The 72,089-nt window shown below is 43.6% G+C and overlaps 1 protein-coding gene and 11 non-coding genes across 12 annotated transcripts; 5 read left to right on the plus strand and 7 right to left on the minus strand.

Moving 5' to 3' along the window:
- Positions 1 to 796: 796 nt before the first annotated feature.
- Positions 797 to 868, plus strand: TRNAD-GUC. The gene has a single exon. It is a non-coding gene; the product is annotated as a tRNA-Asp (tRNA).
- A 678-nt stretch (positions 869 to 1,546) lies between these two features.
- TRNAY-GUA lies at positions 1,547 to 1,635 on the plus strand. Its single transcript is given in 2 exon segments — positions 1,547 to 1,583; positions 1,600 to 1,635. It is a non-coding gene; the product is annotated as a tRNA-Tyr (tRNA).
- Positions 1,636 to 3,649: 2,014 nt separating this feature from the next.
- On the plus strand, positions 3,650 to 3,721 carry TRNAG-UCC. The gene has a single exon. It is a non-coding gene; the product is annotated as a tRNA-Gly (tRNA).
- Positions 3,722 to 7,795: 4,074 nt separating this feature from the next.
- Positions 7,796 to 14,080, minus strand: LOC120936126 (protein ALP1-like). The gene is made up of 2 exons (XM_040348253.1): positions 13,541 to 14,080; positions 7,796 to 9,383 (listed from the first exon to the last, which is right to left on the minus strand). Exons 1-2 carry the CDS (start codon positions 13,985 to 13,987, stop codon positions 8,544 to 8,546), a joined length of 1,287 nt encoding a protein of 428 aa, XP_040204187.1. The 5' UTR covers positions 13,988 to 14,080; the 3' UTR covers positions 7,796 to 8,543.
- A 7,672-nt stretch (positions 14,081 to 21,752) lies between these two features.
- TRNAE-UUC lies at positions 21,753 to 21,824 on the minus strand. Its single transcript has one exon. It is a non-coding gene; the product is annotated as a tRNA-Glu (tRNA).
- A 381-nt stretch (positions 21,825 to 22,205) lies between these two features.
- Positions 22,206 to 22,291, minus strand: TRNAY-GUA. The gene is given in 2 exon segments: positions 22,206 to 22,241; positions 22,255 to 22,291. It is a non-coding gene; the product is annotated as a tRNA-Tyr (tRNA).
- A 9,189-nt stretch (positions 22,292 to 31,480) lies between these two features.
- On the minus strand, positions 31,481 to 31,552 carry TRNAE-UUC. The gene has a single exon. It is a non-coding gene; the product is annotated as a tRNA-Glu (tRNA).
- Positions 31,553 to 31,811: 259 nt separating this feature from the next.
- On the minus strand, positions 31,812 to 31,902 carry TRNAY-GUA. The gene is given in 2 exon segments: positions 31,812 to 31,847; positions 31,866 to 31,902. It is a non-coding gene; the product is annotated as a tRNA-Tyr (tRNA).
- A 2,648-nt stretch (positions 31,903 to 34,550) lies between these two features.
- TRNAE-UUC lies at positions 34,551 to 34,622 on the minus strand. Its single transcript has one exon. It is a non-coding gene; the product is annotated as a tRNA-Glu (tRNA).
- A 4,714-nt stretch (positions 34,623 to 39,336) lies between these two features.
- TRNAS-AGA lies at positions 39,337 to 39,418 on the plus strand. Its single transcript has one exon. It is a non-coding gene; the product is annotated as a tRNA-Ser (tRNA).
- A 16,613-nt stretch (positions 39,419 to 56,031) lies between these two features.
- On the plus strand, positions 56,032 to 56,113 carry TRNAS-AGA. Its single transcript has one exon. It is a non-coding gene; the product is annotated as a tRNA-Ser (tRNA).
- Positions 56,114 to 67,026: 10,913 nt separating this feature from the next.
- On the minus strand, positions 67,027 to 67,108 carry TRNAS-AGA. Its single transcript has one exon. It is a non-coding gene; the product is annotated as a tRNA-Ser (tRNA).
- Positions 67,109 to 72,089: the final 4,981 nt, after the last annotated feature.

Consider the following 72,089-nt stretch of genomic DNA (forward strand, 5'->3'; position numbering starts at 1 on the left):
TCATAAAGGATGCCACGGGGGTAAGAGTATGCTCCTCCCCCAGTCCAGAAAAGAGCCACGCTACAGGCCGGGACCCTCTTTTCCCACACAAAAGCGGTATTTTCGTCTGTCAGGTCCCACAGGCATCCTCAGACCGACAAAGGGCCTGCTGGGGGACAAAAACGTCCCTGGGTTCGCAAGCCAAACAAGCCTGCGAACAAATCTGTGACAGCATGAAGGTTTGCCCCGCCCAACTCTCAGGTGGGGGGACGTCTGCATGAGTTTGCGGCTCGGTGGACCTCCCTGATTTCTGACCAGTGGGTCTGCAAAATGGTTTAATCAGGGTACAAGACAGTTTATTTCTCGTCCACCAAACAGATCCTTTCCCTCAAACCTTCCAGCTCGCCGGGATGCCCTATTTGGGGGCAGTGGGTGGGGGTGGGTCTGAGCCTATACCCAGCTGTGCTGACATGGAGCCGTCAGGAAAGTAAACTTCCACCTTAAAATTTTTACTTATAGGTAATAAAATATGGCTTACCTATTGGTAGTGTAAATATCTCCTAAATTACAAAAAAATGGTGTAATATATTGTTGGTATGAGCTAAGATTCATTTTAGTGTACATTTCCTAAAAATATGTGTTTGATAAATAGCTGTGCAGATATTGTGCAAAATTGAAACTGCTACCACTTTATTCTCTAGGGTCTCTGCTTTCAGAAAAGAGATGATATTTTTTTGAAAATTAACTGTAATATCTTGAAATATAACACTGTTCTCTTAAAGAGATGGAGCAGGAGCACATAAATCTTTTCATGTGTTCCTCGTTAGTATAGTGGTCAGTATCCCCGCCTGTCACGCGGGAGACCGGGGTTCAATTCCCCGACGGGGAGGCAAATCTTTTTTTTTTTTTTTTTTTTTTTTTTTTGCACAGGATTTTTTGGAAAAAGGATTAGCAATTCCAAGTCGTATAAAGCAAAAAACGTCAAGGGTCTGTGGCTAAAATTATAAGGCAATATAGTTGCTGGTTGGGGTGCTATAGGGCAAGTTAGGGTTGTATAGGGCAGGTTGGGGTGGTATATATTATATATACTGTTCTTTCTGTCTGGAAACTAAATAAATTAGAACACTTGCAGAATTGAAAGATAGTGATTCGTGGGGAAATTCATTTTATTTTTATCTTTTATAATTATTTATATTTATTATATTATAATTTATGATTTTGTGTTTCAAACTTTGTCATACTTGGGAAGTCTAATAGACTCTTGTTTGGACAGATTTATTCACTTCAGCCCTGGAAGATTTGGCTGCTCAATCACCAGGCCATTTTTTGCGATACGGCACGGCCACATTCTGACTGTGTCCTTATTGCGGTCGAGTGCAGGGTGCACCAAGATGGGAGTGACAGAACATCAAAATCTGACGGGTCGCCTAATCTGATGGAATACAGGCAGTGACATACCAGCATTTTGCAATGTACTATGAACAGATGGTCTGCAAGTGGCAGATAGTGCGCTTTAATATAGAAATATTTTGAACAAATTGCAGTGACACCTGCTGGCTGCACAGCTCCTTCGATAGCTCAGTTGGTAGAGCGGAGGACTGTAGAGGAAATCACTCAGGAATCCTTAGGTCGCTGGTTCAATTCCGGCTCGAAGGACATTTTTATCAACATAACTAGAAACCAGCAAGATTTATATTTATGTGCATTTGTTATATTTTGTTTTATTTCCTTTTTTCTGAAGTAATCATGTGAAATAAAGGACTCGCAAAAACACAGGCACCAGAATGTATTTCTACATAGTCGCATCGATCCAAGCTGAACCAATATATCTATGTATATACGACCGTAACAATACATTATTAACCGAATGGGAAAACGTTTGGTGCAAACTGTTGGCTCATTCCTGCAAGTACCTAATTAGTAGTATGAATCAATAATCTTCTAAATATCATTGTTGTATTTAGAATTGTTTCTTCCATGTAGTGTTGGTGATGTAATGGTGAGCATAGCTGCCCATTTTTTTGTCATTAATAAAAGGTTAGCGTTTTTATATATATATTTTTTCATTTTTTTAACAATTAAAAATTATTTATTGTTACAGCTGCATGTGATTTAAGTAGCCTTTTAAATTATTTTCACATTTTAATGTGTTTGAGAAAAGAAAAAAAATTGCTCCGGAGGAGTTGTTAAAACATCACAAAACAGTCCTGCAGTATAGCAGCATATTTCTCACAATGGTGAGGGCTCATTTTTATAGCACCAACAGTATTTTCAATGCTTCAGTAACCACGTGCCGACTGCCTTATATGTCGGCAGAATGGCACGGGCAGGCAAAGCATCGTACAAGTACGTTGCTTTGAATCTGCCGCTGCGAGCTCCATGATCATGGCCCTGGGACCCTATGTCCGCCGGTGTCCTGCGTTCGTGTCACAGAGTGATAGAATGGGGGGATGCCATTGTAAACAAGGCTTTTTCCTAGTGACAGAACACTAATCTTCTGCTCCCTGTCATCAGGAAAAGTGATCAGTGTTGCGTCACTGGTAGCCCAGCCCCCACACAGTTAGAATCACTCCCTAGGACACACTTAACCACTAGGGGGCAAAGAAGGGGTTAAAGTGGTTATAAACACTTTAAACTACAGGTAAGCCTAGATTAAGGCTTACCTGTAGGTGAAACAAATATCTCCTAAACCTACACGGTTTAGGGGATATTTGCAAAAGAAAGGCACCGATGTCTACAGCGCACTGAGCATGTCGCTTTTAACGGCGATCATGCAGTTAGTGGCGGCACCTGCGCTCATGCGTCGGAGTGACGTCATTGCAGCTCCGGACAATCACAGCCGCGATATGTGGATGTCATTTGTGGAGCGATGGCCCCGACGGATGAGGACAATGAGCACCGTTGTGGGGGATTTGATCTCAGGTAAGTACTTCATAATGAGCTAGTATACTATGCTCATTATGCTTTTGTCTTGCAGGGTGTTTTTGAAAAAAGAAAAAAAAAAAAGAGGGTTTGCTTCCTCTTTAACCCCTTCCCTGCCAGTGCCATTCATACAGTAATCAGTTCATTTTTTAATAGCACTGATCGCTGTATAAATGACAATGGTAGCAAAATAGTGTCAAAAGTGTCCAATGCCGCAGATCGCAATATCGCAGATCGCTGCCGCTACTAGTAGAAAAATTAATAATAAAAAATGGCATAAACCTATCTCCTATTTTGTAGACGCTATAACTTTTGCGCAAACCAATCAATATACGCTTATTACAATTTTTACCAAAAATATGTAGAAGAGTACATATCGGCCTAAACTGAGGAAGAGATTCATCTTTTTTTATACATTTTTGGGGGATATTTATTATAGCAAAAAGTGTCGCTCTTTTTTTGTTGATAGCACAAGTAAAAACCACAGAGGTGATCAAATACCACCAAAAGAAAGCTCTATTTGTGGGGAAAAAAAGAATGTACATTTTGTTTGGCAGCCATGTCGCACGACCGTGCAATTGTTAGTTAAAGCGACGCAGTGCCGAATCCCAAGAAGTGGGCTGGTCATTTGGCAGCCAAATCCTTTGGGGCTGAAATGGTTAAATAAAGCAGAACAAGTATAACATAACTCAATTAAACCTGCTCTCTCTGTAACAAGAGGGTGTGCGCAGGAACAGCTTAACCTATAGCGTTGGTGGTATAGTGGTGAGCATAGCTGCCTTCCAAGCAGTTGACCCGGGTTCGATTCCCGGCCAACGCAAGACATCTTTTTACACAAATAGAGCATTCTTTTGCTAGTATTTCATCGCCACTTGGTTTTTGTTATATGAACAAAAAAATACTGAATATAAAAATATATATATTTTTTTACTTTCTGCCTTATAACATATTGAATAAAATTTTTTAACCACTTCCCGCCCGGCCTATAGCCGATTTACGTCCGGGAAGTGGTTGTGAAATCCTGACAGGACGTCCTGCAGGATTTCATGCCGCGCGTGCCCGTGGGGGCGCGCAGCGCGGCGATTCATGGTGTCAGTCTGACACCCTGCATCACCGATCTCGGTAAAGAGCCTCCGGCGGAGACTCTTTACCACGTGATCAGCCGTGTCCAATCACGGCTGATCACGATGTAAACAGGAAGAGCCGTCGATGGCACTCGCGTCTGACAGAGGCTTTACGGTCGTGTGTGTGTGTGTGTAGGGTCTGTGACTCTAAAAATGTTGGTTTCAGACACTGATGTAAGAGGCACTCTGTAAAATGGTCTCCATGTGGGACTCTGATGTGAACAAGAGGCTTATGCTGTGCCTAGGCCCTGCCCCCTCTCTCTCCTCATTGGCTGACCGAGTTGACAGCAGCAGGCAGAGCCGCTATCAGGGGGGTACAGCCCACACTCAGGTAAGGATCCCGAGCAACTCGGGTCTCCAAGGCATCAGCTTTTGCTACAATTACTTTCTGCCGATTTATCACTTTCTTTCTGCTGCCGGGGCTCCAAAAAACAGTAATAAAAAATGACTGACAAAGTTCACTGCCCTACTGACATGGGATGGAGGAGGAGGAGACGACATGGGATGATGGAGGAGATTGTAGGAGGAAGACATGATTTGGGAAGATGGGACTGGAGGAGGAGGAAATGGGAAGGAGGAGGAGTGGGACTTGGTATGGGATCGGTGGTACGGCCAGGGGGGTAGGCCCTAGGAAATGTTGGTGGTCAGGACCGGGCGGGCAGACCTAAAGCTGCGCAAGGGGCCCCAACATTTCTGATGGCTGCCCTGGCAGCAGGAACCAATTGTGCAGCTGCTGTGTCTCGGCCTCAGGAGGGTGAGTCCTGGACAACTGAGGCATTCGTGGACATCACTGGATAGAGAGGGGGCTCAGGTAAAGTAGTAGGGGGGCTGCTGCACACAGAAGGATTTTTATCTTAACACATAGAATGTATTAAGATAAAAACACTCCTGCCTTTACAACCACTTTAAGCTTTCCCAGTAAAACCTGGAAGTTGATTGGTTTCTATGCAGAGCTGCACCAGATTTTTCACACTCCAGTTTTAGTATATCTCATCCTATTATGTGATTTGATACATATTCCAGACCCCTGCACTTTATATGATATGTTATATTCTAAGTCCCACACCTAAGTTGTGCTGTGCATTACATACTCTGTGCAACCCACACAAACGAATAAAGTGTGAAAACTAAAAACAAAAAATAAACAAATCATTAACTGTTATCAAATAGTATGCCAAAACATTAACCACTTAAGGACTGCCTCCTGCAGATATACGTCAGCAGAATGGCACAGCTGGGCACAAGCACGTACCTGTACGTCCTCTTTAAGTGCCTAGCCGTGGGTCGCAGCGTGCGCCCGCGACCCGGTCCGAAGCTCCGTGGGCACGGGACCCGATCGCTGCTGGAGTCCCACGATCATCCCCGGAGCAGAAGAACGGGGAGAGCGGTGTGTAAACACAGCTTCCCCGTATTTCACTGCGGCGCTGTCATTGATCGTGTGTTCCCTAATATAGGGAAACACAAACAATGACGTCACATGTTCAGCCCCGCCCCCCTACAGTTAGAAACACAGATGAGGTCACACTTAACCCCTTCAGCGCCCCCTAGTGGTTAACTCCCAAACCGCAATTGTCATTTTTACAGTAAACAATGCATTTTTTGCAGTGAAAATGACAATGGTCTCAAAAATGTGTCAAAATTGTCCGATGTGTCCACCATAATGTCACCGTCACAAAAAAAAAAAAAAAAAAAAAAAACGCTGATCGCTGCCATTAGTAGTAAAAAAAAAAAAAAAAAAAAAAAAAATGCAATAAAACTATCCCCTATTTTGTAAACGCTATGAATTTTATGCAAACCAATTGTTTATTGTGATTTTTGTTTACCAAAAATAGGTAGAAGAATACGTATCGGCCTAAACTGAGGATTTTTTTTTTTATATATTTTTGGGGGATATTTATTACAGTAAAAAATATTCATTTTTTTCAAAATTGTCCCTCTATTTTTGTTTATAGTGCAAAAACTAAAAACCGCAGAGGTGATCAAATACCACCAAAACAAAGCTCTATTTGTGGGGGGGGGGGGAAGGATGCCAATTTTGTTTGGGAGCCACGTCGCACGACCGCAAAATTGTCAGTTAAAGTGACGCAGTGCCAAATCGCATAAAGTGCCCTGGTCTTTGACCAGCAATATGGTCCGGGGCTTAAGTGGTTAAATGAACTGTAGTACATTTCTGCAAAAAAACACCAAACACATGAATGAATGAATGAATGAATGAAAAACGTATATAGCGCGTATATAGCGCGGCACATGCAAACTGAATCGCTTCTGGGCACTTGAATGTTCCTGTCTCTTGACATCAAAAGAGCAGAGTCTTCTGAAGGTCAGGTGGTTTTCCTCCAACCGAATGCTGGTTGGTAAAGCGTTCCATAGTCTTGGACCTTGGAATGCAAACCTTCTTTCTCCTTTGGACTTGTATCTGGCTTTGGGTACCTTGACCATAGGTGTGAACCAGGCCCAAGACTTTTAGTAGCAGCAGCATGATTTTTTTTTTATCCCCTGTCATCATGGGGTTAAAAAATAAATAAATAGCCTTTTAGAATACAAAAAGAGCAGATAATCGCTACTATAAGCAGTTAATTTATACTGTGAAACAGTGAAAGTAATAATATATATTACCTATAGCATAAGAAATTCACACAGAAGTAGGATATATGGGCATTACAACCAAGAGTCAGACATGAAGCTATATGAAGGGTGGAAGGGATATATAAATATTTTATATTAAAGTAGTACTAAAAGCTGAAACTTTTTTTATTTTTATGGATGTAATCATTTTAAGTATAATGCACAATACTGGTAAACATTTACTTAATTGTAATGCCTTCTATTACCTCCAGTCTATCAGCCTCCACCTCAGATGCCGATCTTCCCTGCCCAGTCTTTAAAAAAAAAAATATATTATATATATTTATTTTAAAACATGTTATACTTATCTGCTCTGTGCAATGGTTTTGCACAGAGCAGCCCTGATTCTCCTTGTCTAGGCAACCCCCCCCCCCACTGACACTTCTGGCTCCTCCTGCCTTCAGAGTGCCCCTATAGCAAGCTGCAAAGTATAGTATAGAATAGCCCCTATAGCAAAGGAAAAAAAACTTCTGCGTTCAGAACCACTCACTTTCTGCCCAGGACTACATGTCCCATGATGCATTGCTCCTCACACATTCGCAAGTTCTTATTGACATGTAAGGATGGTGTATCGAGCTGTATGTGTGCTGCACTGTATTTCCTGATGTGTAAACAAATAATGCATTCTGTATGCAGGCCAAATTAATCGATTACGAAAATAGTTGACAGCAACTTTCATAATCGATTAGTTGTTTCAGCCCTAGCTCTGACTTGACATGTCTGGCCTCTGCAGATAGACCACTACTTCCCCACAAAGAACAAGGGTTCTTCTTTACAGGATGCTGGAAGGAGACAGACTTTTTTTTACTCAGGCCATGGTTGTTTTCATAAAAAAAGTGCTCCTGAATATATTTTGCAAAATTAACTTGTAAGAATATATACTTTTTTTTTTTTTATTACAGACATTGTAAAAGACAAGAGGAAAAAAAAAAAAAAAAAAAAACACACACAAACATGTGCATGCATTAAAACCCTAAAACTGAAAGCAGGCATTTGCTAACTTTGTCAGATGTAAGGCATTGGGTCACAATCAATCCCTTGCAATTTATCTCTAATAGTAATGCTAAGTCAATACATCTAAAATAAAACTCAAGTCTTAGATAACATTCTCATATAGGCAATCGATAATCCATAAAAATTATAGCAAAAAAAAAAAAAAATGAAGATATTGGAGATTGGAAAATCTGATTCATCCATCCACCATGAAAGGAACGTGGAGGCTGCCTGCCATCAATGACTTCATATTCTAACAATCCTTGTTGTTTGGCCATCATGCTACCTCTGGCTTCAAAAATGTAAAACACTGATCTTAATCAAGCATTTAAACAGGATTTTATACCAACTTCCCAGGCCTGTATACTTGTTCCAGGTCAGTGACTGCAAATTGTAATGCCAGTGTAGCCAGCATAACAGCCAGGAAGTCGGAGGGAAGTCGGCGATGGCTAACTCATAATGCTATCATTTATTTTCTACTAACCCCTGTTCCATCGTAGGATATAAAAAAAAAAAAAAAAAAAAAAAAAAAAAAAGGCCTTTCCTCCAGCTTCCACCCATGGCACTAGAGCAAGGGTGACATCACCATACTTCCAATGAGATCCTTGGAAATGTAAAATATCCCAAATCTTGCCAGATGACACTCCAGCAAAGTGTTGGAGCATCTTTTCACAAAATTTGAGCAACTTAAAATTCCCCAGGATCTTGCAAGAAAGATGTTGATGTCACCCCCTGCAGTATGTAAGCTAGGCATAAGGCAAGTATATTAAATAACTTACCTACAGTCTTTTTGTACTTTTCTGCAAAATTTTAGCATTTAGTAAATAAGTGGACCTTTGCTTACAAGGCCCCCTTTTCAAAGACCTGTCACTCCCTGCAAAAACACTGAATTGGACAGTCTCACACGTCAAAGGTTTCAAACTCAATATTATAATCATTTATTGCCATGGCATCCTGCCATTCCACAGCTCCGGGTCCATTGAAATACTCCAAATACTTTAGTCTGTTGAGTTTGGCATTGGCCTCAGGTTTCTGTGTCTGCATATACTGCAATGACACAAGTCCCGCACTTTCAGTCCGCCAGTCACCAGGAATGAATGTTGAGTCTTCTATGATTTCTCGGTCCAGCAAGTCGAAAGGGGAATATTCATCAGTGTTGCTCCGTCGTAGAAAATTGTGGAGAAGGCAACAAGCCATTACAACCAATTCAATTTTATGCGGCGATAAGTTGATGGTTGTGCGGAAGATCCTGAAGCGGTTTGCAAGCAGACCAAATGCGTTTTCTGCCACACGTCTTGCTCTGGCCAAGCGGTAATTGAAGACCTTTCGTTCTTTGGTTAAAGCTTCCTGTGAATAAGGCCTTAGAATGTTGTCATGTAAGGTAAAGGCCTCATCTGTCACAAAAGAAAAATTAAGGCCCTCTTTTGTTTCATGATTTTCCGGCAATTTCAACTGGTTATCCTTCAGCTTTTCATAAAAATGCGTTTGCTCGATGACTGAACCATCTGAGAACTTCCCGTTTTTGCCGACATCGACCATTATGAACTCACAGTTGGCATTGATGATGGCTATGATTATGATGCTGAAAAACCCTTTGTAATTGTAGTAGAGTGATCCACTGTGATGAGGCGGGTTGATGCGCACGTGCCTACCATCTATCGCTCCACCGCAATTTGGAAAGTTCCACATTTCTTCAAACTGGCTAGAAATTATTTGCCAGTCTTCAGAAGTGGTAGGAAACTAGAAAACAGGAAAACATTTAAGTGTAAGATTTATTTCAGCAAACTCATTTACCACCATGTACAGCATCAGTTGTCAATCATTCCTAATAGGCCCCACTTGGCAGAACCCCAACACACACAGAGCAACTACTGTAATCAATGGATGATAGCCATTTGCCCTAAAATAAATACCATGACAAACATGGAATTTGACCACAAACACGCCCGAAAAATGGCCCACATCAACCAGAAAATTAACACAATATACTGTTGCAGCCAGGTGAAAAACAATATTAAAGTGGTTATAAACCCATTACAACCACTTTAACCTACAAAAAAGCCTAGATTAAGGCTTACCTGTAGGTGCAATAAATATCTCCCTAACCTAAAAGGTTTAGGAGATATTTGCAAAAAATAGCGGCATCGATGTACGGGAGTGGCGTCATCGCTGCTCCAGCCAGTTACAGCGCCGGACCAGCTATACCCAGAAGTCCCTCCGGGCATCATGTCAGAGGAGGTGAATGAGGGCCGCTGTGGGGGCTTCAATCTCAGGTAAGCAATTCATAATGAGCTAGTATGCTATGCATACTAGCTCATTATGCTTTTGTCTTGCAGGTTGTCTTTTTTTTTTTTTGGACAATAGGGTTTACTTCCGCTTTAAGCCAGCAACAGGTGGATGGAAATTTGGCAGGTTATGCAGAAATCGACTATATTTCAATCCATATATGGGCAGGCTGGTTGTGCTGAAATTGATTAATCGACTTCAGTACAACCGGCTTTTTATTTGTTCAATCTCTGCTGCCGACTGTTGCTGCCAGCAGTGATCATTGTGTTTTCCGATGGCTGGGAAACCCACTACCAGAATACAATGATGCAGTGGGAGGGATTCCCCCATCAACACTTCATTCCTCAAACCAACTGAGAACTTTACAAAATAAGGCTCTGGAAATATCAAGTTCCAAAATAAATCTTTCCAAACAATTTCCATTTATTTTTTTTCCTTTAACCGCTTGTTTACTGGGCACTTATATATCCCCATCCTGACCAGGCCAGCTTTCATTGCTGTCGCACTTTGAATGACAATTGCATGGTCATGCAAAACTGTACCCACATGACATTTTTATAGTTTTTGAGACAGATATCGCTTTCTTTTTTGGGGTATTTTAATCACCACTAAATTCTTTTTTATTTTTGCTACACAAACAAAAACGTGCACGAGGAAAGCACTGCTGATAACCGGCGATTCTGTTTACACTGTGATCAGCTGTGATTGGATAGAGCTGATCACGTGGTAAAGGGCCGCTGTGATTGGCCACCGCTATTACAGAGAATGCCAGATGCACACCCCAGGGGTTATCGGAGGACGTAGATGGCTGCCCTTTTGGAACAACAGAGCCGCACTGTAGCTCTCTTTTGGCTATAAGGTGGTAATAGATACAGCTAAAATTTGTACATTAGACTGTATATACATACACACACACACACAGTCAGGCATCACAGAATCATCTCCAGTATAAATATCCAGTGTCAGGATCTCATTTATCTTTTTGGAGGTCTGCTCAAAGTAACATGGATTAAATTTCTCCTTCCTCCAAAGTTAGTATATGTTTGCAGACTCTCAAGTACATACTATGGGGCAGATCCACGTACAGCAGCGCATTTATGCGCCGGGCGTAGCGTATCTAAGATACACTTCGCCGCCATAACTTACATTTTTTTTTTCAAATCCACAAAGAATCCGGCGGCGTAGTGTATCTTTGGCGGCATAATGGCGCGCCATTCAAATCTCTGTGATGGGGGCGTGATTTATGTAAATACGTCGTGACCCGACGTAAACAATGTTTTTTTTAACTACGCATGCGCCGTCTGTGGGGGTATCCCAGTGCGCATGCTCGAAATTAACCCGGAACAAGCCAATGCTCATGACGGTGACGTCATTCTACGCAAATCCCTATTCGAACAACTTACGCAAACGACGTAAAAATTTCAAAATTCTACGCGGGAACGACGGCCATACTTAACATTGAGTACGCCTCATAACAGTAGCTTTAACTATACGATGGAAAAAGTCGCACGCAAACGTCATAAAAAAATGCGCCGGCTGGACGTACGTTCGTGGATCGCCGTAACTAGCTAATTTGCATACTCGACGCGGAATTCGACGGAAACGCCACCTAGCGGCCACCGAAAAATTGCTTCTTAGATCCGACGGCGTACTAGGACGTACACCTGTCGGATCCATCCGAGATGCCGTTGTATCTTGTTTTGTAGCTACAAAACAAACATACGACGCGCACAATTTGAAATTACGCGGCGTATCAAGAGACCCCTTAATGGGCAAAAGTTTGTGACCATCACACCTAGCTGGACTTTCCATTTCCAAAAACTATTGTCTAAATATGGAGTTGCCTGCCCCTTCGTCTCCTCTGGAAAGGATTTCCAGAAGATTTTGGAGTGTTTTTGTGGAAATTTGTGTTCATTCAGCCAGAAAGCATTTATGAAATTCACGCCGTGCGGGTGTACGTACGTGCGCCTGCCGAGAGCTCCGCGACCGATCGTGTCACGGAATGGCAGAACGGGGGATGCCGTTATAAACAAGACATTTCCCTGTTCTGCCTAGTGACAGGACACTGATCGTCTGCTCCCTATCACTGTCATGTCACAGGTAGCCCAGCCCCCACACAGTAAGAATAACTCCCTAGGACACACTTAACCCCTTCCTTGCCTCCTACTGGTTAACCCCTTTCCTGCCAGTGTCATTTACACAGTAACCAGTGCATTTTTAAGCACCGATTGCTGTATAGATGACAATGGTCATAAAATAGCGTCAAAAGTGTCCGAAGTGCTTGCCGCAATATCGCAGTCACACAAAAAATAAAAAAAAATAAAAAAATAAAAAATCGCTGATCGCTGCCATTACTAGTAAAAAAATTAATAATTTATAATAAAAATGGCATAAAACCCTCCCCTTTTTTGTAGACGCTATAACTTTTGCGCAAACCAAACGCTTATTGGGGCATATTTATTATAGCAAAAAGTAAAAAATATTGCTTTTTTTTCCAAAAATGTCAGTCTTTTTTTTAATTATCGCACAAAAAATTCAAAACGCAGAGGTGATGAAATGCCACCAAAAGAAAGGTCTATTTGTGGGAAAAATGGACATACATTTTGTTTGGGTACAGCGTCGCTCGACCGCGCAATTGTCAATTAAAGCAACGCAGTGCCGTTAGTGCAAAAAATGCCATTTAATGTCATTAAAGCAGAGATTAACACAAAAATGGAACCTCCGCTTTTTGGAACCCTCCGGTCTCACATTTGCCACCTTTTAGGGGGGAGAGGGGTGCAGATACCTGTATGATACAGGTATTTGCACCCACTTCCGGGCATAGATCCCCGCAGAATGGGGGGGGGGGTCTACGTCACTCCCCCCTCGCTGTCTTCTGGGAAACACACAGGTCCCAGAAGACAGCAGGGACCAGTGACGGCATTCAGTGTGACTCACGCAGTAGGGAACCGGGAAGTACCCCCTTACTGCCAGTGTCATTTTCACAGTAATTAGTGCACATAATGTCGCAGTCACGATCGCTGCAATTACTAATAAAAAATATATACCTTTTGCGCAAAATATATACCTTTTATCAAAAATATGTAGAAGAATACGTATCACTCTAAACTGAGAAAAAAAAAAAAAAAAGTTATTTTATATATTTTTGGGGATATTTATTATAGCAAAAAGTAAAAAACAATTACGCTCTTTTTTTGTTTATAGCGCAAAAAATAAAAACCGCAGAGGTGATCAAATACCACCAAAAGAAAGCTCTATTTGTGGAGAAAAAAAATACATCAATTTTGTTTGGGAGCCACGTCGCATGACCACGCAATTGTCAGTTAAAGTGACGCAATGCTGAAATGCAAAAAGTGGCCCACTCTTTGACCAGCAAAATGGTCTGGGGCTTAAGTGGTTAAAGGCTGCAGTGTAAAAAAAAAATTGCACAAAGATGTGCATTTAATTTTGTATTCATTAAAGGTGAACTCAGCCTTTCATTTTTGTTGCAGCAGCAATGCAAACAGATGCATTCCCTAGTTGAGGTGGTTGGTAAACCCGTGGCCCAACCACATGCATTTAACCCCCAACCTGTGTGAATGAGCCCTAAAACAGATGCAAAGACTGCTTACCCTGAAGTATTTTCCCTTTAGCACCTGGATGATGGCATGGCACGTTTCTGGAATTAGGACGCCCAGCGCCTGTGGGGAAATAGCCGTGGAGAATTTGAGGTCCTCCAGCGACCTGCCGGTGGCCAGGAAACGCAGAGTTGCCACCAGCCTCTGCTCGGCCGAGATAGACTTCCTCATGCAGGTATCCTGTTTCTGGATGAGCGGAGTGACTTTGCGCAGCAGGTAATTGAAGTTCTCGTCTGACATCTTCAGCAGGTTCCTAAAGTCGTCGGGATCGTTCTCCCGGATCTCCGGCAGGATGGACGTCTGTGGCATGGAGTCCCGGGTAGCTAGGTAGTCTTTGGTCCAGAAGGCCCTGTGCCTTTTGTGCTTCTTCAGCTTTCTGTAACAGTTCACCATGGCTATAGCCAAGGCAGCCCGAGCTTTTCTTCTGGCCACAAAACTCATGCTGGCTTCTCCCTGTAAACACTGAATGGAAGTACCAGGCTGCACTAGAGCACAACAGAGGGGGATGGGCTGATAGATGACATCACTTCCTGTCCCTCACAGAGCTTTGTGAGGAGAACAGGAAGAGGGTTGTCTGACTGGATTCCTCTCTGGTAACCCTTTGTATGATAACTGCCTCAGCTGAGATCCATTCATTGCAGACTAGGTAAAGTTTGCAAGTTTAAATCGGTATTTTTTGCTTGAAAATTACTTAGACCCCACAAACATTTTATATATATATATATATATATATATATATATATATATATATATATATATATATATATTAGCAGAGACCCTAGAACAGTGTTTCTCAAACTTTTTTGTCTTGCGGGGTACCAAAAAAGATCTAAAAAAAAATTCAAGACACACCGGAAAAGATTTGCCAATTTTTGAGGGGAAGAACATTTTACATATATATTTAACCGCTTCAGCCCCGGGAAGGTTTTACCCCCTTCCTGACCAGAGCACTTTTTACAATTTGGCACTGCGTCGCTTTAACTGACAATTGCGTGGTCGTGCAACGTTGTACCCAGACAAAATTTATATCCTTTCTTTCACACAAATAGATCTTTCTTTTGGTGGTATTTGATCACCTCTGCGGTTTTTATTTTTTGCGCTATAAACAAAAAAAGAGCGTCAATTTTGGAAAAAAACAATATTTCTCTTTTGTCAATGGACGGACACAGCTTCTTTAAATCTTGACATTTGGGTTATGTTCTGTCTATTAGGAGAGGACTAGACAGACATGTTAGATATTTAAAAACATGTAATTATACCAAAGCTGAACAGCCCCGCCCAGGGGGCAGTCCCTCTGCTTATAACCCCTCACCCTGCACTCAGCAGCTCAGTTTTTTTTCTGCCTAGTGTAGGAGAAGGACATGACTCCCTTTGGGCCCATGGTCCTGGAGAACTTTTTACTTTTATTTTCTGTTTTCTCTTTTACTATTTGATCCTGAGATCTACTATCAACTTCCGGCTGGGTGACAGGCTGGATAATATAGATCCTTGTAGTCTCCCAGTCCTGCCATCGAGCGTGAGCAGGCCTTAGCTACATGCTGGGTCGGCCACGACATACCCCGTTTGCTCCAGGGGTGGCCGGTGAGCTATATGCTCCGGGGGCCCACATATGACCGGTAAGGATGAGCTCCAGCGTGTTCGCATAGTACACGTGCAGAGTCCACCAGGAAGTCTGCACGGCGCTGCGCTAATCACAGCCAGGTAGACATTGTCCCAATGCTCGGCTGCAGAGATTGGGAAATGTCTCCCTGGCTGTGATTAGCGCAGCGCCGCGCAGACTTCCTGGCGGACTCTGCACGTGTACCATGCAAACACGCTGGAGCTCATCCTTAAAGACCAGGCTACTGCTGTCCAGTCACAGTGGTCCGTGGCCGGCAGCCACTGCGTACTGCTCGGTGATGGATCTGTCAGGAATGCACCCAACAGTCCTCGCAGGGACGGGTAAGTACAGTTCCTCCTCTCTTGGCAGGATGGAACAGCTGGGCATTCCTGGGGTGGTCGATTAGGGGGTCTCTAGTACTCCCTTTCCTCTCTCCCTGTCCATTCCTTCTCCCCATGCTTTAAGCTGGGCCTGCTGTATACCTCACCGGGGGGTTCCTGAGGGGGGCTCTGGGTTCTGGCTGGGGGCTGTGCAGGGGCCCGGGTCCGCTCTTATTGTAGGTGGTCTGTCTTTTAGGGGGTCCCTGTTTGTGTACCCAGTGTTTTTTGGCCCTTACTTTTTACCTCAAAAACGATCTGCGCCATTTTGGAAAGAGCCAGCGCCATTTTCTTGTGGCCGTGCTGTTTCCTATTGCTAATACAGCTGCGGCCATTTTCTTGTAGCCGCACTGTTTTACAGCGGTCGGCCATTTTACTGTAGCTTGCGCTCTTTTTTCCTGAGGTAACCAGCGGCCATCTTTTTGGGGTTTTTCACATTGGTTTGGCCTCTAGCGCTGCCTTATCATATCTGAATGGCACAAACAGCAGATCACCTCAGAGATACATCAGGCACAGACTGTGCAGGTGTTGGAGTGGACAGCAGTGCTGAGCAGTGCCTGGTTCAGGGTGGCGAGTCCTCTGGGAATACCCCTCGGTCTGTGCAGCTAGGAGGGTGGGCATTTTTTGATACCTTGACTTAGTTCCCTAGTAGCTGTCAGGTGTGTGGGTCAGCATGGCGTCAGAAGCTGGCATTTCTTCCCCAGACATTTCAATGATAGCAAGTGGTGCCCCTGCACCTGTGGACGCTCTGTCGGCAGTCCTGGAGTCCTTTGTTGCCAGGGTGGAAGCAGTGTGTGAGCGGAAGAGTGGTAAAAAACGCCCCCTCCCCCCACCCATCCTCTGGGGAAAGTTCTGACTCACACTCGGGCCTGGCTGTGACACAGGACCCGTTTTCTAAAGTGTCAGAATATGCGGACCAGGACCATACGGACAGTGAGGAGGACTCTGTGTCCGGGTCAGCGAAGGAAAAGGCGCTTGTTGGAGCACTTATCACCGCAGTGTGGGAAACCCTCAACCTGGAGGATGCGGCTGGGGCTTCTACTGAAGTGTCTGTCCCTTTTGGGTCACACAAACCGACCCACACTACTAAGGTGTTTCCTTATGTAACTTATTTTGATAAGTTTATAGACAAGGAATGTGAAAGATCGCAGTGGGCCTTTCCGATCCAAAAACGCATGGCGGCCCGTTACCCTTTTGAAGAGAGCCTTCTGAACAAATAGGCATCTCCTTCGGTGGTGGACCCCCTGGTATTCAGGTTGAACAAGTTCACCACAATTCCGGTAGTGGGGACCCCTGCTTTTAAGGACCCTACAGATAGGAGGTCCGAAGCTGGGGTCAGCTTTGCGACCAGTATTGACCGCGGCCCTGGTGTCACAGACTCTTACAGAATGGGCAAAATTGCTGCACTGTGAGTTGGAGAAGCAACAGGCTTCCCCGGTCTGTGTGGAACTGGCCGACCAGTTAGTGCATGGCCTTAAGTATGTCTGCGATGCAGCCCTGGATACAGTTCCCTTGCTTTCCAGAGCATCAGTATCTACTGTGGTACTACGTCGCCTGATTTGGCTTAAGTGTTGGTCCGCAGACCAGACTTCCAAGAAAGCTCTGGCGGATTTGCCCTTCAAGGGTGAGAGGCTATTTGGAGCCTCGCTGGACGACATTATTAAGAATGCCACTGGGGGTAAGAGCATGCGGCTCCCACAATCCAAAAAGGAGCTACACCGTATGCCAGGGCCCTCCTTTTCCAATCGGAAGCGTTTTTTTCGCCACTCTGGGCCCGTAGGTAAGCGTTCCCAGGCCGACAAGAGGCCAACTGAAGGACAGAAGCGTCCCTGGGTTCGCAAGCCTAACAAACCTGGGAACAAATCTGCTACTGCATGAAGGTTTGCCCCCGCCCGACTCTCGGATGGGGGGGGTCGCCTTCACGAGTTTGCAGCTCGGTGGGGCTATCTGCTTTCCGACCACTGGGAATGCAAAGTGGTTTCATCAGGGTACAAGATAGAGTTTCTTTCTTGTCCACCAAACATTTTTTTCCCCTCAAACCTTCATCTTCTTCCAGCTCGAGGGAACGCCCTATTGGGGGCGGTACAGGATCTGCTGAGACGTGGGGTAATAGTACCGGTGCCACTGCCAGAAAGGTTTCAGGGATTCTACTCAAATCTGTACTCCCAAAGAAGGACGGGGTTCATCCAATCCTGGACCTCAAGACCCTCAACTCCTTTATAAAGGTACGAAGGTTCAGGATGGAATCGGTTTGCTCTGTGGTCGCTGCACTCCATCCGGGGGATCTTCTTGCATCCTTGGACATCAAGGACGCATACTTGCATGTCCCCATATATGTCGGGCATCAAAGATTCCTGTGTTTTGCAGTCGGGGACGACCACTACCAATTTGTGGCTCTCCCATTTGGCCTGGCATCGGCGCCAACGGTTTTCACAAGGTGCTCCCCCCAATTCTGGCCTTGCTGAGACAGTGAGAAATCGCAATCGTGGGCTGGACGACCTCCTTCTGAGAGCTGCTTCAGACTCAGAATTAGAGGGGGATGTGGCGATTGCCAGTGAGACCCTTCAAGAATTTGGTTGGGTACTGAACCTCCAGAAGTCGGTGTTGGTGCCGACTTGGCGCCTAGAATACCTGGGCTTGATTCTGGACACCTCAGAGGCGAGAGTTTTTCTCCCTTTGGAAAAATTGCAAACTCTTCAGATGGCGGTGAAGCTGTTGGAATTCTGCAGGTGGTCGTCGCTGCGCTTTTGCATGCAAGTCCTGGGTCTCATGATAGCCTCCTTCAAAGCAGTAACGTATGCTCAATTCCACACTCAATTCTTGCAGAAGGAGATCCTGTCAAAGTGGGACAAGTCTCTGTGGTCCCTGCATTGTCAAATCCGGGTGAGCCGCTTTACCGCTTATGCCGTCACCGCCCCAGTATGAAAGTCCCCTAAGAGCTGGGGGGGGGGGGGGGGAGAAACAGCAGCACACTGAGCTTCCCAGTGACAGGCGTTGCAGGGGCGTATCAGAACAAGTATGATCATTGAGGCCGCCTTCACATATAGTATGTGCGGCTGCGGTTCCTAGCATGGGATCTGGTGTGTTCCTGTTCAGGTGCGAATCAGATCTGAATTTTTGCCTGAATTTGCACCTGAACCGGACCAAACGTAGGACCCTTTTGAAATGTGGACTGTGGCTGCCCCGGACCCATGAGAATTGGCTCCATTGAGAGCCGGTCACACTTGCATGTCATGCAAATTGGATGCTGAAAAACCAATGCGCATCCTATTTGTACAAATGTGAACCCAGCCTTAAGGAGAGTACAGAGTTCCCAGCACAGCTAGAGAACTGATCACAGTGTGCTCCCCTGCTTAGCATGGTCAGTTTTTAATAGGAAAGCAAGGGGGCTAGCAGAAACACCAGGGATTTTACACAAAGGAAGCAATACAAAGAAAACAGGATACCTTCTCATACAAGTACATGGTACAGCAGGCACATACAGAAAAACCTTGGTTTGAGAGTGTTTTGCAAGACAAGCAAAAAATAGGCACCTACGTGTAGCAATATGATTACATTTAATGAAGGTACAGTGGAACCTTGGATTACGAGCATTCTCCTGGAACGGATTATGCTCGTAATCCGAAGTACTTGCATATCAAAGCGCGTTTCCCCATTGAAGTCAATGGAAACTAAAATAATTAGCAAACCTTGGAAAGGCTCAGGAACAAAGTATTTTTGTGTCTTTCCGAGCATTTCCGAACGGCGCCGATGTGGAACAATATTGTAGCTTTGCATCTTTCAATATTCTAACTGGTAATAGATCGCTTGTTTGCAATCTTTTGTATTTAAATTGATTGTAAATGGTATGGCCACCATAAAATGGAACCAAAGTCTGCAAAAACCTTCGCTCCAGCAATGCAACATCCATGTTTCACCTTTCCACGGGGCACCAATATTTTTACCCTGGCTTCCTCTGGGTTCAGGCTTTTTGATCGTCTTGATTGGCTGGCGGGGGAAGACATAATTCCTGTGCATGCGCTTGAGAATCCACAGTTTAGTTTGCATTCTAAAAAGTGCAAAAGGACAGATAACTATGTTTTTTGCAGAAGAAACACATTGAGGATATCAGTAAAGTACCCGCGTCTAACTCTGCCAATCTTTTGTTGGTATCATTAACAACACGGGTGACTAATTTAAGTAAGAGATGATACCGCTCTAAAAACTGCTGATCCCTTGGCTTTGCTTCCATCCCACTAAACCAAAAGGGTGCTGGCTATGCACAGGTGCATTGGATATTAGATCCTGGACTGCCGCACTCCTTAAAACTATGGGCTAGATTCATAAAGCTTTTACGCTGGCGTATCTATTGATACGCCGCGTAAGTTAAAAGTTGCGCCGTCGTATCTATGCAGGGTATTCTGGAACCTAGATACGTCTGAAATCTGGCTTCAGCCGACCAACGTAAGTTGCCGTACGCCGTCGTATCTAGGGTGCATATTTACACTGGCCGCTAGGGGTGCTTCCGTAGATTTACGCATATAATATGTAAATGAGCTAGATACGCCGATTCACAAACGTACTCGTGCCCGCTATGCCGTTTACGCAAGGCTTACGTCCGGCATAAAGTTACCTCTGCTATATGAGGCGCAGCCAATGTTAAGGTATGGACGTCGGAACAGCCGTCATATTTTACGTTGTTTACGTAAGTCGTACTTGAATGGGGCTGTGCGTAGGTTACGTTCAGGTCGTTCGCATTGAGCCGTCGTATCTTAGGGAGTATATGCGACGTGATTCTGAGCATGCGCCGGTCGATCGGCCCTTCATTTATATGGGGTCACGGCTAATATAAATGAGGCACGCCCACTGCCTACTTTGAATTAGGCAGGCTTACACCGGCCCATTTACACTACGCTGGCGCAACGTACGGCGCGAGATCTTTGAGAATACTGTTCTGGGCTCCCTGTTTTACTTTGGCGTAGCGCATATGAGATGCGCTACGCAGGCCAAAAGATGCACCGAGCTACCTGAATCTAGCTCTATGTCTTTATTGTACAAATAAAATCCAAAAAACAACCAAAGCGATGCAGTCAAAATGAAGTGAACAACAGGAAAAAGGTGGCTGACATGTTTCACATCATGTGATGCTTACTCGTAGCTCGTAGCTCACAAGTTGATTTAATATAAATGATAGAAAATATTGCAATCTTTTTATTATCCTTGATTGCAATCTTTTTTATCATTTATATTCATTTATTTGAATATTTTTATATTCTTCAATAAATACCCATATCATATTAGAATTTACAGTATGTGGAGGCTTTCTCTCCTTTTTTTTTTTTTACACTGCGCGGTGAAGTCTGATCATTGGACCATTCGGCACTCAAGATTGCTCTTTGTTTTTGGAGCTACCATTCACTTGGCTGTTAACACCAATAGAAGGAGGAGATTATTGGAAGACTCACACGTCGAGTTCCATTACCGGTGGATACAAGCTCAGTTGACCCACAACTGTAAGGTTAGTCAGGTCCATAACCGCTGGTAAGAGTATTTATTCCCTTCATTTTGTTCAAGTGTTGGAGACAATCCTGAGTGACCATTTATGACAGCACATCGCTTTCTGTTTGTCAAGATACATGTGACCACATTCCATTCAGTGTATACCTTCCAGGATTGTATGGACTATATGTCCTTATTTTTTATATGGACAATATAGGTGTCTATCTTAAAAGTATTTTTATTGATAATGTTTTACTTATCATCACCTGCTGAGTTGGATTATTGCATCACTGGTTCAGTACCGCATTTGGCCAGAGGTGCGGGGGTGCCAGTGACACTCGGAATGGTTCGGAGCCGTTCGGAAATACTAGGAATCACTCGGAAATACTCTGTTCCTGGGTGTTTCTGAGCCTTTCCGAGGTCAGCCGAAGCGTCCCGGAGCACTTCCGAGGCTCTCCGGCACCCCCAACCTCTGGCCACATGCAGTATTGCATGCCATTGAAGTCAATGCGGAACTAATTGTTTTTCTGAAACATGTAAAAATGCCCAAAAAAATGCATAGGTGTGAACCAGGCCTTAATCCGATTGAAGTATTTTTATTATAATTATTAAAGATACAACATTAATATACATCTGTAAACAAAACCTATGAAGGGAACTAGGACAAGTATTGAAAAATAATAATGCATATTTCATACACACTGCTCTTCAGTAGACATTGCAGGTCCTGTAAAAAAAAAAAATTACGATCTTCCCATACCGGGAGTCGAACCCGGGCCGCCTGGGTGAAAACCAGGAATCCTAACCGCTAGACCATATGGGAGTCACATGTGATTTGATCACTCAAATCTCTATAAGAGAGTACTAAAAGTGCCTGTATCATGCTATAGTAACAATTTATGTATTGAAATCCTACCTTTTTCATTTGCAATTGAAAGGAAGATTTTGATCTCGCTCTGGCAAACAGTCAACATACAGACACTAAGCAGGAAATGGTACTGCAAGCTTTATTCGTCTGACTCCTCCTCCTCCAGCCCTAACAACAGCATGTGGTGAACATAAAACCTAACTAGACAATCAGATCTTTCTCAATCCAATGTAAAAACAACTACAGGTAAAGAATCAAAATGTCTAAAAGTAATAGACTGTAAGAGATAAAGGAAGGATTGTTCATTGGCAATAGAAAAAAAAAAAAAAAAAACATTCCTTCGAGCCGGAATTGAACCAGCGACCTAAGGATTACTGATAACACTCTACAGTCCTCCGCTCTACCAACTGAGCTATCGAAGGATTAATAATAGCGTTAAACTGGTATTTACAAGAGCTCACTAGAGTAATTAGTATGTACAATACAGAACAATAAACAATTTAGTACCATTTATTGGTTCATAGGATGAAGATTAAAAGTTAATCTCATTTTAAAGAGAACCGATATGAAAGGGACAAGTAAAAGCACATTCATACCAGGTATATTAAAATGCATTGATCAATAAAGGCTCAACACACGGGTACATCGCTACCCCCGATGAGTATGTTTGTTATGTACGCTGCCTCTCAGCCCCCTCTGGCACACCTGGCAATATTGTAAGTGCAATGACCAGATGAGAAACATATGTGTTATAATAAAACTCAGAAATTGTCTTTACGGCAATATTTCTGAGGAAAACAGTAACAATATATATTCAAGTAATGCAATTGGAGAGCAATAACTGAGATTAAAGTGGAGGTCCGGCGGTAAAATTTAAAGTTAGCAGCTACAAACACTATAGCTGCTGACTTTAATAAGCACATTTACCTGTCCAGGTTGCCCGGGATGTCGGCCACCCGAGGCCGATCCGTCCCTCAGACCGGGTCCTGGGGCCGCCATCCTCACTAAGGGAAACAGGCAATGAAGCCTTGCGGCTTTACTGCCCGTTTCCTACTGCACATGCACGAATCACGTGATGCTTTGTGAATGGGCGGCTGTCTCCTGAGACACGCACAATGTCACAGAAGACAACACTCCCCATTTCCCAGGAGGCAGCGCGAGGAGGAGAAGAGAGAAGACCACAGCGGAAAAGGATCTGCCTAGCAATAGCCATTTCTGGTAAGTATATAAAAAAAAATATTCTAAATTTTTGTAGCCTTTTTGGCTATTTTTTTTTTTTTAGGGTGGACCTTCACTTTAAGAACAATATAGCCCAATACTATATTCAGGCGGCTTTCAGTGGATTAAAAACCTTAGAATAACCCCCAAGAGCAGAGGCACACACTTCAATAACAATAACTCACAATATTTCAGACAGTATCCGATTGGTTACCCTAAGACCCCTTTCACATTGAGACGCTTTACATGCATCTTTGAGACACTGTAGGAGTGGTGTATACACCGCTCCTAAAGCGCCCCTGCCCATTGAAATCAATGGGCAGTGCAGCCAAAGTGCCACGCTTTAAACCCTTTTTTGGCCGTTAGCGGGGGTTAAAAGCACCCGACGCTGCTCAGTGTAAAAGTGCCCTTACTCATTAGTCTATGAGAGGAGAGCAGAAGACTGACCCTCTTTATGTCAGGCTTCTCTCTTCTGTCCCCTGACACCACAGGCCCAACTTCAAACGCTGTACTCAAATCACTATTTAATGGCTTAACTTCCCAGATAAACTGTCACGCACACCCACTGCATATACAAGGCCCTGAGTATGTGTGTGCAGGCCCATATGGCACAAGTAACTTCAGTTCTTTTGAAGAAATATAAGGCTTTGTATTTTCAGCTAGCCACTCTCATATTGCACTTAAACTCCTGAAAAGCAGGGCCAAACAACACAACTGGCCCAGATTACCAAGTAAAGAATGCAGGATCTTCCTCAGCAAGGTTAAAGGACAATGGTGTCTGTATACAGTGTGTCTGTGAATGGGTGGTCTTATCCTTTAGCCCTGTGGCACTACGAGTGTCAGCAAGATGACTAACAGCAATGTTGTCTGTATACAGTGTCCATTTAACTCTGTCCATTCCCATCTCCTGCATCCCATGTCCTCTTCCTTCTCCAGTCCCATCTGGAGAAGGAAGAGGGAAACAATTTTCTTATATTTTGCGCAGCAATATTCGCCCTGAATTATACTCTGTCCAATTAACTAACAACTAGCTTTCTGACACTAAGGCCCTGTACACACAATCAGTCCAAACTGATGAAAACGGACTGAAGTTCAGTTACATCAGTCCAAACCTACCGTGTGTATGGCCCATCAGACTTTTGTCCTTCAGACCAAAGTTTTAAAACTTGCTTTAAAATCAGACTGATGGTTAGTACGCAAAAGCATTGGTTCAAAGCCCGCGCATGCTCAGAATCAAGTCGACGCATGCTTGGAAGCATTGAACTTAGTTTTTTTTAGCACGTCGTTGTGTTTTACGTCACCGCGTTGGACTTGATCGGATTTTGAACTGATGGTGTGTAGGCACATCAGACCATCAGACTTCAGTCCATTTTCATCAGTTTAGACTGATCGTGTGTACAAGGCCTGACACTCAACAATACACAGGTACTCACAGCACATGGGTACTCACAATACTCACTGCACTTAGGTACTCACAATACACAGGTACTCATAGTCAGGGCCTCCACCTGGGGGTACAACCCATACACCTGTATGGGGCCTTAGCGGGGATCGCTTCTCTGGGCACCTTCCCTGCATATCTTCTGAGGACCGGCACTGCAATAAAGCACTTCGTGACAGGTGCTGGCTGCTTATAACAACTGATGGAGCCTAGGGTCCTCCTCCATTCTGACCAGAGGTGGACTGAGTGCCCAGGGTAAGTGGAGGGGGGTATACTTGCCACTGTGGGGACAGCAGCAGTGTCATTGCTTTTAAATACATACACTGCACCGGCGTTGTATGTATTTAGAGTCTCCAAAGCTTCTTTCTCCTCCTCTCCCATCTCCTGCACTGTGAAATCTTTGAATCAACCTCCCCATCACCAGTGTGGTGAAAGGGGTACAGAGCACGCTGTAGCTAGTGCTGGCCAGGACCGCTGGTCACACTACAGCAGTGGTTCTTAACCTTGTTGGAGGTACTGAACCCCACCAGTTTCATATGTGCATTCACCGAACCCTTCTCAATTGGAAAAATAAAATATGATTTTGCGTGTGATGGGCACAGTGGCTGCGTTTGATGGGCACAGTGGCTGCATGTGATGGGCACAGTGGCTGCGTGTGATGGGCACAGTGGCGACAATTGATGGAACAGAGGCTGCATGTGATGGCATAGTGAGGCTGCAATTTATATATATATATTTTTTGCTAGTCAGAGAAGGCTCATTTAAAATAACACAAAATTTATTTTCTTATCTGCCATTTTATATTAATAAAGTGCTGGTCACCTCACCTCAGTCAGCCTCCTCCCCTCCCCCCAATCCAGCCATTTAATGATATGCTCTTAACAGGTTCCACTTACTTTTAAACAAGTTCAGTAGTCTGTTTTAACACACTGTCTGCTAGGTTAAAATTCCACTAGTCAGGCAGGCTCCTCGAGACTAGTCCTTGCCTCTCTAGCTCGTCACAGGCAGCGCCGACACGCAGCTCTCTGCGCAGCGCTCCGAGTCCCCCCCTTCTGGCCGTGAGTGGAGTGACGTCACCCGCTGGAAGGGACCAAGAGACTCCTTCATAGGGAGAGTAAACAGGCTGCAGCAGACAGGAAAGTGAGCCGGGAGGTGACGTCCCGGATGCCGGAGTGCACTCGGTACACAATTTGTACAGTGCCGCTGCCGTGGCAGAGCTTCACCTGTGGCTGCGCCCCCCCTCCTATACGAAATGGTATCGCCCAGGGCACCCGTCCGCCCCTGCCTTGTACCGGCGGCCCTGTGTGACCTCCGCTGAACCCCTGAGACTCACTCACCGAACCCCTGGGGTTTGATCGAACCCAGGTTAAGAACCACTGCACTACAGGGAGGAGGTGAGCTGAGTTTTTATTGAGCAAAGTCTCCTTGGATGAAATGCTGACAACGTTTCTGTTACAATTTGTCTTGTAGGTATTTCAGTGATAAGGAAAATGAAGAGACAGTGAGTGTGACAGATATCTCCCAAGCTGGCACACAGCCCTATCTATATAAACATCCCCCAACCACTCTGACCAGATAATGTGAAGGTAATTTATGACCATTCATGTAACCCTGTGTTTATGTGCTGAGTTTACACTTCTGATTGTACAGACTCGGAGCTTGGACACAGGGGTTAAATGAATGGTCATTATCTGGACATACAGTGCTAGGGGCTGGATTACATAGATATATATTTAAATCCTATAACAGGAGGATGTTTTCTTTGAGTACCAATTTTGTATTATGTATTGTTGTATATATTAGAAGATGAGCACAATATTCTTTTTTATTATAAACATCACTATCTGACCACATCTCAGCCCCCTACTCCCCCCAGCTTGCATCACCCCAAACTAGTTCATACAGCTAGCTGACGAACATCACCCTTATCTGCCCTACATCACTGCCCCCCCCCCCCCCCCGCAGACTGCCATTAAAATAAATCCTTCCCCATTCTGCACTGTCGTATATACCCTCCACACTCATCTCCTCTACATACTGGAGGGATTACACTGGACTGTATTTGGGCTGTACTGAGGGCACAGAAGGGATAGAAGGACTACAGAGGGAGGACGCTGTTAGAGAGGAAGGACATAGAGGGGAAAGGAGACTGGAGAAGGATTATATGGGATGGTGGAGGAGGAGTACATGGGATGGAGGTGGAGAAGATGGGGCTGCAGAAGGAGGAGGATGTGGGATGGAGGAGATGGGACTGAAAGTGTAGGAGGAGATGAGAATGGAGAAGGAAGAGGACATGGGATGGAGGAGATGGGAATAGAGAAGGAAGAAGACATGGGATGGAGGAGATGGGAATAGAGAAGGAAGAAGACTCTGGATGGAGGAGATGGGAATGGAGAAGGAAGAAGACTCTGGATGGAGGAGATGGGAATGGAGAAGGAAGAAGACATGGGATGGAGGAGATGGGAATGGAGAAGGAAGAGGACATGGGATGCAGGAGATGGGAATAGAGAAGGAAGAAGACATGGGATGGAGGAGATGGGAATAGAGAAGGAAGAAGACTCTGGATGGAGGAGATGGGAATAGAGAAGGAAGAAGACATGGGATGGAGGAGATGGGAATGGAGAAGGAAGAGGACATGGGATGCAGGAGATGGGAATAGAGAAAGAAGACATGGGATGGAGGAGATGGGACTGGAGATGCAGGAGGAGATGGGTCTGGAGAAGCAAGAGGACATGGGATGGAGGAGATGGAAATGGAGAAGGAAGAGGACATGGGATGCAGGAGATGGGAATGGAGAAAAAAGACATGGGATGATGACGATGCGACAGAGGATGTGGGATGGAGGAGATGGGACTGGAGATGCAGGAGGAGATGGGACTGGAGAAGGAAGAGGACATGGGATGGATGAGATGGGAATGGAAAAGTAAGAGGACATGGGATGGAGGAGATGGGAATGGAAAAGTAAGAGGACATGGGATGGAGGAGATGGGAATGGAAAAGTAAGAGGACATGGGATGGAGGAGATGAGAATGGAGAAGGAAGAGGACATGGGATGCAGAAGATGGGAATGGAGAAGGAAAAGGACATGGGATGGAGGAGATGGGAATGGAGAAAAAGAAAACATGGGATGGTGAAGATGGGACGGAGGATGTGGGATGGAGGAGAGGGGACTGGAGAAGGAAGAGGACGTGGGATGGAGGAGGAGGCCATGGGATGGGGGAGATGGGACTATAAGAGTAGCACATGGGTTGGAGAAGGAGGAGGATATGGGAGTGGAGAAGGAAGAGAACATGGGATGGAGCATATATTAGGTTGTAAGAGTATTAAATAAAAGGCTGCCCTGATCTCATAATGTGCTAGTATGCAATGCACACTAGCACATTATGATATTATCTTGCAGGGAGATTTATTTTATTGGGAAACTTTAGTAATGCTTTACGAGGGTCATTTTAATTCATAAGTGTGTGTGTGTGTATATATGCTATATATATATATATATATATATATATAGCATTTTTTTTGCACTGAAAGTTTGCCTGTATAATGAGAAGTTTCTATTTATTTGCTTTCATATTGTCACAGAGTCACAAACACTTGTTGTCTGTATATGAGTGTAGGCTGTTGATTTGAGGGTAGCGCAGCACCTGATTTTAGTTTTTTGGTTGATAAATGTTAACTCTTCTGATAAAAGGGGATATACGATTGTGGTGTAAACAGCTGCCAGGATTAGCAAAATGACACTATTTGATCAAGCGCAGGATCTCTATAGTGTAATCTCTACTGTGGTGTTTTGACCTTCAGATATGTAAATCAGAGGATTAACATTTACAGAGCATTCTTGACATCAAGGATGGGATTATTGACAATGGAAGCAGAATCGCAGCCTAGGGCAGCAAGATTGCAAACAAAAAGGAGGAGTAGGACTTTACATGAGGCTCATGATGGCAAAAATGAATACAGTGGTGATATATAAAATATTTAATAATGTCACATATCAAACAAGTTTAACATACATTGGATTGCATATACAAAGAAGAGCACCTCATGAAGGTGCCAGTTTCCAAGCTGGCAAAAACTAGTACTAACATGTTGATGCACATTAATAATTGGTAAAGTTCAGGGGATGCACCACAATTCATAGTTGAGTATAATAACAAGGATAGCATCTGCACAATCCATAGTCTTTCTATTCCCTATCATGGTAAACATAGGATAAACACATATTAATGGATATATGTGTAACTTAGGGTACACGGTGTCTAATTGCTCGACGCGTTTCGCGGCTTTCAACTTCCTTTGTCAATTGACAGGGATGGAGGCACTCACCTCTACCCAGGCATGGCCTCATTTAAAGTCCCAAATTTCCCTCCCCCTTATTATATTAAGGATGGGATTATGTAATTTAAACAGGGCGGTTCTACAATTTTCACACTGCCCATCCTGTTTCTAGATAATAATATCTACCTTTTCATTTTAATTAATGGCACCTTTTGAAAATAAATTCTAAATGCACATTTTTTTGCAGGTAGAAAAATGTGCATTTATTTCTTTTCTAGGAAGCCTGCAGAGCATTGCACCCACTATGCTGCTATGCTGGGCTTCTGCAGACTCAGAATAGATACGAGCAGACAGTTACCTGAGAAAAGGAAGATCAATGAACTAGGAGAGCACTCACCAGCACCCTTGCATTTTATGGAGAACTACAAGCCATCAGCTGCAATTACTGCTGTCTATTCATTTACAGGAAACTGTAAATGAATGACACGGCCATGTGGGGGGGAGCAATGCCAAAAAGAACATGGGGGGAGGCAGTCAGAAGAAGTACTAGCCGACGTTTGGCAGCAGCAGCCCCCCCCCCCCCCCCGCTTATCTGGTTTATAGCAGAATAATATTATAATATTTTACACTTGTCAACTTACCCCCCCCTGCCCGCTTCTCTTGAAACTCAGCAACACCCCCTCCCCCGCTTCTTGCTTGGGGCCCCCAAATTTTTTCAAACGGCCCTGTCTACCAGCACTGATCGGATGCCTGTTCGACAGAAGCTGGCCAACATTTGGCCCATGTGTATACCAGCCTGGCCAGCTTCTGTCGAACCAGCATCTGATTAGTGCTGGTAGAGAGGTAAAGTTCAACTAGACTGCTGTGAGTGCTGGCAGGTACAGGGAGCTTGTGCTAGACACATCCAAGAGGTGCTGATGAAGAAGCTGGCCAGCTTCTGTCAGACAGGCTGGTATACACATGGGCCAAATGTTGGCCAGTTTCTGTTGAGCCAGCTGATATTCGGCCCGTGTGTACCAGGCTTTAGTATATAACCTAATGAATAGTGGTGAAAACCTCCTCAACTCAGAATTTTATCCCATGCATAAAATAAATATTATGTATACATACAAACTCAAACAAGTGAGTGAATATCAAAGCGGAGCTCCACCCAAAAATAGAGCTTCCGCTTTTTGGAACCCTTGCCCCCTCCGGTGTCACATTTGGCACCTTTCAGGGGGAGGGGGTGCAGATACCTGTCTAAGACAGGTATTTGCACCCACTTCCGGGAATACGGTACTGCGGCAGACACGCCTCCAACCGCAGCCCCCGATGTCTTCTGGGAAACACACTGTTCTCAGGAGAGAGTGGGGACCAGTGACGGCACGGCGTGCTACTTTTGCAGTAGGGAAATGGGCAGTGAAGCCACAACGCTTCTCTTCCTGATTCCCTAACCGAGGATGGTGGAGGGTGCAGCCGACGGACAAGCGATTGCTTGTCCTAGGCTGACGACATTGCAGGCGAGCTGGACAGGTAAGTGGCCATTTTTTATAAGTCAGCAGCTGCACTATTTGTAGCTGCTGGCTTTTAAAAAAGAAAAATTTGGCGGAACCTCTGCTTTAAGTGGATAGGTAAGTGGTGGTAGAACTCCCAGCTCACCTACTATCTTGTGCTGATTCACAAAAAGACAACACACATATATATATATATATATATATATATATATATATATATATATATATATATATATGTTTTGTGAATAGTAGTGGGAACCTCCAAAGATGTTCCTCCAATGAACCATTCCATTCCAATTAACCATTTGCCGATCTCCTAACTTTAAATGTTTGTTTATGTTTAACTTTAACATTAAATACCTGGGTTATGGCAGCAGCTAGGCACATATATCTGCAGTGTTTTCTTATTTCTCTCTAAAGCCCTAAGTCCCATGTGTTTTTGCCACACCATTCTTCTATTATCAGCATGATAACTTCTGACAAGTTCTCCAACAACCAAGATAAAACAAGCCTGAAATTTGTGCTGGGGTGGGTGTTATAAATAGATTAGCAGAGAGCTGGTCTATTTACAGCACATTCCTACCTTCCTCTGCCTATGTGGAGGAGAGGTGTGTGCCTTTCCTCCAATCAGCTATCACACAGTGTATTCCAAGACTACACTCCAAGTGCTGAACAGGAAGAGCAAATTTCTAACACAATGAGCACTTTCTAAACAGTATATAAAGCTGAAGACTACAGATACACAAGTAAAATTTAGATAGGAGGATTTGCTTCATCTCTGTGTATCAGCTGAGGCTGTTCACTTCACTGTGTATATGTGAGGGTTTACATCCACTTTAGGTATGACCATGTGAACGAAGCCTAAGTGTATTTTTTACTGAAAACTTGCACTTAATAAACTATTGTGTTAATATTGTGCTCTCTCTTTTCAGAAAGTATATAATGTTTTGTGGGCTTCAACAAATCTTTGGGCCTGTTAAACGTATTTAAAAAAAACTCACAAATAGCTTGGCTCAGCAGTGAAATGGTTATTATGTGGACACTCAATTCAGCATGTAAACAGTTGATTATCTAGCAACCTGATACGGTTTTGATGCTTTATTTACAGTAATTTCAATCGAAGCATCCATGTTTTTAAGTCAGTTGATATATTTGTAATTTTTTTATTAAAAGGAAAGAGCTTCCCATACCGGGAGTCGAACCCGGGCCGCCTGGGTGAAAACCAGGAATCCTAACCGCTAGACCATATGGGAGTCATAGTGTAAGTTGCTCTTGCACACCATGCAGATACTGAGTGAAGGCCAGCATGACAATCTGAAAGGGCTGTACGTTGTACTTCCACTCCAGGCACTGGTAGGACTGTAATTATCCTAAAAGAAGATCAGTACTGCATAATATACATAACAAAGTATAAAAGGAACACAGACAATAGCCCTAATACTAAAAATCAGAGAACAGAAGAATTAATAAATTTCAGCATACTGTCGAATATGTGAATTGAAGTAAAAAATTTCCTTCGAGCCGGAATTGAACCAGCGACCTAAGGATTACTGTTGTGTGTTGCCTCTACAGTCCTCCGCTCTACCAACTGAGCTATCGAAGGCTTAGTAATGAGAAGAGAGGAAGGACTATAAGACATGTAGGAAGAGGAACTCCACTTTTGTTGAGAAAAAACGTTCCCTTCTTGGAGAGAGAGAGATATATATATATATAGATATAGAGAGAGATATATATATATATATATATATAGATATAGAGAGATATATATATATATATATATATATAAACACACACACAGTAAAACCTTGGTTTGCGAGCATAATTCGTTCCTGCATTTTTTTTTTTACAGGGTATAAAAGAGAAGAGAAGAGAGGCACCTCTAAGTGTAGCAATAAGTTGCTAAATGTTGTATCTTCATTAAATGTAACCATACTGCTACACTTCGAGGCTTCTCTCTTCTTTTTTATACTTAAAGCGGTGGTTCCCCTAAAAATAAAATGTTAACATTGCCTTTCACAAATAAAATACGATTAGAATCGGCCGGTTTTATTAAAAAAAAAAGCTCCGTACATACCGTTTGTTAGATTCGTTCCCACCGCCACTTCCGGGTACGATGCTGGCGGTGGGCATTCCTAATTGCTTGACAGGCATCCGACCGACGCATACATCGCGTCACGAGATGCCGAAAGAAGCCGAACGTCGGTGCGCATGCGCCGTATAGAGCCGCACCGACGTTCGGCTTCTTTCGGCATCTCGTGACGCGATGTATGCGTCGGTCGGATGCCTGTCAATCAAATAGGAATGCCCACCGCCAGCATCGTACCCGGAAGTGGCGGTGGGAATGAATCTAACAAACGGTATGTACGGAGCTTTTTTTTTTAATAAAACCGGCCGATTCTAATCGTAATTTATTTGGGAAAGGCAATGTTAACATTTTATTTTTAGGGGAACCACCGCTTTAATTATGACATGACGCTACTCTTATATCAAGACATCGCTTGTATATCAAGGCAAAATTTATTAAAAAATTTTGCTTGTCTTGCAAAACTCTCTTAAACCAAGGTTTTACTGTATATATATATATATATATATATATATATATATCATATATATTAACAACTTTGATGCAGATTCCTATCTTTTGTTATTCTGTATAACTGTTTGTCTGTGTCCATGTGCAAAATGAATTTATATGGGAGTGATTTTTTAACTACTTCACCCCCGGAAGGATTTACCCCGTTCCTGACCAGGCACTCCGTTGCTTTAGCTGACAATTGCACGGTCATTGTACACAAACAAAATGTATGTCCTTTTTCCCCCACAAATAGAGCTTTCTTTTGGTGTATTGATCACCTCTGCAGTTTTTATTTTTTTCGCTATAAACAAAAAAAGACAATTTTTTTTTTTCTATAATAAATAAACCCAAAAATTTAAAAAAAAAAATGTTTTTTCCTCAGTTGCTGTAATAAATATCCCCCCCCAAAAAAATATTTCCTCATCAGTTTAGGCCAATATGTACTTTTCTAGATATTTTTGGTTAAAAAAAAAATCTGACCTGAAACGGACCAATTTGCACCGGAGCTACTCCAGAGATATGTGAACTGGCTCTATAGAGAGCCGGTCACAATCTCCTGCTATGTGAATTGGAATGCAAGGAAACCCACATCCAATTCACAATAGTGTGAACCCGGGCCTTATGTTGCGTACACACGATCATTTTTCAGCATGAAAGAAAACGTAGTTTTTAAAAACGTCATTTAAAATGATTGTGTGTGGGCTGCACATCGTTTTTCAGTTTCTAAAAAACGACAAAAAAAATTATTTGAACATGCTACATTTTTTAACTTCGTTTTCAAAAATGTTGTTTTTCGGGTAGTAAAAAATGATCGTGTGTCGGCTAAAACAACGTTTTAAACCCGTGCATGCTCAGAAGCAAGTTATGAGATGGGGGCGATCGTTCTGGTAAAACTACCGTTAATAATGGAGTAAGCACATTCATCATGCTGTAACAGACAAAAAAGCGCAAAACGTCTTTTACTAACAAGGAATCAGCTAAAGCAGCCCAAAGACAAATAGAACTTCCCCTTTAGAGTGCCGTTGTACGTGTTGTACGTCACCGCGCTTTGTTCATCTTTTTTTTTTTAAACGATTGTGTGTGGGCAACGTCGTTTTTAATGATGAAGTTGGAAAAACTTCGTTTTTTGGACATGCTGAAAAACAACGTTTTCTTTCATGCCGAAAAATTATCGTGTGTACGTGGCATTAGGGTTGTAATGGATTCCTTGCTTTAGATGTAAGGATGTGCAAATGCTCTCATCTATAGGAAGGCAAGGCTGTTTCTCAAGAGTGTTATATGAAAGAAAACCTCCCCTGCATCCCTTTGGATGTGCAAGTTCCTCCCTGCACGCCGCAAAATGGATAAACAGACAATTATCTAGCAATGTGATAACAGTCAAGAATTTCATTTAGTTTGAACAAAAATGTTGTTGTATTTTGCAATTGTTGAAAAAATGTCTCAGGCTTTCAGGAGGCAAATACTTCTCCCTGCTCGTATTTATTAACTCACCATGTAATTGGGAATGTTGCCACTAACCATTGGCATAATGTAACGATTTTTTTACTTTACAGAGGAATAGCTTGTGAGCATTTTCTTTTCATCACCATTTGCACTATGCTTATGAGTCCAATGTTATCAAATTTAATGTCTGGCATAAAATGGAAGATTGTAAGGACAATAAAAAAAATGCAATCTTCCCATACCGGGAGTCGAACCCGGGCCGCCTGGGTGAAAACCAGGAATCCTAACCGCTAGACCATATGGGAGACATACAGACTCATGCACTTAAAGAAAGTAAACCCTGATGGGTTTTACTTCTGTTTTTGCTCCTTGTAAGCTAGCTCTGCAAATTAAAAGTATAATGAGCTAGTATGCCCATTATGTGAAACTTACCTGCAAACAAAGCCCATGCTGTCCCCTGTGCTCTATTGGGTTGAGGTCAGGACTCTGTTAGGGTTACCACCTGTCCGGGTCTTGAATCATGTGCCCAGGTTTTGTATTGCCTGTTACCCGGGGCACATGATTCAGCCCAGACCAGGGACAGACCATTCAGGCAGGGGGGGACCATTTAGCACACCTGCCACTCTGGAGACAGCAGCAGCGGCATTGCTTGTAAATAAGTGCTGGGCACTGTGCCTGTGGTGTGTGTGTTGAAATATGAAGTTCCTTTCTGTCTCCCCCATCCCCTCCAGTCTCCTGCAGGGTCTCTCGACTCAACACACCCCCAATCACCAGTGTGGTGTGCTGAGAGAACTGGGAGGTGCAGCTCACCGTAGCTACTGTCGGGCTGGCTGCTGCTCACACACTAACAGCAGGGAGGAGGTGAGCTGATCATTTTCTGAGAGAAGTCTCCTTGGTTGGAAAGTTGCAAACTTTCAGGAGGATTTGTTCTTCAGATGATGCAGTGAAGGGTTAAGGTGACAGGAGAATTGTAGGAGATAGTGAGTGTGGGCTGTCTGCAGCCATTCACATTTGACAGATAACTCCTAAGCAGCACACATGTCTGTCTTTGTAAGCATCCCCCAATTGTTTAGACCAGATAATGTGAATATAATGTATGACCATTCACTTAACCCTGTGTTTATGTGGTGAGTTTACACCTCTGATTGTACAGACTCAGATCTTAGATAACACAGGGTTATATGAATGGTCATCAATTACCTTCACATCATCTGTACATACAGAGTGCTAGGAGCTGGCTTACATAGATCTGTACTTGCAGCTTATAATAGATTGTTTTCATCTAGTAATACTCTTGTATGTGTAGCACCACCCCTGTAGGAGCTGCTGATTATATTTTTGGTCTTTACTCTGCCTATCAACCCCAATATATTTGGCTCGAACCCTCCCTTGGCACAACTGGACCACAGTACGATTGTGGGACCCACCGGTAGTTGGGAACCACAATGCTATACACAGTAAAGAAATTGCAATTAAATATGGTTCCCTTGTACCGCCCACCTATCCAAAAGGGCAACAGATAAACGCCACACACAACTTTCTGAATAACCAAGAGGCAATTATTTACTTGGTAAGAAAAAGATAAATAAAACAGAGTTAAACAAATACAGTTGACTGCTTACAGGGCCCTGCAAGAGTCAATGATAAATATTAAGAACAGGTTTAAATATCACAAACCAAAGTACAGACCTGTGTAAGAATGTGGTGGAGGGGCCTCTCCAGTACAGTACTATCAGCACTGAAGTACCTCTCCACCAGCTCTCAGGAACAACAATACTATACAAAATGAGTATAAAGTAATTACTCTATGTATACAAGTCTAAAACTCTTTAGCTCCCCCTGGCGGGCAGTCCTTGGACATGTGTCCTACTATGGTAGCTTAGTTGATCAGACTAAGTCTTGCAATCGTTCCTTTCCGGTTAACTGAAGTCTTTGCTAGCATTAGTTGGTGCACGTAAACAGTTTGTAATCCAATCGGGATAAATTAACGGGAAACGAAAGTAAGTATGGTGTGTTGGCAATTCCTTTAATGCACAGTCACTGCCGGATGCAATGTATCCCTGCACGTGGCGTGTTAACCTCCAAGCAACAATGGTGAGTCTACTAGATCCACCTTCCTGCGATAGTTATTATATCATTGGGCAGGTGCCCTTCTCACCCTATGAAGCCTCACCTCTCCGGTATGCTTCGTCTGTGAAGTCCCAGTCCTCGATCTCTCCGCAACTGACAGTCACTGTCCTTCCGTGCAGCCGTCACAAAGTGTGGGTGGACAGGCAACACTGGTTGCCCTGGAACGTAGACCAAACACTGCGTCAAGGACCCCCTCCCTCAGGATAGGCAATCCGCAATGGCCCCGGCTTCTGAGGCCTAGGCGTCTTTGAAGCAGGCCTCAGCACAGGCCTCCTGCTGGCTAGAAGTTACCCTCCCAAGAGGAAGAATGCCCGCCTCCACTTCCTTTAAGTAGCTTCCCCCAGAAGGCAGTGCATGATGCAATGCACTTTGGGTAGCACAGTTGCACTGTGGGCATTGTAGTCTGTCAAACACCCAAGGCAATCAAGTCTTTATCTCCCTGCACTTCAAGTTCCATAATGCATTGTTGTAATATCATAAAACCAAACAAGTGGTGGTGGTAGAACGATTGGCCACCGGAGGGAGCCGAGTTCCTTCTCAATTATAAACTGTAGTCTTTCGGCCACATTGCCAAGTGGCACCTTGCTACATATGATTTATTAGTGGATGAGCACAAAAACTTTTTTTGATTACAGACATCACTATCTGACCACTTCACCCACAATGCCCCCCAGCTTGCATCACCCCCAGACCACTTCATACATCCAGCTGGCACACATCACTCTAAGCTACTTTATACCCCCCAGCTGAGGGACATCATTCCATAGTCGCTTTCTTTCTCAACATCGCTCCCTGGTCACCCCATAGAGTCTGCAAGACATCCCTCCCCATTCTGCCACTGTCATACCCTCTGCACTCCTCCTGTACATACTGCCCCCTCATACCATCCACACTCCTCTCCTGTACATACTTCCCCATCATACCCTCCACACTCCTCTCCTATACATACTGCCCCTTCCTCCCCTCCGCACTCCTCTCCTGTACATACTGCCCCTTCCTCCCCTCCGCACTCCTCTCCTGTACATACTGCCCCCATCATACCCTCCACACTCCTCTCCTATACATACTACCCCCTTCATACCCTCCACACTCCACTTCTGTACATACTGCCCCCTTGATACCCTCCACACTCCTCTCCTGTAAATACTGCCCCTATCATACCCTCAGGCACTCCTCTGCTGTACATACTGCCCCCATCATACCCTCAGCGCTCCTCTCCTGTACATACTGCCCCCTTCATACCCTCCGCACTCCTCTCCTGTACATATTACCCCATCATACCCTATGCACTCCTCTCCTGTACATACTGCCCCCCATCATACCCTCCACACTCCTCTCCTATACATACTGCCCCATCATATGCTCCACATTCCTCTCCTGTACATACTGCCCCATCTTACTCTCCACACTCCTCTCCTATACATACTGACCCCATCATACCCTCCACACTCCTCTCCTGTACATACTGCCCCATCATACCCACCTAGGGTTGCCACCTCATCCCTTTAAACCCAAACACATATTAATCACACAGGTTCTCTGGCTGATTAAGGTGGTAATTAAAGCAGAGGTCCACCTAAAATAAAAATATTAAAATCCAGCAGCTACAAATACTGCAGCTGCTGACTTTTAATACACTTACCTGTTCAGGGTGCCCGCGATGTCGGCAGCAGAAGATGAGCAATTGCTCGTCTCTCGGCTGCCCCGCCGCCATCCTCTGTGAGGGAATCGGGAAGTTGAAGCGTTGCTGCTTCACTGCCTGGTCGCGCTGCACGTCTTTCACTGGTTCCCGCTGTGTTCTGGGAACTGTGCGTTTCCCAGAACACAGCAGGGGGGGGGGTGAGATGGGGGGAAGTGGCTTAGATAGCCGCAGATTCTGCGGCTATCTATGCCCAGAAGTGGGTGCAAACACCTGTATTATACAGTTATGGGATGGTCCCTTCCCGTTCCAACATGACTGCGCACCAGTGCACAAAGCAAGGTCGAGACAGATCGAGAGAAAAAGAGAGAGAGAAAGAGAGATAAATACAAGGGAGGGCAGAACACTTCTCAAGTGAAAGCAACAAAATACATTAAAGCGGATGTGCCATGGGAAAAAAATATTAAAAGCCAGCAGCTACAAATACTGCAGCTGCTGACTTTTAATATTAGGACACTTACCTGTCCTGGAGTCCAGCGCCGATCGCAGCAGAGGACGAGCGACCGCTCGTCTCTCTGTTGCTCCCCCCGCCATCCACGCTGAGGGAACCAGGAAGTGAAGCGCTGCGGCTTCACTGCCCGGTTCCCTACGGCGCATGCGCGAGTCGCGCTGCGCCCGCCGATTGGCTCACACGCTGTGTGCTGGGAGCCGAGTGTTCCCAGCACACAACGGGCGACAGACGGGAAGTCAGAAAAACCCGTCTTTTGCCCGTAGCGTGTGGCCGGAAGTGGGTGCAAATACCTGTCTTTAGACAGGTATCTGCACCCCCCTGAAAGGTGTCAAATGTGACACCGGAGGGGGGGAGGGTTCCGATCAGCGGGACTCCACTTTAGGGTGGAGAACCACTATAAACTGTCTGAATTACTCGGGTTAAAAACAGAGGCTTTTGTTACATACATTTGCTAATCCACCCATTGAACACCCAGGAACTGTCCAAGCAGGTTTGTCCTGCACTTTTAGTCAGTAAGGCAGCAAACAAACACAGTTTCAATGCAGAAGGGCACAGTTCCTGACTATTAGAGTGTCCCCAACACAAACGGCACCTTTTTTGTGTCTTGCCTTTTCAGCAGCAGGCTCTCACAGAAGAGAGAACAAAAGCATGTCTTGAGCACCAGTCAGCTCAGACATGACTTGTAGACAGCCAATAAAGTGCACATATATGAACATGCCCTGCTGAGAAAAACATGAATGTAGTCGTGGCCGAGTGGTTAAGGCGATGGACTAGAAATCCATTGGGGTCTCCCCGCGCAGGTTCAAATCCTGCCGACTACGTCTTCTTTTTTTTTTTTTTTTTATTTACTCAGACTCTAAAAAATGCTGCTGAATGTGTTTACACAAATATAGCTTAGGTCCACGAAACCCTTAGCACAGGGTCAAACATAACATTATAAGGAGTTTGTTTTTTCTATAATCTTTATAGGTTTTTGGATAATTTGTACAAATAGGTTATCATACAGAATGTGTCAAATAACGCTTATATTGGAAGAATGGTAAATACAGTATGTGCGGTTCATCTGATAAATTTTTTTACTGTTAAAGTGGTTGTAAACCCTCTATAAAAAAAAACACTCTGCAAGACAAAGGCATAATGAGCTAGTATGCATAGCATACTAGCTCATTATGACTTACTTACCTGAGATTGAAGCCCCAGCAGCGGTCCTTGTTCTCCCCCTCTGGCGGCGACATCTCTTCCGGAGTGACTTCCAGGTATCACGGGCTCCGGTGCTGTGATTGGTCGGAGCCGCAATGACATCACTCCCGCACAGGCGCGCGGGAACTGCCGGTAACAGCACGTCTAACTGAAGCAACAGCACGGCGTGCCGATGACTTTGGCACATGCAGACACAGGGGGATATCTCCTAAACCTGCAGGTTTAGGAGATATCCAGGGTAGCTACAGGTAAGCCTTAATATAGGCTTACCTGTAGCATAAAGTGTGTTGTAAGGGTTTACAACCACTTTAACGTAATAGTAATTGTTAAAGTGGTTGTAAACCCTTTACAACCAACCTAAACCTACAGGTAAGCCTGCAAAAAATAGCGGCACCGATGTCTACGGCGCATGTGCCGTAGACATTGGGCGCAGGTGCACTGAGCGTGACGCTGCTAACGACATTATGGCGTTAGTGGCAGCTCCCGCACGCATGCTGCTCCGGCCAGTCACAGTGCCGGAGCAGCAATACCTGGAAGTCACTCCGGGTATCATGGTGGCATCGGGGGAGGTGAACGAGGGCCGCTGCGGGGGCTTCAATCTTAGGTAAGTAATTCATAATGCATACTAGCTCATTATGCCTTTGTCTTGCAGGTTGTCTTTTTTTTATATTTTTTGGACACACGCTAGATCTTATCTTCAAACAAGATCTGGATATTAACACACTGGGAAATCAGCCCCTACCATGGACAGATTAGATTACCATGCAATAAACTTCAAAATCACGACATACACTTCCGTAAAAAAAAAATCAAAAAACCCGTCAACACACTGGACAAGATCCCAAAAGAAGCTACACTCAGAACTCCTTAAAACTACATTATTGGACAAAATAAAAACAATAGAACATCAAACTGCAGCGGAAACACTCAACTCTATCAACAAAGCCCTACTACAGACAGCAGACATAGTAGCTCCAAAACGCAGAACGCTCATCCGAGAAAACAACTCAGGTTGGTTTAACGACAAGCTTACGTTGTTAAAGCAAGAACGCAGAAGAGCGGAAGCAGCTTGGAGAAGAAGCTCCAAGAGAAAAACCACATAACTTATAAAATAATTACTAAGAAATATAAAGAAGCAAAACAAGATCACTTTTCCAATATCCTCGTAAAAGCCCGTAATCGCCCCCGGGAGCTCTTTAACTTAGTTGCCCAGACCATGAACCCAGCCTGCCTAGAGGCTCCAAATTTAAATTCACAAGAGTTTTGCAACGAATTATCGGATTATTTCATCAACAAAATTTTAAAAAATCCATGAAATTATTTAGCAAGAGAACTTCCACCAACTCCCCTCTAAATCAAAAAGGCAATATGCATACAAATATGCCTCAATTAAAGGGGGGTTCACCCAAAAATCAACTTTCTGCCATTAGATCCAGCATGCTGCTGACATCTGCAGTATGCTGTTTTTTTTTTGTACTTATCGTTTTATCAGCCGTTGTTATCCGGCTCCGAGCGGGGATTCCTCCCGGGTATAGGCGTTCCTAAGCCAAGCGGAGTTGATTGACGGGCTGCTAAAGCGTGTCACGCCTTCCGAAAATACCCGAAGTGACACGCGAGTGTTTATGGCGCCTGCGCAGTCAGCTCTACACGGCAGGCGCAGGCCCTGTAAACACCAGAGTGTCACCTCGGGTATTTTCGGAAGCGTGACGCGCTTTAGCAGCCCGTCAATCAAATCCGCTTGGCTTAGGAACGCCTATTCCCCGCTGAAATCCCCGCTCGGAGCCGGATAACAACGGCTGATAAAACGATAAGTACAAAAAAAAAATACAGCATACTGCAGATGTCAGCAGTATGCTGGATCTAATGGCAGAAAGTTGATTTTTGGGTGAACCTCCGCTTTAACTAAATTCACACTAAAGTCAATCTCCATCGACACCACCAAAAAAATCATTGGTACCCTGCGAGACAGCACAGCGCCTAACGATATCATCCCCACCAAACTCTTAAAAGAATGTGCCGATATTGTGGCACCGGCCATCACGCACCTCATAAACCAATCATTTAAGGAAGGCATGGTGCCGACCCCACTGAAACAAGGTATAATTAAACCCATTTTAAATAAACCCACTCTTGACCCCAAGGACCCAAACATTGTCGACCTATAACAGGCCTAAACATTCTCTCCGAGATAATGGAGAAAGTAGTAGTGCAACAACTACAAAATCATTTAGGCACCCACAAACTACTGGATCCACTTCAATCGGGATTCCGCCCAGGTCACGGGACGGAAACATCACTTCTCAAAATATGGGATGATGCTCTCGAAGCAGCAGATGAAGGAGAATCTTGTCTTCTGGTACTGTTGGACCTAAGCGCAGCTTTTGATACAGTAGATCACAAATTACTGCTGACTCAGTTAGCAGAAGTAGCTGGAGTGGCAGACTCTGATTTCCCCTGGTTCTCCTCCTTTCTGGAAAACCGATCACAAATGGTGAAACTTGGTCCTTTCACTTCTGAAAAAAGCACAGTGTCATGCCGAGTCCCTCAGGAGTCTCCCTTATCACCCGTGCTATTCAATATCTATCTTCGCCCTCTTCTCGAAATCATCAGTAACCAGAATTTACTCTACCATTCCTATGCGGATGACACCCAACTCTACTTTCGCATCAGCAACAAAAAGAATCATTATCTCAGACTAGAGAAATGCCTTACTCTGATAGAAAATTGGATGATAGAGAGTTACCTTAAACTTAAAGGGTCACTAAAGGAACATTTTTTTTTTTTTGCTGAAATGACTGTTTACAGGGTATAGAGACATAAAAGTTAACTGATTCCTTTTAAAAATGATTACAAATAAATTAAATTCTATCATATAATGTGCCTCTAGTTTCACTTTCGGTTTTAAACTGGTTTCATGTTTATGTGAAGTAAAGAGACCCACAGAACAAAAACAAACAAATCCAGGGCAGTGTTTTGTTTTTAAAACGAATCTGATTGGTTCTGAGGAGTTTTAGACACACAGCTTAGACCACAGTGAGAAGCTCCCATGAGTTTTTTCATAAGGAGCCAGACAAGCAGGAAGTGTGGAGATCAGAGCAGAATTACAGCTACTTCAAAGCTAAAACAAACAATGAGGACATGAAACCAGTACTGCAGTAAGGTAAAGGAAGCTATTTAGCTAAAAAAAAAATCCTTTAGTGATCCTTTAATGGCTCAAAAACAGAACTTCTGCTGAATTCCAGCCGAAAGAGACTTGCCACGACAACATGGACACCCCCACCCATTTTGCGACAAACCATCACCCCCAGCACCAAAGTCAAAAGTCTTGGAGGCACTTTTGACTGCCAAATGACAATGGATGCACAAATAAGTTTAGTAGTCAGCGGATCCCACCATCTGCTGCGCCTTCTACGCAGACCCACTCCCTTTATCCCAAAAGAAGACATAGCAGTTGTGGTAGGAACAATAATCATTTCCAGACTCAACTATGCAAACACACTTTACCTAGGTCTCCCAAAGTACCAAATCGCTCGTCTACAAGTTGTCCAGAATACGGCGGCACGTCTTGTAACAGATAAAAAACCCTGGGAATCAATCTCTCCCTCCCTGAGATCCCTTCACTGGTTACCAGTAAAAGACAGATAGCTGGATTCAGGTAGGGTGGCTTACTTTTGAGGCGGTGTAGCGTATCACATAAACGCTACGCTGCCGTAAGTCAGAGAGGCAAGTGCTGTATTCACAAAGCACTTGCCTCCTAATTTACGGCGGCGTGGCGTAAATGGGCCAACCTAAGCGCGCCTAATTCAAATGTGGAACAGGGGGGCGTGTTTTATGTTAATGACTGGTGACTAGTGTTGAGCAGAATACGCCATATTCGATTTCGCGATATATCTCGAATATATAGTCGAATATTCGAGATATATTCGCTAAATTCGAATATTCGTGATATTTTATCGAAATGAAATGATTGCGAATTTTCGCTATTGCGAATGCGAAAATAATTGCGAATTTTCGATAACTGCGGTAGGAGCACTCTGATTGGCTCAGAATATTCTTGATATTTTTTCGAAATTTCGCAAAATGCGAATGCGATATTTACTGCGCAATTTCGACAAATGCTGTAGGAGCACTCTGATTGGCTCAGAATATTCGTGATATTTTACAATACAAAATAATTGCGAATATTCGGCAAATGCGGAAGGAGCACTCTGATTGGCTCAGAATATTCTTGATATTTTACAATACAAAATAATTGCGAATATTCGGCAAATGCGGAAGGAGCACTCTGATTGGCTCAGAATATTCTTGATATTTTACAATACAAAATAATTGCGAATATTCGGCAAATGCGGAAGGAGCACTCTGATTGGCTCAGAATATTCTTGATATTTTACAATAGAAAATAAAAAGTGTTTTGCATTGGTGGTGATTCTTTACTCTATCCATCTGTCACAGCCGTTTGTCAATCAAACACCTTGAAAATTGAACACGTTCATGCTGCATGCTTTGGACTTTTTTTCACTTCACATATCAAAGACATTTTTATGAAAGATTATTTTTCTATTATTGGGACTATATTTCTTTATATATTTGTTTCACTGTGTATTTCACAAGTTATTTGCGCTTGCTTATTTTATAATTTGCCCACATGTCTTGTCACTAGACATATTTTTTATTCTTGTAGAGCGACTCCATTTTCTGTCTTGTATTAATTTATGTTGTATAACATTTTTGAGTTGCTGCTGTATTCTCCCCTTTTTTTAAGGTATGCGCAATTTTTTCCTTCTTACAAAAAAAAAATAATATCAAACATACAAATATTCATAACAGAAACATACACAAAGCCCCCCCCCCCTTTTGCATCAGAGACAATCAGAGTTCTCCTACCACAGTTATCGAAAATTCGCAATCATTTTCGCATTCGCATTAGCGAAAATTCGCAATTTTTTTTCTTTCAATTCGGCAACATAAAAGGATCGCCTCAGCTTAGCTACTCGGCCCAGGGTCTCTAATCATACCAGCAATGCTTTTAGACGTCGATAGGATGTGATCTGTTTTAAAAATAAAATTGAAAAAATGCGAATATTCGGAAATGCGAATATTCACCGCGAAATTCGAAATATATCGCGAATACTCGAATATGCCATATTCGAGCCGAATATTCGCAATACGAATATTCGTGAGCAACACTACTGGTGACCCGATGTGATTGACGTTTTTAACAAATGGTGCATGCGCCGTCCGTGGACATATCCCAGTGTGCAATGCTCCAAAGTACGCTGTTTCGATGTGAACGTAAATTACGTCCAGCCCGATTCGCGTACGACTTACGCAAACGACGTAAAAAGATAGGCCTGTTCCGACGTCCATACCTTGCATGGGTTGCGCCACCTAGGGAGCAGCTTTATCTTTACGCCGGCATATCTCCAACGTAAACGGCGTAACTAATTGCGACAGGCGCACGTAGGTTCGTGTATCTAGCTCATTTGCATATTATACGCCAAACTCAATGGAAGCGCCACCTAGCGGCCAGCGTAAATATGCACCCTAACATACGACGGCGTAGGAGACTTACGCCGCTCGTATCTTAGCCTAATTTAAGCGTATCTGGTTTCCAGAATACTCTTAAATGTACGACGGCGTAGATTCAGAGTTACGACGGCGTATCTACTGATACGCCGGCGTAACTGTATCTGAATCTAGCTAAGAATAACGTTTAAGGCACTATGTCTAACACAAACATGTGTACAAGGCAGTGCCCCCCAATATCTATGTGAAAAATTTAAATCCCACAACCTCGATTGCGTTCTCCGTTCTACCAACCAAAATCTACTCCAGATACCTAAGGCCCGATACAAGTCCAAAGGAGAACGAAGATTTGTCATCCAAGGACCTAGACTATGGAACGCTTTACCAACCAGCATCCGAACGGAAGTGAATCACCAGGCCTTCAGAAAAAAACTCAAAACCCATCTATTCTGAAGGCAACGTATAGGAGGAAATGGATACCAAGCGCCCTGAGGCGATTCAGTTCAAATGTGTTGCGCTATATAAGTTTTTCATTCATTCAAGAGGGTTTACTTCCTCTTTAAGCATGAACAGTTGGACCATTTTACAGTTTAACCACTTTCTTACTGGGCACATATACCCCCTTCCTGCCCAGGCGAAATTTCAGCTTTTAGCACTGCGTCGCTTTAAGTTAAAATTGCGCGGTCGTGCAACGTGCCTCCCAAACAAAATTTACGTCCTTTTTTTCCCACAAATAGAGCTTTATTTTGGTGGTATTTGATCACCTCTGCGGTTTTTATTTTTTGCGCTATAAACAAAAAGAGTGACAATTTTGAAAAAAAAACACAATATTTTTCACCTTTTGCTATAATAAATATCCCATTTTTTCTCAGTTTAGGCCGATACGTATTCTACATATTTTTGGTAAAAAAAAAAATATCGCAATAAGTGTATAGTGATTGGTTTGCGCAAAAGTTACAGTGGCTACAAAATAGGGGATAGAATTCTGAAATGTTTTTATTATTTTTTTTTACTAGTAATACGGCGATCTGCGAATTTTGTCAGGACTGCGATATTGCGGCGGACACATTGGACACATTTTTGGGACCATTCACATTAATACAGCGAACAGTGCTATAAAAATGCATTGATTACTGTATAAATTTGACTGGCAGGGAAGGGGTTACCACTAGGGGGCAAGGAAGGGGTTAGATGTGTATCCTGATAGTGATTCTTACTGTGGGGGGGGGGACTGACTGGGGGAGGTGACCGATGCTGTGTCCCCATGTACAAGGGACACAGCATCTGTTTCCTCTCCCTTACAGGACGTGGAGCTCTGTGTTTACCTATTGTAAAACGGATTGACCTTGACCATTCTGCTCTTCTCCTGCACCGACCTCTGGCTTGCCTTACGGACTCCGCCTTGTCTCCAGTGTTTGACCCTCGGCTTATACCCGGATCTGCCTTTGGCCTCCTGTGTTTGATCCTCGGTCTGTTCTGGACTTTCTGTGAACTCTGGTCCTGCGACCCCCCAGTCATCGCACAGCAGCCCTTCTCTACAGAGGACCTCTACGCAAGTCTTCCTTCCGTGGTAGCCTGTGCCTCTTCGTGCCATCCTCTCCCTGTCTCACCTCAAGGGGGCGGAGTGTGCCTAGTCGCAAGAGTGAACCGCTCTCGGCATCGGTAAGTATCCTGACACCCCCTCCCAGACTGCGGAATGCCTAAAAGGCCCTGACAACCTAGTGCTCAATGTCCAGCTTCTTCCACCCGACAACTCCTTCCCAGCTGGGCTGTCTCTAGGTATTTTTTTTTATTTTTTGACCACCTCAGCTTTTACCAAATTCTAGAGACCAGCTCATGATTTGATGCTTCTTACGTCTCGGTTTGTGGTTTGCATCATGTGTGGTATAATTTCTGTGCTCCCCCTTTTTTTTTTTTTTTTTTTTTTTTTTGTTGTTTTGTACTCTTTAAATTGTTCATAAACCTAACCATTTCTATAGCGGCCACCCACTGGGACAGTGAGGTCATGACCCCCTTTCCGTCCCCCCTCCTCCCAGCTTGAGTGGTCGAGCCGATTGCCATATGGCCAGCTTTCGATTTTTTTTTTTTCCCCTTTTTTACTAACACCCCCCCTCCCCCTCATGGCTCCCAGGAATCTCCTAACTTTTCCCCCAAATAGAGGGGAAAACTCAAAAGTTCATCCTGACTCTCTCAGCATAACTCCATGTTTTTTTGTATTCCTTCCATTTTTCCTTATATTCGCCTGTTGTCTCTAGATGTCCATCCTTTAACTCTTCAAGCCTATACGTTTCCTCCACTTCGTCTATCCAATTCCAGACGTGTGGGCTTTCCGTCTCCTGCCACTTTTTGGGTATGAGTCTCTTAGCTGCATTTAGAAGATGTGGGAGTAGAGACTGCTTATATTTTTTTACCCCCTCTTGGCTGCAATGAAAGAGCACGACCCAGGGGTCCTTCTTTAACTCTTCGCCCGTAATAGCTTTAATTTGACTCAGAATTATGTCCCAATAGGTTTGAATTTTTGGGCATAACCACCAAAGATGGGCCATTGTGCCTCTTTCTAAGCAGCCCCGCCAACACTCTGCGGTCTGATCTGCTTTAAATTTGTTAGCTTTATCCGGGGTGATGTACCACCCTGAAATACACTTATAATTTGTTTCGGCAGTTCGTGTGTCGATTGCAGATGAATGTGTTAGGTGCAAGATCCTTTTATAAGTATTTGTCCCTCTTGTGATTCCTAACTCTCTTTCCCATTTATCTATGAAGGGTGCTTCGCTCCGAGAGCCTATCTTTACCAATATCCCGTATAATTTAGTGATAGTGCCCTTTGAGTTCTGTGTTTTGCAAATCTTTTCAAGTGGAGTTAGCTCCGCCTCCGTCCGTAATGGGCGGGGGAGGTGCCGAACAAAGTGGTGCAGCTGGGAATAATGCCACCTATCCAGATTCCAATAATCCGTTTTGGATCTCAGATCTTCATAGGTCCTTATCTCTCCATCTTTAATGATATCTCCTAAGTGAACAGTGTCATCCTTAATCCAATTCCCTCCAATTTTATTTTCCCCTGGTGCAAAATAAGGATTTTCTTTTAAATTCATTAGTGGGGAGTTAAATTTCCCTTCTAATTGTGTCTGGGTCCTATCCCACATTTTTAAAGTGTCCCGTGTTAAATCGTGTGTTTTGTGATCTAGTGCTCTATGTTGTGCGGGAATCCAAATAATATTTTTCAAATGTTTGCTTGTTAGTGCTTTCTCAATTTGCACCCACCTTTTGTCAGTCCTATCCCGTGCCCATTCAACTGCCCGTGATAGTACCGCCGCCTTATAATAGCTTTTGATATCCGGAGCTGCCAGGCCGCCAAATGACTTACCCTGCTTTAGGGTGGAAAGAGATATTCTATGCTTCTTATTTTTCCAGACATAGTTTAATAACAAGGCATTAAGGATTCTCAAAAATTGCTGGGGGAGGACTATAGGAACTAATGAGAATTTATAAAGAATTTTTGGGACTACCACCATCTTCAGCATATTGATGCGTCCGATCCATGATATAGGTTTATTAACCGTTCTTTTTAATTCGCTCTTGATCTCATTTAAAAGGGGGACATAATTTATTTTATACATCTTCTGCTCTGTGTTAGCCAATTTAATACCTAGGTACTTTAGTTCTTTGGTCCATGGGAACGCGCAGATTTCCTTAACACGGCATACCTCCTTTTTATTTAAATTAATATTCAAAATTTCTGATTTGGTTACGTTGATTTTAAAGTTTGAAATGGCGCCATATTGTTGCAAAACTCTAGTGAGCTTGGGGATCGACTTGGCCGGGTTGGTTAAATAGAACAAAATATCGTCGGCAAAAGCCGATAATTTATGTTCCTCCCCTTCCACTCTCACTCCATTTATGTCGGGGTCGTTACGAATAGTGGCCAATAGAGGCTCTAAAGACAAAATGAAGAGGAGGGGAGACAAGGGGCACCCTTGTCTTGTCCCATTTTTCATCTCGAAGGGCTCAGATAGCGTAGCATTAATTTTAATTTTTGCAGTGGGATGATAGTAAAGTGTTTTAATCCACCGGGCCATCCTGTTTCCTAATCCCATGGCATTAAGCGTCTCCATCATGAGCCCCCAGTCTACCCTGTCAAAAGCTTTTTCAGCATCAACTGACAGGAATAGTCCTGGGGGCTCATTCTGCCTTACGGTCTGTAGCAGAAGGATTGCCCTAAGACTATTATCTTTGCCCTCTCTGTTGGGCACAAAACCTACCTGATCGGGGTGTACCAAGGAGTGCATGACCCCTTTTAGGCGCCCCGCAAGAATTTTCGCAAAAAGCTTAATGTCTGTATTTAACAGAGAGATAGGTCTGTATCCCGAACAGAGAGAGCTATCTTTGCCTTCTTTCAAGATTATTGTAACCACCGCCGCTATAGCTTCCCTGCTAGTTTCAAATTCAGACCCCAGCCCATTGAAGTATTTACACAGCCTCGGTATCAAAATATTGCTATATCTCTTGTAGTACAGGTTGGAGAACCCGTCCGGCCCCGGGCTCTTTCCGCCTGGGGTGTTATTTAGGGCTATTTTTATTTCTTCCTCAGTTATAGGGCGGTCCATGTTCAAACTTTCTATCTCTTCTAATCTAGGGAGTCCTGCCCTGTCAAGGAAATCTCGGATCTTTCCCTCCCTTTCCCCTACCTGCCCCCCTGGGTGTTTTAATGTGTATAATTCCTCGTAATATTTTTTAAATGTATCCGCAATTTCCCTGGTTGCGTAAACCATGTTCCCATCTTTCCTTTTAATTTTATCTATATAGTTCCTAGCTTTCTTTTTTTGGGCCATCTTAGCTAGGAGCTTGCTTGGTTTGTTACCCCATAGATATCTCTCTTTGGAAATACAGTTTAGTTTGTATCTCGCTTCCTGTTCCATAATCTCCTTGAGAGCATCTCTTTTTATAATTAAATTGTGGTGAGTCTCTTTTAATCTCTGCGCTTTATGTTGGCGTTCTAGGGACTCTATCTCCTTAATCAGGGTGTTTGCTTTATTTTTCCTCTCTTTTATTTTTTTAGCTCCCTCTGCGATTAAGATTCCTCTAATATAAGCTTTGTGCGTCTCCCAAAGGGTAGCGCTGGTAATCCCTTCTGTATCGTTGGTCAGAAAAAATTGTTTTAATTCCGCCTCCACCCTATTTGCCCCTCCTTCGTCACGAATCAGGCCATCATCTAGGCGCCACAGCGGCCGCTGTCTCTTTTGTGTGGATAATTTGATTTTCATAGGAATTGGAGCATGATCTGACACAGTCATGATTCCTATAACCGTCTCCGTTATAGAGTCCAGCAGCCTATGATCCGCCAGGATGTAGTCAATTCTAGAGTATGTTCCGTGGGGAGGAGAAAAAAACGTGTAATCGTGTTCATTTGGGTGAAAAATCCGCCAAACATCCACTAGTTGGTGGTCATGAATCTTTTGTTTAATTCTCTGTAAGTGCCCATTTTTGGTCTCCTTCCCACGGAACGTACTATCTTCTTTCGGATCTAAGACAAAGTTTAAATCACCCATCAGGATTATATATCCCTCCGCGAAATTATTCAGTTTTCCCAGGATTTTACCTAAATATTGGGTTTGGTGTACATTTGGGGCATAGATATTTGCCAAGGTATAGACGATATTATCAATCCTTACCCTAAGAAATATAAATCTCCCTTCTGGGTCTGTCATCCTTGCCTCGAGGGTAAACCCAAACCCCCTTGTGAACCCAATTGCCACGCCCCTAGCGCGTTTTGAGATAGAATCCCCATAGAACCAAGTGGGGTATGCAGGGGAGTAAAGCTTGATATTTGCGTCTAAGGTTAAGTGGGATTCCTGAATGTATACAACATCCGCTCTAAGTTGTTCAATCTCTGCGAGAACCTTAAGTCTTTTAACGGCTGAATTTAATCCCTTTACATTATAAGATAAAAATTTTACTTCTGTCATTTTCCGTAGCTAGATCATTTCCTACTGAGTTTTCCAAGAGATTCCTTGGGAGCCATAATCCCTTTTCCCTCCCTATTTTGAAGGAGGAGATTCCCTCTCCCCTTCCAAACCCACCCTCCCTCCCCCTCACCTCCCCCCTCCCACCCCCTTGCCCAGGCCTATACATCACCTCTGAACCGTAGGGATCCTTGGTACCCCCTACCCGTCGGTTCTTATGGATGAGGTGAAGCACCACTGCGCCCCTCCCACCCCTTTTCCCCAGGAATTTTTCGGGGACTAGATCTTATATGGGTGGGGTAACGGATCAAACCTCCCCATTCCCCTCCCTAGTCCTCCCCTTCCCCTCCCCCCCTCATCCCCCCACAACGCCCAATTGCGTTACTCCGGACCACCCCGAGGGCCCGGCAATCTTCCGCAAGCTATTCAACCCATCCGGGTAAGTCCACAACTGGCATATCCAATCTGCGGCAGAACCCTGCCAGGTCTTCAGGAAATATTAATTTTGCTGACACCCCTTCTTTGTGACCTATCAGACAGGCCGGGAACCCCCACTTATAATTTATATTATGTAATCGCATCTGTTCCAGTAAGGGTTTTTGGAGTCTTCTTCTGGCCAGGGTTTCCCATGCCAGATCCATGAAGATCTGGATCTCCGTCCCGGCATAGGATAAGGGAGGCTTTCTTCTCAATTTTAGCCAGATCTCCTCTTTATGTTCGAAATGTCTGAACCTAGCAATAATGTCCCTGTGCCAATTGCCTCCTCCCTCCCTGATCTTCCCCACACGGTGTACTCGTTCCAATTTGAGGGGACCTTCCGAGCCATTGTCGAGAAGGGGCAGGAACAAATCATTGAGAATTTTTCTCAAGTCTTCTCCCTTCTCCTCCTTAACAGATCGTATTCTTAAATTTTGCCTTCTATTACGGTTCTCTTGATCTTCTAATCGGTATTGCAACCGCCTCTGATTTTGTTTCATAGTCAAATGTTGATTTTTTAATTCAATAAGGTCGAGGTCCTGCTTTTCTATTTTTTTCTCTGCTTCCTCTACTCGTTCTAACATGTGAAATAGGTCCGTTCTTAATGTGCTGATTTCCTCCCTTATTACATTCTCCACCCTCTTTAACATTGCGTCCATTTCCCCCGTGGTGGGGACATGAGAGTCCAGGCTAGGGTCATCCATTTGGTTAGATACATGCTCAGATTCTGTTGAAATATCAGCAATAAGGGTTGCCGTCCCCCCCACACTCTTCTTATTTGTCCCAGTTTTTTCCACTTTTTTTATCAGACCTGGGCTCTTAGAACTCCCGTCCGGGGTCATATAGTGTCTGATCGTACTCGTGGAAGAGGTCTCTTTGGGTATTTTCGGGGCAGCCCCCCTTGTTGACCTATTCATATTATATTTCTTTGTCGTTCTAATTCGTTTCCCCAGTTTGAGCAGAAATGGGCAGGTCTCCACCTCCCCCCCTTTTTTTTTGTAGTTTTTTTTTTTTTTTTTTTTTAAAAGCTCACTGGGGGGCTAGTTGAGACTACTAGGGGGGGTGTTGGTTCCTTCCGAAGACCAAAAAGATATCTGACCCCCGGTATTTCCAGGGATCTTTAAAGGTTTCGGTGAACTGCCCAGTACGTTAAGGTGTGTGCGTAAAAGGAGGATTGCGTACCCTCTAATTTAGAGGGGGGTCCACATCCAAAAACACTCGGGGCCGTCCTTGGAATTTTTCCCCTATAAAGAACCTAGGAGTCTTTAGGGGGCGAAAAACCGGGGGGGGGCTGTATTTCCGCGTCCTCTTTATATATACATATATATATATATATATATATATTTTTTTTTTCCCCCGCCCTTTCCCCTTGGGGTACGCAAAACCTTTGGATAGAATGGGGCTGCTACACGCTATGCCCTACATTGTCCTCTGGTCACCCCGCAGAAAATCTAGGAAAATCTAGGTTAGGCCTGGTGAGGTGGCGACATCTCTGGTATTGCCACTAATGCTCCAGTCCAGTCCCCCAGTAATTTAGCAAAAACCTGCGGAGGTAGGTATAATGTCTCTTATATGGCTGGTTCTTTTCCCCCTGTGCCACTGGGGTTTTTTTCAGCAGCGTATATGGTCCAAAAAGTTATGTTCCATGTAAGCTTAAGCTCCTGATATGACACAGTTACACTTTTCCCCCTTTTTATTTGATTATTATTTATTTTTAACCAGTAGCCGGTCTGGGTAGATTAGGCGTATTGTGAGTAGGCGTCTAATGTTTGCCACCTATACTCCAGAGCAAAAACCCCCTCGATGGTTTCTCTATAATTAACACAGGTAAGTACGGTGGCACAGGGGTATCTAATGCTTTTCCACCAATCCCCAACAGACGGTATAAGTGTAAGTATCCACCTCGTACAAGTGTGAGATCATGTAGACCATAAATGCTTGTCCAAGTTAGGTCAATGTAAGGAGTAGAGAGAAATAAAACTTTTACATGTCCACTTATAACACATAGAGTATTGCTTATAAAGAGGTAATGCTCCGCTTTCTTACCCTGTCTTCACTGTTAGAGCCAGATCCCAGGTCGACACATTGCTACAATACCGTCTTGTAACAGAGAGAAAAAGGGTTAATATTACCTCTTTGCCGAGTTTTCTTATTGGACATATCTTTTTCTTTCAGCCTGGTGCTGCGATGTCCTGGGGTCAGTACAAGCAAGGAGGGGGGGGGGGGCGGGCGGCCAGCAGGCACGCCACGGATGGAAGCCTCCCTGCTATTCCTCCGAACTTTAGATCACCTGCCGCCGGGGGGGCGTGGGGGGGGGGCCGGAGAACGAGGAACTCACGGAGAGCGGCGGATGTAGACTGCGGGGTGAACGGACTAACCGCTCGGCGGACTTCCTCTCCCCATCGCGTCCGCCGTCACTGAAGCTCCGCCGGGTCTAGATCCCTCCGTCTCCCGCAGCCATCGCCAGGTCGGATCCGTCGCGCTGGCAGCTCCTCCCTCCGACGTGCGTGCTTCACGTGCACCACGTCATCTCTGCTGGAACCTAGTTCTTCTATGGTTTCCTTCTGTCTCTAGGTATTTAAGGAGGCCTGCCCCCTGCCAATCCAAGTTGGGGATTGGTCAGGGCTCCTTAGAACACCCCAGACAGCTCCCCCTCTCTTCTAGAATCCTCTAGCAGCAGGAGGATGGCAACCGAGAAATGATGTTGCATGCGAGTCACCTGCTGCTATTTTAGGCCACTCCCAGCCCATACAGATCAAAACAAACAGGAAGCTAGGCCTGATTAAATTTACCTGCACAAACAAAAATCCTACTTTTAGCACCTACCTAAAGTAGAGGGTGCTACACAAGCAAGTTTCTGGAAAAAAATATCCTTGCAATCCAAGGTTTTACTGTAATTGCATATTTATATTAGATTGTAAGCTCTTATGAGCAGGGCCCTCTTAACACTCTTGTATTTTAACTGTACTGTCTCCCTTTAAATTGTAAAGCACTTTGCAAACTGTTGGCGCTATATACAATTCTGAATAATAATAATAATAATACCAGCATAAGGATTTAACCACTTGCTTACTGGGCACATATACCCCCTTCCTGTCCAGGCGAAATTTCAGCTTTCAGCACTGTCACGCTTTGAATGACAATTGCGCGGTCTTGCAACAAGGCTCCCAAACAAAATTGATGTCCTTTTTTACCCACAAATAGAGCTTTCTTTTGGTGGTATTTGATCACCTCTGCGGTTTTTATTTTTTGCGATATAAACAAAAATAGAGCGAAAATTGAGATTTTTTTTTTACTTTTTGCTATAATAAATATCCAAGGGACACACCATCGGTCTCCTCTCCCTGACAGGACATGGATCTCTGTGTTTACACACAGAAATCCATGTCCCTGTCTCTGTGACTGCCGATCGCGGGTGCCTGGAGGACATCGCGGCCGCCAGGCACGCGCATCGGCACTTGAGTGACGTGGCGGGCATGCACGCACGCCCCCAGTGGCTGGAGGCCGTATATAGACCGCCTCCCGGCAATTAAGATCCACATTGCGGCCGTAAAAAGTCGTTGGGCCGGCAGGAAATGCTTAAAGTAGTAGTGTTGACTGAGAGTGAAGTTTAACATCTGCTTGTCAGAGCCATTACCTAAACTCATGTCAGTTCCTGACTATAAAGCCTTGTACACACGCGCCAGAATCTCTCGTTTTTCCTGACGAGATTCTTGGCAAGAATCTCTTGTCACCCGAGTGTACAGACTCTCCATTCAAAGGAAACGCGGTGACGTCATCGCATACGATGAGCATGCGCTTGTCACATTCTATGCCGTCACCGCCATCTTGCTGTATCCTACCTATGCCTAGGAAGCTACCACGCATGCGTCAAAGTCATTTCGAGCATGCGCGGGTTTCCCCAGAGACCAGGTAAGTATACACACTCTCGGGTTTCTCGGCAGGAAAACTGTTCTCTATTTTTCTTGTCGAGATTCTGGGTAGTTTTCTTGTTGAGAAACCTGAAAGCCTCGTACACACACTTGGTATACTCGGCAATAAAGCCCTGCCAGCAGTTTTCTTGCTGGTTCTTGCCGGGTATACCTAGCGTGTGTACAAGGCTTTAGTCCTCCAACACAAACAGCACCTTTTTTGTGTCTTGCCCTTTCAGCGGCAGGCTCTCACAGAAGAGAGAACAAAAACGTGTCCTGAGCACCAATCAGCTCAGACTTGTAGACAGCTAATGACGTGCACATATATAAGCACGCCCTGTAGAAATAAACTTGAATGTAGTCGTGGCCGAGTGGTTAAGGCGATGGACTAGAAATCCATTGGGGTCTCCCCGCGCAGGTTCAAATCCTGCCGACTACGTCTTCTTTTTTTTTTTTAATTACTCACACTCTAAAAAATGCTGCTGAACGTGTAGGTCTACGGAAACCTTGGCACATAGATAACAAGATAACATATAAGGACATATTTAGAATGGTTTGGGGTTGTTTTTAAATTTTTTTCTTTAAGTATGATTACAGGCAACTTTTTTTTTTTTTTTTTTTGTTGTGAACAGAACAGCAAGGAATTATAACTCTTGTCTGGATTTTTATTGCGGTCTGTGTCCTTGTTGGGGAGATTTACCCTCTTGATTTACCCTCTTGATTTGTCATGTATACCATTATCTTAAAAGTGAAAGTAAAAGAAAAAAAAAAATTTGGGTTGTCCCCAGTAAGAGGTAAAAACTTTCAATGTGGACATTAGCTGTGGTGACAACCAGGAATTCCCTCACTTTGAAGAGTTTTCCTCTTACTTCTGGTTTTGGCAAGGGGACAGGAAGCGAAGGGAAATTTTCCCAATGAAGCACAAATGGAACATAAAAAAATGACAGGGGGTTATGCCCTCTTACATGCGAACAAATAGAGCTTTCTTTTGGTGGTATTTGATCACCTCTGCGGTTTTTATTTTTTAATAAACAAAAAAAGCGTAAATTTTGAAGAAAAAACAATATTTACTTTTTGCTAGAATAAATATCCCCCACATTTAAAAAAAAAAAAATGTCTTCATCAGTTTAGGCCAATATATATTCTTCTACATATTTTTGGTAAAAAAAAAAAAAATCGTAATAAGCGTATATTCATTGGTTTGCGCATCTACAAACTATTGGAAAGATTTATGCCATTTTTATTACTTTTTATAATAGTAATGGCGGTGATCTGCTATTTTTAGCAGTACTGCGACATTGTGACGGACAGATCGGACACTTTTTGAGACCATTGACAATTATACAGCCATCAGTGCTATAAAAATGCAGTGATTACTGTGTAAATGTCACTGGTACGGAAGGGGTTAACACCAGGGGGCAATCAAGGGGTTAAATGTGTGTTCCCTCAGTGTGTGTTCTAGTTGTATGGGGATGGGTGTGACTAGGAGAGGAGACATATCGTTTTTTCCTACTTAGTAGGATCAAACAATATGTTTCCTCTTTCCTGACAGCACAGGGATTTGTGTCTTTACACACACAAATCCCTGTGCTGTTGCTCGTGCATGCGATCGTGCCCGCCAGCCACGTGCATCGAGTTCCCTGCCGTGCACCCTCTTGTGGCCGAAAAAGATAAGGATGTACCCGTATGGAGTTTCGCCCAGGGGAGACATTCTGCTGCAGTATATCTGTGTGAGATGGCGGGGAACCGGTTAAATAACATTGCATTTGCACTAAGGTTGTCCCGATACTAGTATCGGTATCGGGACCGATACCGAGTATTTGCACTAGTACTTGTACTCGCGCAAATACTCCCGATGCCTGGTAGAATACTTTTTTTTTTCAGTGCAGGTGGAGTGCGGGTGGAGAGGGGGCGGAGCAGAGCAGTCCTCGTATGGGGGAGAGGAAAGCTGCTGCCGCTGCTGCCTTAGGCTTAGACAAAGCCAAGTCAATCCCTCCCCCCGCCGCTGCAGACATCTAGTTACTATGCGCTGGGGGAACACAACAGCTGTCATTTGCATTTGAATAGCTGTGTGTTCCCCCGCCGCGCCGTCATGTATAGCCCCTCCCCCTTGCCCAGAAACTTTGATAGACAGGTCACCCGTCCGACGGGTGATCTGTCTATCAAAGTGCCCGGGCAAGGGGGAGGGTAGATACACTACGCCGCCGTAACTTACTTTTTTTCAAATCCTCAAAGAATCCACGCCTTAAGTTACGGCGACGTAGTGTATCTTTGGCGGCGTAAGGGCGCGCAATTCAAATCGTTGTGATGGCGGCGTGTTTTATGTAAATACGTTGTGACCCGACGTAAACAACGTTTTTTTTTTTAACGGCGCATGCGCCGTCCATGGGGGTATCCCAGTGCGCATGCTCGAAATTAAACCGGAACAAGCCAATGCTTACGACAGTGACGTCATTCTACGCAAATTCCTATTCGCGAACGACTTACGCAAACGACGTAAAAAATTCAAATTTCGGCCATACTGAACATTGAGTACGCCACCATATAGCAGTTTTAACGCAAACGACGTAAAAAAATGCGCCGGCCGGACGTACGTTCGTGGATCGCCGTAACTAGCTAATTTGCATACTCAACGCGGAATTCGACGGAGACGCCACCTAGCGGCCGGCGGAAAAATGCACCTACGATCCGACGGCGTACTAAGACGTACGCCTGTCGGATCGATCCCAGATGCAGTCGTATCTTGTTTTGTAGATACAAAACAAAGATACGACGCGGGAACTTTAAAATTACGCGGCATATCAATAGATACGCCGGCACAATTCTTTTGTGGATCTGCCCCTTTATCTTTTTATGTGACAACACTGAAGAAATTACACTTTGCTACAATGTAAAGCAGTGAGTGTACAATTTGTATAACTGTAAATTTTCTTCCCCCTTAAAATAACCCACACAGCCATTAATGTCAAAACTGCTGGCACCCCTAAGGCCGCGTACACACAGTCGGACAAAACCGATGAGAATAGACCGAGGTTCAGTTTCATCGGTCCAAACCGACCGTGTGTATAGCCCATCGATCTGTTGTCCTTCGGTCCAAAATTTTTAAACATGCTTCAAAATCGAACCGATGGCCCGCTGCCCGATTGGTCCAAACCGATGGTTAGTACAGAAAGCATCAGTTCAAAACCCGCGCATGCTCAGAATCAAGTCGACGCATGCTTGGAAGCATTGAACTTCGTTTTATTCAGCACGTCGTGTGTTTGACGTCACCGCGTTCTTTTTTTTTTTTTTGCCACGTCAGACATAACCACAGCAAGAGACCTGCTCATGATTTTATTCATAATTCCGTCTCTACTTCAGGTATAGCATCATTTGTGGTAATTTTTTACTTGTTTCTATATTTGTTATTCTGCTTTTGTATATAGTTTTTTTTTTATTTCTCCTCCACACATAACTTCTTTCAGCCCTTTAACAATTAAAACGGGCTAGAACATTCCTCATGAATACAAGGTCCGACAAGTTATCACAGCGTGGTACCGTGGCACAACACCCCTCCCTCCCCCTCCCAGCTGCCCGTCCCCCCCACCCCTGACCATCTCCCGACTCCACCTAGTATTTTTATTTCCTATACTACTGCATTCTTATTCCACTCTCATATTTTCTGCGTACCTCCCAGACTTTTTAAATTCAGTCCATGTTTCCCAGATGTCCTTGTTTCCTGCCTTGTTCTTTTCCACGCCATATTTTACTTTCTCCCTCCTATATGTACCCTCTACGGAGTCGATCCACTCCCATATTTGCGGGCTTTCCGGGTTTCTCCATTTTAGGGGTATCAATCGTTTCGCAGAATTCAGCAAATGCGGAATCAATGATCCCCTATATTTGTTCACCGGTGTATCTCCCCCATGAAAGAGGACTACCCAAGGGTTGTCTTCCACTTCTTTTTTAGTTATCTCTTTTATTAAGGCCAAAACTTTTCCCCAGAACATTTTGATTTTTATGCAGTCCCACCACAGGTGGGCCATCGTTCCTCTTGCCACACATCCTCTCCAACATTCCTCTGACTCTCCTACTCTAAATTTAACAATTTTATCTGGGGTAGCGTACCATCCTGTCAGGCATTTGAAGTTCATCTCGGCGGTTCTTACATCCACCGCCGAAGTGTGAGTCAAGTTAAGGATTCTCCCTATGGTCGTCTTCCCCCTTGGAACTCTTAGGTCTCTCTCCCATTTTTGTATGTAGTTTAGCGTATCCGACTCATCTATTTTCTGCAAATATTTATATACTTTGGAAATATTTCCTTTTGAGCTTTCGGTACTGCATATATGTTCCAGTGTAGTGTACTCCTCTCGTGACCTCAATGGGTGTGGGAGGCGCTTAACGAATGACACCAACTGAAGGTATCTCCACTCGTTGAGCGCCCCAATTTCAATCCTAATTTCGTGAAGGGTCATAATTTTGCCCTTTGATATTATATCTTTTAACTGTGTTCTATTTTTAATCCACTTACCCCCTACCTCTTTAGTCCCGGGTGCAAAATATTTGTTTTCTTTCAAGTCTATAAGAGGTGAATTAAATTTAGTTTTTGTTTGTGTAATCTATCCCATATCCTTAAAGCGTTATGTGTAATTGCATGTGTTGACGTGTGTAGGGTTCTACAATGTGGGGGGTTCCAAATTAATCTCCCTAACTGTGCCCTCGCTAAAGTGCATTCAATACCTATCCACCTTTTATCCTGGGACTCTTTAGCCCATTCTATAACCCGTGTGAGGACCGAAGCGTTATAGTACAATCTGATATCAGGTACAGCCAGACCGCCTTTTTTCTTGGTCCGTTTTAGAATTTGTGCAGAGACTCTTTATTGTTCCAAATGTATTTCATTAGAAGGGAGTTAATTATTTTGATGTAGGACGGTGGCAAATAAATTGGGACCATTTGGAATTTATATAAGATTTTGGGGATAAGAACCATTTTTACCACGTTTATCCTCCCAAACCACGAAATTGGTCTATTATATATGGTTTTAATTTCATCAAGGAGGGGGATAAAGTTTATTCTATATATTTTCTTAAGAGTATTTGCCATTTTTATACCCAAATACTTTATCTCTCTTTGCCACGAGAAATTGTATTTCTTCCGCAAATATAGTTCTTCTTTATGAATATTAATATTCAGAATCTCCGTTTTTGTTGTGTTCATTTTGAAATTTGAGACCTCTCCATATTGTTTTAAGGTATCTATTAACTTCGGGAGAGTGACTCTTGGGCTGCTTATAAAAAATAATATGTCATCTGCGAAGGCTGACAGTTTGTGCTCATCTTCACCTACTTCTACTCCATAAATTTCTGGGTTTTGTCGGACCATTGCCAGAAGGGGTTCCAATGATAGGACAAAGAGGAGGGGGGACAGGGGACATCCCTGCCTAGTCCCATTTTTCATCTCAAAGGGTGCGGAAAAAGATCCGTTAATTTTGATCCTTGCGCAAGGATGGTAATATAGGGTTTTAATCCTCCTTATCATCCCTGGGCCTATTCCTATAGATTCTAGAGTTTGTATCAGGAATCCCCAGTCTACCCTGTCGAAGGCTTTCTCAGCGTCAACCGACAGGAATAGACCGGGGGTCCCACTTTCTTTAATCTGCTCGAGGAGGAGGAGCGCCCTCACACCATTGTCTTTTCCCTCCCTCCCAGGGATAAAGCCTACCTGGTCTGGGTGGACAATGGCTGTCATCACTCCCTTCATTCGTTCATCCAAAATTTTTGCGTACAGTTTCGTATCTGCATTCAGGAGTGAAATCGGTCGATAACCTGAGCAAATCGTATTATCCTTTCCCTCTTTTTTAATCACTGTGATCGTTGCTGTTAAAGCCTCTCTACTTATCTCGTAGTCTATTCCTAGGCCATTAAAGTATTGACAAAGTCTGGGGATTAAGATGGTACTGAACTTTTGTAGGTAGGCAGATTTAAAGCCATCTGGCCCGGGACTTTTCCCCTTCGGAGTGTTTTTTAAGACCTCGCTTATTTCCTGCTCCGTTATAGGATCTTCCATTCCTTCTACCTCCCCCTCTTCTAATTTCGGAAGATTGGCTAGCTGTAATATTTCCCTATTCTTATCCATTTTTTCGCGTGGGCACCTGATCTTTTGTTGGACACCATATAGTTCTTCATAGTAGCTCCGAAAGACTTCTGCTATTTTATTTGTCGTGTGGACTAAGTCACCGTTCCTGTTCCTGATTTTTTCAATAAAATTCCTGGTTTTCTTTTTTCTTACCATTCTGGCCAGGTTTTTACTAGGTTTGTTTCCCCAGACATATCTTTCTCTCTCTGTCCTGTCTATATATTTCTTAGTTTCTTGTTCTGCCAAAGCTCTATATTCGTCCCTTCTTATACTTAACTTATGAAGTATTTCCCTCTTTTGCCCCTGTGATTTGTGTTCCTGTTCCAGCCTATATATCTCCTCCCTTAGTGTTTTTAATTTACTCGTTCTTATTTTATTTTTCCTTGCCCCTTCTGCAATAAAAATTCCTCTTATATAGGCTTTATGGGCGTCCCAGAGGGATGCTCTTGAGATACCCTCCTTATCGTTCTCCTGAAAATAGCGTTCCAATTCTTTCTGTACCCTCTCGACTACCTCCCCATCCCCCAACAGACTCTCTTCCAATCTCCATTCTGGTGGTGTATCTTTTTGTATAGAAGTTTTTATTTTCATGGTTATAGGAGCGTGGTCAGATAACGTCATGATCTCGCACCTTACTTCTATTACACTCTCCAGAAGTCTATGGTCGATGAGGACATAGTCGATCCTCGAGTACGTCCCATGTACAGGCGAGAAAAACGTGTAATCGCGGGCCTTAGGATTGAGGATCCGCCATACATCCACCATTTGATTTTGTGTCATTTGTTTTATCAGTATCTTTAGATGTTCACGATTTGTCGCCTGCACACAGGACGTACTGTCGAGGCTTGGGCACATGCAGAAATTGAAATCTCCCATCAAAACTACATGGCCCTCTTCAAATTCTTTTAATTTTCTCATAATTTTACTAATATATTTAACCGAGTTCACATTGGGGGCATACACATTAGCCAGGGTATAAACCTCTCCTCCTAGTTTTATTTTCAAGAACAGGAATCTCCCCTCAGGGTCTGTTTGTCTATCCACCAATGTGAATCGGACTCTGCTAGCGAATCCAATAGCGACCCCGCGGGATCGCGATGAGATTGTATCCCCGTAATACCATACCTCGTATTCTGGGGAGTACAACTTTATATTGGACTCCAAAGTAATATGGGTCTCTTGTAGATAGGCAATATCTGTTAATTCACAGAGAATTTTATGTCTCTTAATATGAGAATTTAGTCCTTTTACGTTGTATGAGAGAAACTTGACATCTGTCATATAACTTTTTTTTTAAAGCATTTGAGATAGTTTCTTGTGGAGTCGATCAGATGGTCGCCCTGCCTCCCCCCACCCCCCAGCTCTCCCCATTCCCACCCGAAAATATTTGTAAGTCAGTCTCTCTATATCTCAGGGGGGGGTTTCCCCCTAAGCCTTCCCCAGATTTCTGCTTTATCAATGTAATTCCTGAATCGGACGACAACATCCCTCGGTCCGTATATATCTATCTGCTGAGGATTCCCCACTCGATGCACTCTTTCGATTTTGAGGGGCTTCGTTTCTGCTGGTCTCTCAAGTAAGGGACAAAAAATTGTATTCATGATATCCATGAGGTCTTCTTCCTTTTCCTCTACTATCGCTCTGACTCTAAGGTTCTGTCGCCTGTTGCGATTCTCCTGGTCCTCTATCCTGTAAGCCGCTACTCTCTGGCTCTCGGTCAGGGCCTTAACCTGCCCTTTCAGGGCGTTTATTTCTTGATCCTGTTCCTCTAATCTCCTTTCTGTCTCTGCTACTCTTTCCCTGAGTCCTCCGAGGTCTACTCTCACCTTATTGATCTCTGTCCTTATAACATTTTCCATCCTTAATAGCATTGCGTTCATTTCTGCCTTTGTAGGGGGCTGTGTGTCCTGTAAATCTAGGGTAAGCTCTTCAGAGTTATTGTGATCTTGCTCGCTTTCTATTGTAGTTTCATTTTTAGAACTCTCCGCACTATTCGCGCCCTTTTTTAATTCGTTCTTCTTCTTTTCAGTCTTTTTTGCGAGACCCGGACTTTTAAGGCTCCCCTCTTGAGTCATATATTGCTGTATGGAGCTATTCCCCGAGTTATTCTTAGTGGGTTTTAAGGTGACACCTCTCGTCGATCTATTCATTTTATTGGAGGGTCTGATTCTCTTCCCCAGTTTGAATAAAGATTTTTTACAGTCTACGATTAATTTTTTCTCAGCCTTACCTTGACTCCTCTATGTGGGAATAACTATTCCCCTCTTGCTAATCTCTCCTCTCCCTTCAAGGGGAAAAATGAGGCGCAGAGGGGGAAGAGGAGATAAGAAAAACGGAGGATATGGCCGGGAGCACCAAAGAGGAAAAAGAATACAGGGGAGAGGTCCCCAGTGTAGAGCCCAGGGAAAAGGGGAGAAAAGAATCCTGTCTACTACTCCTCGTCCGATACCCAACTTGATTGCTACAATGGTCAAGCCAACTGTTGCTTTATCTTCCTATGTCAGGGCTGTCCTCCGTATGATTTTAGAGTTTGAGCTGCGGTATTTTCTCTGGCTTGTCCTCCTTACCCAGGGTAGCCTTTCTCAAGGTTGGACTTCCCAAGCATCCAGTGAGATTTTATATGTGTGTCTGTGCTTTGGGTGAGAGTTTTGCAACTCCTTATCTGTTGAGACTTGAATTGTCTTCGCTCGGTTGTACACTGCATATAATTCTGTATGTTATAATTTATACGCCCACTTTGCACATAAAGGTTACCCCGTAACTTAATCTGACAAGATGTTGGTAACTTCTATAGGCAACTGGTGATTTAGCTCAATTCAGCGTCTCTTGACGCACTGGTACCTCAGCCCACAGTTACGTTGCCGAGCTAGTTTCCCTGTATGTCCGCGTTAATTAATCAATGCGAACCTTTTACATGTAAGGGGAGTCCTGCTCCTTCATGAATTAATGTATTATATACAATCTTTTTATACGTATGTAAAAAATAGGACTCGAACCAGTATAACTTCCCTGGTCTGACTGCCACTCAAGTTACAGGTAATTAAGTGTGAGCACCTTACTGCTGAGATACAAAAAAAAAAATCAAGCCAGCTCCGCAACATATAGGATTTCTGCCACAAGTCTCTTCCCAGGAATCAAGGCAGCTTAAGTCCCTTATCTTTAGATACACTTGTCAGCTTAGCACATATTAGTGAATCGCCCGTAAACATTCTACCTCATGCTTTGGTAACCGCTAATGACACCGCATTGATGATAATGATAATAGTCCTGCTATCTCCGTGTTATAAGACTATAGCACAGTCTTTACCCAAACATGTACAGCATTAGCTCGTTGCACACTAGTTATAGCACTTATTAGGAATTTTCCTATTTATCTCCTGGGCTGCGGCACCAGCAGAGAGTCCCAGCACAAAAACACAATACCGGGGGGAGTGGGGGGGGGCCCCGGGGAGGAGGGGGGGGGATGCGGGATGGCACCCGACCCTGCTCGGCTCCACTGAGCGTCTCACCCAACCTCAGGACCTCCTTAACGACCTAGTGCTGCCGCGGCCAATGCTGCTGAGGCTCCGTTGTCCTTCCTGGATCATCCTCGATCGTGGCGCCGCGTCCTCCGTTCCCCAGCTGCTCCCGGCGCGTAGCTTCTTCCGGGTCACGTGGTATCCCTCTGGGTCCCGTCTGTATGGAGGTTCCTTCGTTGGGCCGGACCGGGCAGGGCTGAGTCTCCGACTCGGTCACCGGGGGTGTCAGCCTCTTACACTGGCATCCACCGGTCCGAAGCTGGTTCCGTCGGCTCTCCGCTCCCGCTACCCCGCGCCATGGAGCACTCCGGCACCTCCCACCTACACGTGCACGTGCGTCACGTCCTGTCGACCTTGTCCCCGGATTTTGTAAAATGTATTCTAATAGAATTACGAATGCAATAAAATCTACAAAAGTACGTTTTTACAATCAAAGGAAATTAGACACGAAAATACGAATGATCATAAAGCAACGAAAATATATTTCTTACGAAAATACGAACGCGGCATGATGGAAAATATAATGTAAATACGAATAGCAAAACAACGAAAATTAAACTAACGTAAAAACGAAGGAACGAATAAAATCATTTTAAAAATACGAACGCGGCAGAATACAAAATATAACGAAAATACTAATCTCGATTCAACGAATAATAAACTAACAGAAAAAAACGGAAACGGAAAAAAGAGTGTTACGAAAATACTAAAGAGTACGAATACGATAACTAACATCTTACGAAATTACGACTCGTTACGAATCACGATAAACGAACAGAAATAAACGAAAATTTTTGCTGTGCACATGTTTAATTCTTTGTTCAACGATCCTAGACATCATACAACTCAGTAGATTGGACACATCTAGTGATGACATGGGATTATCGTGGGTGGACAGTGCTGGAGAGTCAGCATATATTGCAGTCAGGGCTGTTTTTTGTTATCTAGGATCTCATCAGTTGACCCCCTCAACAGTTATTATTTATTCCTTAACGTAAAATAGATCTTTTGTTTAATAATGGTATATAAAAGGAACAAATGAACATAAAATGTGTTGGGGAGAGATCAAATTCTTTTCTATTGTTCGGAAGGCAACTATTTTCACCACGATACCTCCAACAACCCATGGGATATACCAACTAGAGAGACTTTCTATAAATAAGTACAAATTTGAAGTAAACCGATAAAGTAGATCTAAGTTCAAAACTCTATTTTATAGGAAAATCTAAAAATGTGCCTTAGAAGTAGGCGGAAAACGTTAGCTATTGAAGTCTACCTGAAAAATTGCTTTGCACTTCCTCTGTTTAGGCCCTCCAGTTTCATAGCTGTATATGTACAGCGTCAGAACATCTAATACACTGCTGGCCTTCAACTACCATTCTCATTAGATTTGGTTACGTCAATGCTGGAGAGAAAGCCACACGTGAAGATTAGTAGTGTAAGGATGCGCCTGCTGAATTCATCATGTCAGACCTTTGTGAAACTATCCAAGAACATACTGTAGTTGGTAGGATTTGAAGCTGCACAGGAAGACCCTAATGGATTTCGAGGCCATCGCCTTAACCACTCAGCCACAACTACACACAGTTTAGGTGCACCTGTGCTGCATGGAAAAGGTTAAGTTGTTTTGTGAATGGAGGTAACAGTGAGCTTTGTGCCAATTTACTCAGGAGAATTCAAAAAATACAAGACATGATTGAAAATGACAAAAGCAGACCGTAGTCGGCAGGATTTGAACCTGCGCGGGGAGACCCCAATGGATTTCTAGTCCATCGCCTTAACCACTCGGCCACGACTACCTACAAATGTGGACTGTAGAGGTGGTGTGTAGGCTGAAGAGGTTGTAGGAAAAAACTTCCATTGAAGTCACACTAAATATAAAGTGAAAATCTAAGCACACATCTTGTGGTGGAGGCAAGTCTTCCATAGTGTTTGAATAATGACTAAAGAACAGACTGACAAATGCCCATAGAAAGGCAATTTTAAATTCAGATATTAAAAATATTACTTTTCAGTATTGGTGAAAAACATAGTACCATACGTTCTAAACTTTAGGCTTGTGGCCTGAGGAGACTCTGCTCTGGAAACCTGAGGAAATGCTCATAGACGCAACACCATCCCACTAGAAGTTCAACTACCTGGAGACAGCAAATATCCCTTCGTCCTTGCTCTATGTCAGTGGTTCTCAACCTTCTAGTGGCGTGACCCCTTGATATAATTTCCCAAGTTGTGGGGACCCCTAACAGTAAATTTTATTTTCATAGCGTGGGTTGAAAGCACCCAAGACAAGACAAGTAATTTGCTCCCCTAACCCGCTGACATTTAGCGCTCCCTGATTGCCTTCCACTCGTACAGTATTAAAACCCCTTATAGTACTCTTTAGGATGTACCACTCTTTCTCTTTGCTCTCCTTTCTTTCCCTTTCATCTCTCTCTATCCGAATTCCTTGTTTTTTCCCCATCCCTCCCTCTAACTGTCTTTCTTGCTCTCTCTTTTTTTCCTTTCTCTCCCTTTTTCTTTGTTCCTCCACCTCTTATTATCTCCCTTCCTGTGAGAACAGTGCGGGCTTCAGGAACAGCCCAGGATTTGGTGACCCCTGGCAAATCATCATTTGACCCCCAGGTTGAGAACCACTGCTCTATGTACTCCAAAACGGCTCCAACCTTCCCACACCTGTGTGCTCTGTGTACGTTTTAGGTTCAAAGATGGTTTGCAGCTTATCCAAGCCACTTTTTTAGAGAGAATCAGACCCTTCTGTATTGTAGGCATTTCTAACCTGAAGCAAGTGTGCAGATGTTGTTCAAGACAATAACACAAGCCACTAGCAGTACAGGAGCCATAACTGTTGAGTCATATCTTCATTGGACAATCCAAGAACAGACCATAGTTGGCAAGATTTGAACCTGTACAGACAGACCCCATGCAGACAATACAAGAGCAGACTGTAGTTGGCAGGATTTTGAAGCTGGAGCAGGGAGACCTCAATGGATTTCAAATCCATCGCCTTACCCACTTGGCCACAACTAGGATCATGTCTATATGGCCTACCTTGACCACATGGAAGATGCTAACTTTGAAGTGCAAGGCTTTGCTTTTTAAGTTCAGGCTTACCACCCTAATGCCCCTAACGCTCCACTGTTCTGGACCCACAGACCATCTTTCAACAAAATTCTGGCACCCTTTGTATGGACCATTTCCCTCTGCTGGGTGCCTGCCTGAGCACACAGATCTATGCCTGGACTGTTGGGGTGGAGAGATCATCTGACCAACAGTAAAAGCATAATTCCAGTAGGGAAGCAGGGTATAAAGCTCCTATTCTTTAGAAGACTATGATTTTGCTTTATCCACTCTGTTGATCTGTGCTTTCTTCTGCTGATCCTTGATATATTGACCCACCAGGTATCCAATCATCAGTTCACAAGGGGAAGCAGGGACATAGTTAAAACTAGTCTCTTTAACCACTTGCTTACTGGGCACTTAAACACCCCTCCTGCCCAGAGCAATTTTCAGCTTTCAGCGCTGTCACACTTTGAATGACAATTACTCAGTCATGCAACACTGTACCCAAATTATTTTTTTGTCCTCTGGGTTTTTTATTTTTTGCGCTATTAATGAAAAAAGACCGAAAATTTGGAAAAAAAATGATTTTTTCTTAGTTTCTGTGATAACATTTTGCAAATTATTAATATTTCTTCATAAATTTTGGCCACAATTTATACTGCTACATGTCTTTGATAAAAATAACCCAAAATTTTTGGAAATTATTTGGTCTGTGTGAAAGTTTTAGAGTCTACAAGCTATAGTGCAAATCATAAAAAATTGTCACATCTGATCACACCTGATGTACTGAAGGCCTATCTCATTTCTTGGGACCCTAATAAGCCAGGAAAGTACAAATGCCCCCAAAATAACCCCTTTTTGGAAAGTAGACATTCCAAGGTATTTATTAAGAGGCATGGTGAGTTATTTGAAGTTGTGTTTTTTTCCCACAATTCTTTGCAAAATTAAGATTTTTATTTTTCATTTAAAAAATTTCTCAAAATTGTCATTGTAATAGCTTATTTCTCTCACATGGCATGTGCATACCACAAATGACACCCCAAAATACATTCTGCTACTCCTCCTGAGTAAAACGATACCCCATGTGTGAGACTTTTTCACTGCCTGGCCACATACGGAGGCCCAACATGCAGGAAGCGCCATCAGGGGTTTTAGGAGCATAAATTGCACATCTAACTAGTTGACTACCTATTACATTTTTGAAGGCCCTGGAACACCAGGACAATGGAATTACCCACAAAGTGACCCCATTTTGGAAAGCTAATACCCCAACGTATAATCTATGAGGCATAATGAGTCTTTTGAACGGTTTATTTTTTTCCAGCAGTTTTTGGAAAATGTGGAAAAAAAATGAAAACGCATTTTTTTTACACAAAGTTGTCCATTGATAAGATATTTCCACAAAAAAATCACTGGCGCTCAATGGGAAATAACTAATATCCCATGAAATACTTAAAACCCTCGTATGGGCTGAGAACAGTCCGTGCTGCAGAGATCCGGATACCCTGAAGTACCACAAATACACAAATACACCAAAAAGGAAAACTCTGCGCTCCTGAAAGTTCACCAATTATAAATCCACTTAATGTTTGTGAAGAAAAAAACATACATTAACACTTTAATTTTCGGAAGATCCAGTCCTTTATATGGTTAAAAAAGGGAAAGTTTCCACAATGTACACAATATAATAAAAAAAAAAGTATAAAAAAAACTTTCCAAATGTCTGCATCAGACCAGCACCCTCTTCAGACTTCAAATGGTTAAAGCTTGCGGTTTTAGTTTGTGGGCTGTCTAGCAAGACATCATTAGTGCAAATGGTGAGCACAGTACATTACCCAGCCAGATGTACACATCGATCGAATGTCCTTCTCCTGGCTGATGTAACAATGTCCGGGATCCTAAGCTCTCTCCTATGCGGGTATGGAAGCTTCACAGACCCGATAAATGTGACTGCTGGAGACACAGGGTGGATCAGCCTATCAGAAAGGACGCTCTCCCTGGGTGAACATGCAAGCGTCCCACGTCTGAGACACTGTTTCAGTAAACCAGCTGTACTGCAGGGAGAAGTTTAGGCGCCCTCCAGTGGGCAAATTGCAGTATGCGCTTGTTGAAAAATCAACAGCGTTGCATGGCGATTAAAATAATCGGATATAAAAGTTCTTATGCATGAATAGGATCTTCCATCATAAAAGGGGGATATTAAGAGGGATCCTAGACGACGCGTTTCGCCCTTACAAGAGCTTTGTCACAGTCAATAGGACCTAGGTATAAAGTTTAATTAAATAGACTAAGATAGGGGGGGGGAATTTGAGGAAGGGGAGGAGAAAGGGGAGGTGTACCAAACCGAGAGATTTAACCCTTTGGACATCCAAAAAGACAAACAGACAAATAAATCACATGTATATTGCAAGAGAATTATTTTTAAAAAATATATTGCAAGAGAATTCGTTTTAAAAAAACATATAAGCACATCATAAATTACTAAAAGATAAACAGCAGTTTTTTTGTGTCTTAACTGGTCACTAGATCTCATTATAACAAATCTATATTGTTGCAACATAATATCCACAATAGGTTGTATGGGCACTCTATCCAAATGGTGCCCTCTAGTGGCAATTCATAAAAACTATATTCTAAAAAATGTTATAGAATATAGAATAAAAAGCTATATATAAAATAGGAAGAGTTAGATAAGAACGTTAACTTCAATTTCCTCATTTAACCCCTTAGGTGCCAAGCTGTCGAACTTATGTATCCAGAAGACCTCCCTTCTGCAAAGAAGGGAGAATCTTTCATTGGTAGTCAGAGTTCCTTTCGGAATGTGCTCAATTACAAAAACTTCAAGATATTTAAAATCCCTGTTGTGACAACGATCAAAGTGCCGAGGAACGCTGTGTTCAGTACAGCCCTTTTTAATCAGGCGACGATGATCGCCGATTCGGGCGCGTAGAGCTCTGATAGTTCTGCCAACATAGAAAAGACCACAGGCACACCGTAGGACATAAATAACAAATTCTGTAGAACATGTCACAAAATGTTTGATACCAAATGATTTTCCAGGAGATAGATGAATCTTCTCTGTGCCATGGGAAATGAATTGGCATGTCAAGCATGCCCGTTTTTTGCACTGAAAGATCCCCTTACGGTCATTAAAATAGCTTCTAATATCTAATGGAGAACCTGATGGTTTCTTCTGAATTTTACTAGGGGCTAAGATATTTTTGAGTGTACGGGCCCTCCGAAAAGTAACCTGCGGGATGGCTGGAAGTATAGGAGCCAATCTTTGGTCCAAGTGAAGTATTTTAAAATGTTTCTTTATAATATTGGCAACTGATTTGTAACAATCATTGTATGTAGTAACAAATCTAGTGGTATATTCACTAACCCGTTGTTCTTTGGTTGTTACCGTCTCAGGGGGTTTCAGAAAAAAAGAAAAGGCCTCATTGACTAACTTTTCAGGATAGCCCTTCTCTTCAAATTTCTTCTGCATTAGGATGCTCTGTTCAATATATTCATCATCCCGAGTACAATTCCTTTTGAGTCTATTGAATTGTCCTTTTGGAATATTCTTCTTCCACACAGGATGATGGCAACTGTCATAGTGCAGATATGAGTTACCATTAGTTGGTTTGTTATGATTCTTGGTAATTATTTTATCTTGTTCATGTGTTACCACTAGATCCAAGAAGACTATTTCAAGGGGATCTATTACATATGTAA

This window comes from Rana temporaria, chromosome 4 (assembly GCF_905171775.1).
Source record: "Rana temporaria chromosome 4, aRanTem1.1, whole genome shotgun sequence".
Lineage (NCBI taxonomy): Eukaryota > Metazoa > Chordata > Amphibia > Anura > Ranidae > Rana > Rana temporaria.

Bases quoted from the DNA above. Each gene is read 5' to 3' on its own strand.
- LOC120936126 (XM_040348253.1), bottom strand. From the start codon at position 13,987: ATGAGTTTTGTGGCCAGAAGAAAAGCTCGGGCTGCCTTGGCTATAGCC. The intron at 9,384-13,540 runs GTAAGCAGTCTT...CCTGTTTTCTAG, and splicing joins TAAAGGGAAAATACTTCAGG to TTTCCTACCACTTCTGAAGA.